Source organism: Marmota flaviventris, chromosome 9, assembly GCF_047511675.1.
Source record: "Marmota flaviventris isolate mMarFla1 chromosome 9, mMarFla1.hap1, whole genome shotgun sequence".
Taxonomy (NCBI): domain Eukaryota; kingdom Metazoa; phylum Chordata; class Mammalia; order Rodentia; family Sciuridae; genus Marmota; species Marmota flaviventris.
Window position 1 is genome coordinate 98,431,024 of NC_092506.1, and position 60,948 is coordinate 98,491,971.

General features: G+C 37.7%; 2 protein-coding genes across 3 annotated transcripts; one reads left to right on the forward strand and one right to left on the reverse strand.

The window, feature by feature from the left end:
• Positions 1 to 9,701: 9,701 nt before the first annotated feature.
• On the reverse strand, positions 9,702 to 45,744 carry Zw10 (zw10 kinetochore protein). 2 transcript variants are annotated; one of them, XM_071616712.1, is made up of 16 exons: positions 45,580 to 45,744; positions 43,700 to 43,834; positions 38,117 to 38,218; positions 37,666 to 37,743; positions 37,352 to 37,511; positions 35,855 to 36,007; positions 35,295 to 35,345; positions 29,975 to 30,138; positions 28,922 to 29,104; positions 21,455 to 21,693; positions 18,273 to 18,344; positions 16,457 to 16,626; positions 15,265 to 15,395; positions 14,643 to 14,774; positions 13,655 to 13,857; positions 9,702 to 10,995 (listed from the first exon to the last, which is right to left on the reverse strand). In XM_071616712.1, exons 1-16 carry the CDS (start codon positions 45,682 to 45,684, stop codon positions 10,875 to 10,877), a joined length of 2,199 nt encoding a protein of 732 aa, XP_071472813.1. In that variant the 5' UTR covers positions 45,685 to 45,744; the 3' UTR covers positions 9,702 to 10,874. The 2 variants fall into 2 exon arrangements, with proteins under 2 accessions (XP_071472813.1, XP_027786485.1); XM_027930684.2 differs by having other exon boundaries at positions 35,295 to 35,486.
• A 5,431-nt stretch (positions 45,745 to 51,175) lies between these two features.
• On the forward strand, positions 51,176 to 51,865 carry Cldn25 (claudin 25). The gene has a single exon (XM_027930481.2). The coding sequence runs from the start codon at positions 51,176 to 51,178 to the stop codon at positions 51,863 to 51,865; it is 690 nt and encodes a 229-aa protein (XP_027786282.1).
• The last annotated feature ends 9,083 nt before the right edge of the window (positions 51,866 to 60,948 follow it).

Consider the following 60,948-nt stretch of genomic DNA (forward strand, 5'->3'; position numbering starts at 1 on the left):
TAATGATTTTAATCCAGTCACTTCAAATCAATAAATATTTATTAAGGATATATGATGGGCCAGATGCTGTGCAAACACTGAGGACAAAGTGGTGAACAAAGTCAGATAAAATTCCTCCTCCAAAGAGTTGACTATCTAGAAGGAGACATACATAAATCAAAGGACCATGTAAAATGCAAATTTGTAACTCTGATGAAGTACCATGAAAAAGAGGCAGTATACTGACATCATGTACCACAGATGTGACTGAGTCTCAGGACTCAGGAAAGATTTCCCCAAGAAAGGCATTCAGCTAGGATCTGGGAGGATAGAGTGCATGCCAGACAAAAGCAACAGAGTGGCAAAAGAGAGTGTAGTGCCTTCAAGGGACTGAAAGAACTTGGAGCAGGAATGCAAAAAAGAGATGACCTGAGTAGAGGCTGGAGGAATGTGGGGCCAGGTCAGGCAGAGCCTTTAGAGCCACAGTAAAGATTGGTCTTCATCCCCAAAGCAACCATTTTTAATAAGTGACCCAAAGACTTGATCAGCTTGCCACCATTTTTTAGACCTAGGTTAAAAGTTCCTCAATGACCCAGGCAGCCCCTGCACTGCAGATCACCTTCGGTAGAGCAAGTACCACATCATGGTACATGGTGAGGGCTGATCTGTGTCTATTCTTCAGCTGGGGGCAGAGCCTTAAGAGTAGAGACCAGAATAGGTTTTCATCTTTATAACCTCAACTGCACAATGTATGGCATGTGTTAGTGCTCAGTAAAGGTCTGTTGAATCAATCAACACATGTAGATGCCAATCGGTTTTATTCCCTCCCCCAACCCCTTTTTTTATTTTTATTTTTTTCTGGTGATGCTGGGGATTGAACTCATGCTAGGCAAGTGCTCTACAACTGAGTTACATCCCCAGCCCTTAGATCAGAATCTTGTCATCCCTGACCTTCTACACAACCTTAGACTTCCCTTCTATCTCCCATGCTACTGTCCTTCATGTGGCTACCAGTTTTCCTCCTTAAACACAAGTCAAACCAAGACACTCTTTTTTTTTATATAAACCTTCACTGACTCCCTATTGCTATTGAGGATCAAACTCAAATTCTTCAAGCTAATTATCCAATGTGCCAAAGTTTGGGATTGCATCCAATCCCAAAACTAACCCTTTTGGGTTCATGTTTCATTACATACTTTCTTCTCTGTGTCCTACTTTGCAACTACAATTAAAGCCCTAGTGTATCTTCAAGTAGACCACCTACTCCCACATCTTTGGGCCATGCTCTCAGCCTAGAATGTTCTTCCCTCGTGTTTCTTTAATTAGAAAACTATTGAGGCTTCAAGATACAACTCAACTGCCAACCTACCTCAAAACTTTGCTCCAAATGCCCCAAATTCAGAATTAATGGCTTTAGTTTGTATAGATAAACTTGAGAACTTGACCAGCAACTTGTACACCATAATCCTCAAAACAAAAAAATAGTCTCTTTCTATCCCTGTGCCACAATCTCCCTGTAACCACAGCATGGCAGCAAGAGAGAGAAGGACAAACAAGTGGCACTCTCTTCTCCATGCAGAAGCAAGCATTCCCAGAAGGGAGCACAACACTTCCCTTGTGCAAATATTCAGACAACAAAGAACCCAAGCTGTATTCTAGGAAATAATTTCTAAACCTATAAAGAACCATCCATTGTTTCTGGACTATTTCTCAGGCTCAGAGATAAAATGTAAAGTTTATAATTTACATACTATAAATGGTCTCCCCACCCCTGCCAATTTCTTATTATTTAAAGCAGTTTTTCACTTTGTTTAAAAGCAATTTACTTTGGGAACCAGTCAATTTTTTGCCTAAAATCTTAAACTTATTAAGAGAAGTAAGCCAAGTCCAAAAAAATCAAAGGCCAAATGTTCTCTCTGATTCACAATGGAGGGTGGAGTATGGAAAAAATGGAGGAAACTTTGGGTAAAAGGGAGGGAGGGTTGGGGAAGGGATATGGGAGCAGGAAAGATGGTAGAATGAGATGGACATCATTACCCTAGGTACATGTATAATTGCACATATGGGGCAACGCTACATCATGTACAACCAAAGAAATGAAAAGTTGTGCTGTAATTATGCACAATGAAAAAAATGCATTCTGCTGTCATATATACCTAATTAAAATTAATTTTTAAAACAAACTTATGAAGTAAATACTCAGTTGAATACGGACCAAGAACAATTCCCTTCACAGTGAGTCAGTGGTGTCGATACTGGACACACAAAACATTAAGACCAAAGGAGCAGCAAAAAGTATTAATCACATGGGGTTGATTAAAATAAATTCCTAAACTTCTGCTCTAGGTCAGTAAAAGCTGTCTAACATTTTAAATCAATGCTTAATGACTAACTTGAGTAAAAACCCTTTGTGACTCAGAGAAAAAAATTCCCTTTCTCCATGTACAACTTCTTTGATACCCACTTTTTCCCTTCTCTGGTCTTTTCTCTCTCCTCCAAGACTGGCTTTCATCTAGCATCCCAGGTCTTATGGATGCTGACTGCACAGAGTGCAGGGGGGGGGGGGGGGGGCACTGTACAAAGTACTCCACTCTCTTGGAATTCACAGTCTTAACTCAGGATACACACAAGCAAAACACAGAAACAACAAAATACCCCAATAATATGTCATATGGTAAATACAACATAAACAAAATCATAATTTTCTTCATATTTATACTAGCTTGTGCAGAGATGGCTCCTTTGAAGTTAGTTTGGTGTTCACGGCCATCCTAAAAGGTAAGCTAACTAGAGGTTTCTATAACCATTTGATTAGCATCCATACTAAGAGCAGAGGGGCTGATTTGCCTAAGTTGATACTAGTCTGTAAATGACAAATGTGCAGTGTTCTGACTGCACATCTAGAGTTCTCACACCCTCTCTAGGACTCACCCCCACAGGCCTGAAAGAAGGATGGGAGACTTATAAGGGCAATGTTCCCAGGAACAAGAAAATGTAGGACTAGGATTTAGCAGGACACAGGGAGAGGTTTGAAAAACCACACCCATCTGGATGTGTTGGGTGCAAGAAGCTGGCAAATCCAGTGCATGGGCCGTGGAGATTTTGTGGTGAAGGGGATTCTCAGAAGCATTTTAAATTTGGGCAGAGCTGAGCTCATAAGTGCAAGATGAGGAAAGGGGTGTGAAGTGCAGAGCCTTGCCTTTTACTCTGAGTTCTTTGATTTTATAACAGGCATCCAGAATAGAAAATCCTAAATACCTCTTCAGTTTCCCTCTTTTCCTGCCAGAACAGGAACAAAGTTCCCAGACCTCGGGCTACTTCAGGAATGTCTGGAATCAAGACGTGCTCTGCTCTCTGCCAGTCCATGAATCAGTTACGAGGCAGCTGTTCCAGTAACTTGGCTAATTAAATTAGAGTCCACTGAACGCTCTATTGACCTGAAGCTCACTCCAGTGAGCAGGCCCACTTTGAAGGTGACTATATTCACAGCTGTTTGTTAACAGATTAAATAAAATGGACAGACACAATAAGGTGCTATAGGAAAATGTTTGTCGAAGTAAACAAGGTGTCTAAAGCACAGCTGTTAGAGTGACTTGTAGGAGACTTTTGTTTGGTGTCTGGAGTTGAGTTGTACCTCCTACCTTGCCAATTCATAAGTTAAAGTCCTAACTCCAATACCTCAAATTCGACCTTTTTTGGAGATAGGATCTTTACAGAAGTGATCAAGTTTAAAAAGATCATTTTGATGGGCCCTAATCCAATGTGATTTATAAAAAGGAGAAATTTAGACACAGATACACACAAAGGGAAGACCATGTGGAAAGAGAGAGGGAGATCATTCATAAGCCAAGAAGAAGCATCTGGAACACATCCTTCCCTCAGAGCCTCCAGAAGGAATCAAACTTGCAGACCTTGATTTTGACCTTGTAGCCTCCAGAACTATGAAACAATACTTTGTTTTTAAGCCACCTGACCTGTAATATTTTGTTATAGCAGCCTAAACATTTAGAGACATGAAAGGCAGAAAGACACCTGCATGAGGAGAACTTTTCACAAGAACACCAAAAAGAGCATCAGTTCTGAAGCAAACAAACCTGGGTTAGGACCCTGACTTTGCCATTACCTGTAATTTATCTTCAATCAAGACACTTAACCTCTCTACCTTGATTACTCATCTATGAAACATGAACAATGATATCACCTCACAGGAGTGTTGTTAGGATTAAGTAAGAAAACATAGTCTTTGGCTTATATAGGCCCAGGTCCCCCACAGTCTATCAGCAAGCAGTCACCAATGTAAATTCTAACTACCTATCAAATATCACTGATAAGAAGTATAAGCACTGTAACCTGATATTGCAACACCCTCTATGCTTCCATTCAGCTCTTTCTGCTCCACTTAGTTCATCACATATTTGATCTTTTCCTCTATCTCTGACTACAGACCTCAGCTTTATGCTCAGAAATCCCTCTCCTTCATTTCCCCTGCTGGACTTGGGCCAGAAGGGAGCTCTTTTAGCAGGCCCTAGGCCTGCCTCACACCACCTCACTCTCATGCTCACTCCTCTGGACAACCTAATACCGCCTTCAAGAAAAAAAAAAAATTTACTTGTGTTTTTATTGCCAGGTTTAAAAAGTAAATAAATGTTAGTTAAACCCTCCCAAATCTACTAAAGAAAATAATCACGATCATAATAAAACCAAATAGAACCCCCCTCCACTAAAAGTAATAATAGTAATCATATAATAGAGCCCCATTGGTCCAGAAATGTTGATAAATTGCCTGTTCTAATTAACTGCCCATTCCATTTTACAAGTTACCCTATCAAAACTGAACAGAAACTTTCAAAGAATTAGAATCTAAACCAAACATATCAAACACCAAATGCACTGGTGGTTACTGGTTCAAAAGTCTTGCAGATTTGGCAGTGTTTCAGAGACACTGTCAGAGCCTCAATTACTGATGAAGGACTCTAAAAACAAGTGGAGGCAATTTTTACCACCAAGTGGCATGAATTCAAAACAAGTTTTATATGTGCATAAAAACACAAATATCCATATAGCCAAGAAAAGTTCTTCTGGGACCCTAAATCAAATGCTTCTTATGGTAGAGGAGTCACTGGTTACTTAGGAGGCTACTCCAGCTCATACTGCAAAGGGACCACCTCCCTTCTTCTCCTTTGGGCTGCATCACTCATACATTCTGTGAAGTTGACCTGACATCACTCCTAAGTGTTAAGCTTTTCCACTCAGCTCTAAGAACACAAGAAGCATTAAACACTATTCCTGCCTTCAAAGGAGGCAATTTAGTTGGAAAACTGTCTAATGTTATAGAATTCTAAATTACGTACATTGATTTTGAAGTGCTTAACACTAAAAATAGATGTTCTATGATCATTACCCTTGCTGCATGTTGTACACAGATTACCAAATTTACTCTTCTCATATATTGGGTCATGGTATTATCCCCATTTTATAAATGAGAATTTTGAGTGTTAAGAGAGAAGTTTAACTGTCCCAGGACCATAAAACTAATTAAACACAGACTTGGGCATGAAACCCACAGCCCACAGACACTACTGCTCCAATACTACCTTTTCTACCCTTCTTACCTAAGTCCCTGTTGACTAACAGGCCACAGCTGAAGTCCTGCAAAGGATCAGACATGCTCCCTTCTATCCTATTTTCTCCTTCTCCTTTTATCCCCATGTACTCTATCCATAGTTCCTACCCATCTCTCTTGAGATACAAAGAGATTTTAAAACCAGAATAAAGGCTTCTCTGGTGCCCTTTTCTTCTATTTTGAAGCTAACTTCAGGGAAAAGCAAAAAAGGTGGCGCTTGCTTTTGTAGGTTCATTGGAAGAATACTATTATTCTCAATGAGAGTGTGCTGCCTTTAGATCTGTTTCTCTTCTAACTAACCTAATCTTCGCTTTTGCTGCTTTGCTGATAGAAATTAGTAAAAAGACAAACAGAACCCAGAAAGTAAATATTCTGTTGAATTCTCAAAAATCCCCAGTTAAATTCTCATAGTTGTTGATAAAGTGAAACAACAGGCACTTGGGGTAAAGAGAAACAGAGAAAAAAATCAGAAATACAACTGCCACATGTATATACCACAGTACTATCCAGGAAAATGAAAGAGATGGCTGATATTTTTCTAACATGAACAATAAGTTGACACAAGAATGTAGGGGATCAGGTCTCCATACGTCTGCTGAATATCAGAATTTCCTATATTTTTTCTAATTGCCTTACACTTAAAAATCTAGTTGCCTCTGATTTTCATAAAGTTAAATATTCAAAGAAAAGAACTTTTGGACTGGGGTTGTGGCTCAGAGGTAGAGCACTCACCTAGCATGCATGAGGCACTGGGTTTAATCCTCAGCACTACATAAAAATAAAATAAAGGTATTGTGTCCACCTACAACTAAAAAATAAATATTAAAAAAAAAAAGAAAGGAACTTTTTATCCAAAACATCAACTAGAAAGAATAATTGGTAATTTCACAATAGAATAAAAAAGAAATGGTACAGTCTAGGCACAGGCCCTGGTTTTAGGAAAAGTGTATTTCAAAGCGCACAGAAAAATACCAGAAATTATCTCATGGCTGTACCCTTTAAAATAAAGACATTATACTACTGTGGATAAAAAGGAATGTGGGGAGAGGGGCTTTCAAGATGAAAAACTTAACCTTATAATAAAATGATGACATAGTTTTTTTAAAAGTACAGTTGTACAGCTGCAGATGGAAACCAGCAATAAATTCTATAACAAAAATCAAACCCCCCAATCTCAAAAAAAAAAAAATCTCAACAGGCTATTCATAAGCAAAACTGTAAAAATAGTTTCATTATGGAAAAAATAATATCAGGGAGGTCAAAGCCTAGAATGTGCTGATATTTATAAAAACCATTATTTCAAGAAACTTTGAGGGAAAGGGATTTGATCAGTGAGGGAGAAAAAAAGGGAAAAGAAAAGGGTTAACTGAAGCAAATAATTGGGGAAGAGGTCAGTTGTTTTTAAGGTATATAATACTTAATACTCAATATTCAGAGAATGGGAATGGAATTGATATAGGGTAAGCCTGAAGGGAGAACTGGGAAAGAAAGGGATACAGGAAGCTCCTGGGTACAGAAGTGAGGAGAAACACCAGAGATAATAATAAACAAAGTTCACAGACTACAGAATGAGCTCAAGTTTGAAATACACTATATGGCACTTGCTTCCGTGATCTAATGTGTTTACTTCTCTCCCCTCGTCACCTCTTTACCTCCTACTCACTCCCTTACTCTCCACTATTCTGAGCTCACAAGTATACCACCTATCTTAAAGCCTTTGCAAGGCAGGCTTAATTGTCTCCAATATCCACATGGCTAGCTAACCTTCTCAAGATGGTACACTGAATTGCCACTCGCTCCTGCTCCTTCTCAGAGCTCCTAATCCTCAATCACCCCTACAGGTGCTTTTTCCCCCCCTAGCACTTACTACCTTTAAACATAGTATTTAATTTAAATTTTGTGTTTATAATTTGTCTTTCACTAAAATTTAAACTATAATAGGAGAAGGGAATTTCTGTTTTGGGCTTGTTATTGTCATCCAGTTCTTAGAACAGTGCCTGCCACCCAATAAATATTAAGTGAAATGAATACACAAAGTCTTAAGCCTGTGGCACAGGAGGACATTGGTATTTCTGGCCTTGGTACTACTTTCTTCAATAGCTAAGACCCATTTACTCCTTCCCTACTCTCTGCGCTAAACAAAAAAACTAGGACACCTGATTTCTGAAGAGGAGTGAAGAACTTAAACATAGCTCATCAGAATTATTGCCCTCCTCCCCAACCTCTAGGCAGAGATTTCATAACTTGATTTGGAGACATCTAATGCTATTTCTAGTCATAGCTTGTGATATCACAAAATTCTTAACCAAACTTCTCCCAACAAAGTGAGGGATTTATCTAAATCATACAATAATTGAAATTCTCAAGCTGGGGCTTTGCAATTTTTAGGAATTTTTAGGCTTTGGCAAAATGCATATTTTTAGGACATAATTATTACAAAACAAAGGTTTAGAATCAGTATTAGGAAGAATATAGGCGTCAAAACAACACACAACTCAGAAAGATCATTTTATATCAAGACTTTCTGCACAAGAAGTAATGGCCAACAAGCTAACCTTCTTGCATTTCTGGCTATCTCCCATCACTAAGAAGTCACTACTATACACATCATCACTTATCCCTAGCACAAAAAAAAAAGGCATGGAGCTTGGACAAAATACTTCTTTGGGCCAGATTTTTATGATCACAAAAATACTCTAAGGTGTGCGTCTGTATATTTGTGTGCCACTTAGTACTTTCAGAAGATAAAATCTTGGGAAATCAGATGATAGAATGAAATGCCACAAAAAAGCTAAGAATCACCTCCTTAAGTGATAATTATTAGCAAGCATGACAAAGGGATTATCCATCTCCCCTTAAATGTTAATCAAAGAAAACAGTTTGAGCTATCCCAAATGATTGTTCAGCAACATACTGAAGCTTACAGTATAAATGCTGCTCAGAGTCAAATGACCTTTCAAGAGCTGACCAAGACCAAAATATAAACTGAGGGTAAAATGGACAGGTTCTCTAGCTTCTGTTTCCACAGACCAGGCCTACATGCCTTGTGATACTTCCAGGCCTGAGGAAAGAGTGCCATCTGCAGGATCTCTGTTTCAAAAATTATTGGTCAGGTGACTAATTCAGCATTCACAGAGAAACAAGAACCACTATCAAATCCCCTCATGGAATTGGTTGTTTGCAGACTTGCCTTTTCAACAATTCTTTTTATCGCAATCTTGAGATACCTTTTTATGAATTTCATTTCTTAGTCACTTGTACAATCCTGACTGCTCTTAAAAAGGTTTCTTCTACTTGCCCCATAGATCCACTAAGTAAATTAACTCTTAAAATTCCCTAACTCCCATAATCGACATACTTTTTCTAAAAGGTTCTCTCCCATTCCAACTCAGGTTTCCAATCAGAACAAGTACCCTCAAGGACCCTGTAAGAGCTGCCAAACCCAGCTCCCATATGTTCAATCAGATAATCTGTCCCTAATCAGAATGAACATCATCTTAATCATCAGCTATAAGCTGTCTCGGCCAGAAAACAGATGAAGTCTACCTGCTCTGTACCATGCTCATAGACTATTCATCAGAGGAAACAGTTCCAAGATTGAGCCTCCGTGGCCCAAGAACTTTAGTAATGCAGTTTTCCAAGTTGCTGGGAGGAGGAAAGGAGTGAATAGCAAATAAGAGATCCCACCCCCAAATTGTTGTACCTGTCAAACAATAGGAATAGCATCTATGAACAAAAGAAATCTGTTGTTTTGTGTAACATCTTTGTGATACATTTATTTCAGTTCTGCCCTTAGTTCACCACTCCCAAAAATGTGGAGAAGAGAATGCTACCTGAAATTGTGTGAATTTTCAAAAACAGACATTTTCGTTTAAAATAGCCCCTTCTTCCTCTCTTAAGAAAGCCCACTTCTTTGTTCTCAAAAAACTGAAGCTGGTTCAGACCATTTTTTGTCTGTGAGTGCTCAGAGCAGGACCTGCAGAGTATAGACAAATAGCTTGTTTTTAACCCAGCTGAGTTCTATCATAAAAAATCTAGACTTCTTTGTTTAGTTCTTCTATGATACTTAAATGGGAAAAGAAAGACCAAGCAACCAGAATGACTTGATTAAAGATCTTGGCTGAATCAGAACTAAGTACAAGAAGGAGAAGGCAAAAGGAAAAATAATATATGTTTTTGGGAAAGGAGATTAGAAGACTGAGGACGAAGAAATCAGGCCAATTATATTGGGAATGTCCTTCAGACAGAAGCTGCCTCAAAAACATGTAAAGATCACACCCCTATTTCAGGAGGGGAAACTATTATTTAGTACCAAGAGATATAATCCAGTGTCCTAGAGAGATCCGGGATAATACCTTAAACATAATACATATTGACAATGGAAACAAAGACTTAAAACAAAAATTGAGCTGACGAATCAGCTATGTCCACCAAATAAAGGTTTAGGCTATAAAGCCCAGCATGGGCATCTCACAGCATGCACATTCCAAAGGAACATGGGCAATGTAAAACCTTTGACATTTGCTAAGGTACAGAAACAGTAGAGTGTCAGAATGAGGCTGATGGAGGACCTAATAAGAAAATAAAAGTCAGTTGAAACAGCAAAACTTTCCAAAACTTAAAGTCCTAAGGGACTTAGGAATTCTGAAAAAGTGTCAGATAGTATTACAAAGAAAGGAAATGACAAGTCAGTACATCTGTGAGGGTCATATACGTCAATTTTTTAAAAGTACAGAAGAAACCTTTGTCTCTTTTGTCAAAGCCCCCTTGTTATCAAAGACACTCACCCTTTAACTCTGAAAGATATTATTTACTAGAAAGAAATATTATAGGAGGTCTCCCAATTCCTGCAAAACCAAATATGGTATCCCTATCCATCCCCCACACAAAAAAAAAATCTCTCATAAATTCTTCATTCTACGTCTTGGATTCTCTTGGATTCCTTTTTCCAGAATCAGGGCCTAAAATTACAATGTATACAGTTCCCAGAGAGTCCTGGAATCAGCATAAATACTGCCCCACTGTTTCTTATTTATCAAAGGAGAATGCCTAGAAAGTCAATGAATTGAGTTGCTTCACTTGACATCTTAATATCCAGTTTTTCAACAAAGTCTCATACAGGCCAAGAGGTAAGACATCCTTATATAAAGTCAAGCTTCCATGAAATTCTGGTTCACCAAAACCCTAGGGTGATTCCACGAAGTCTTGCGGAGTAACTACACCAAAGAAGGAATCCACATAGTCAAGTTATGGCTTTCTCAGGAAGATGGAGCTACTTAATCTTAGCAAGGGCAGCGGCTCTTCTTTCTGTGTTCTGGAACAAGGCACGAATTAAAGCTTTTACTTCACTGGAAGAGAATGCAGTTGCCAGCGGCCCTTTTCCATCTGCCCACCTGCAAAAAAGAAAGAATTTTGTCTTTGAAGTGTAATGATTTTAAATTTTATTTCATCCAAATATTTCGTTTTACATGGAAATAAAATAAATTCTAGGTATCTTTCTCTTCTTTACAGATTTACCCATCAATACCTTAGATGTTCTGCTCATTGGCTGCATCTGTTAGCAGTACAGCTGGATAAAGAAACCAAGAGATAAAGACATGACTATTAGCTCTTTTACTCACTAAGCCTCCTCTGAACTTGATAATTATAACCACCATATTCTCTCAAGCCTTGGACTCTAACTACTTAAAGTGAACAACAGAGAAAACCTGTTTCAAATAAAAAAATATTGGTATTAAAAATATAAAAAGAATTCCCATGAATCAATAATGAAAAAACAACATAATAGAATAAAGGACAAAAAATATGAAGAAGCATTTTACAATACAAGAGATATAAATTACCAAGAAAAAGATGCTTAATCTCATTACTATTTAGAAAAATTAAAATGACAATGAGCTATTATTTTACACTTGATTATCAAATCTGCTAATTCCAAACACTGGGGAAATGTGAAGAAACAGGATATATAACTATGAAATATGTATACCACAGGATATATGATGCAGCAATAAAAATAAAGTGTAGCTATATATGCCATTATGAATATATTTCAAAGATATGATATTGAACAAAAGGAGTAAGTTAAAAAGGATTCCACTTATATAAAGTTCAAAAGCTGACAAGTCTAATCTTTTTTATTGTTAAGACTATGTGTAAACGTAAAACTATAAAGAAAGGCAAGGGAATTATATAAAATTTAAGTGAGCAGTTACCTCTTAATGAAAAGCATTTGGAGAAGGACACATAGGGGTTTTCAAAGATACCATTTATATTTTTCTTTAGTTATGTAATAAACATATTAATATTTATTCTTTTTATTTAAACTGTGAAAATAATTATCCATGCTATATTACTTCATACGTATATTTTACAATTAAAATGTTTAAATTATACATGAACTAAAGGTGGGTTTTGTGTGTGTGTGAGTGTGTTGGTAAAAAAAGTTCCAATTAGTTACTAGCCTTACATTTACTGAACTCTCTAGGAAGGAAAAAAAAAAAAATCTTCCTAAACAGAAAAAAGAAGTTGGGATGTACCAGTACTGTAGTTTTTCGCATTAATAAGGAACTAATGATTATTCTCAGGCTGCAAGAAAGCCATTTAAAAGCAGCAAAAAGAAAAATTCCACTGCTCTCTGGAGCATACTGCCTAAAGACATTTTTCTTACCCATTAAGGGTTTATAAATAAACAAATTAAAACTTTGTAATAAATGTAATTAAAAGTATCCTGATGTGATTTTTTTTTCCTAGTAGAAATCTCATTTATGTTATTTTAGAATGGACAATATGTGCTGCAAACTACTTAGACTCATCTAGGATAACTGGTCTAATATATCTGGATATCTGCAGTAAATTAAGCTAAAGTAGACAGACAAGTGACTACAGAGTTGGAGATGGATAACCTTATGTCCTCTAAGGGAATTCTTTATGCAAGGTATACTTATTCATGAATCACTACCATCAACACAAAACCATTAATGCATGTGTAACTAAGTCACCAAGTGCAAATACTTGGGGTCCTTCATCTATCACTATTTTGCATAAGAAATACAGTTTATCACCATTTTAAGTAGAGATGTCCTAGTTCTGCACAAAGAAAACAACATATTCTGTAAGTATCATGCCCTCTGTACATTATGATATGATGTAACATACATTTATGGGGCATAGCCACATTAATCAATAGTGTTGGGCAAAAACATCATTCACTATATTTAAGAAAAGAATCCATTCCAGCATATAGCACTTAATCTCTAAAACTATTTACCCCCTGCAGAAAAACAACTGGTGAATCAAAAAGTGGTTTGATGCTGCATATTTCTTTAGTTATACATGGACACAATATTCTTTATTTTGTTTATTTATTTTTATGTAGTGCTGAGGATCAAACCCAGTGACTCACATGTGCGAGGCAAGCGCTCTGCCACTGAGCCACAACCCCAGCCCTGATGCTGAATATTAAAGACATAAAAGTAATTTCTCTATTCATATACCAAAAATCATTATATCCACTGTTGATCAAAGTGAATGAAAATTTCCGTTCAGGAGCCCAACGGAGTGGCACACGCCTATAATCCCAGAAGCTCAGGAGACTGAGGCAGAAGAATCCCAAATTCAAAGCCAGCTTCAGCAACTTGGTGAGGCCTTAAGCAACTCAGCAAGACTCTGTCTCTAATTAAAATATTAAAAAGAGCTAGGAATGTGGCCCAGTGGTTAAGTACCCTGGGTTCAATTCCCAGTACCCCCCAAAAAATATTCCATTCAGGTATAAAAAAGTTGTACTTATTATAAATACCAGATCATTTGTATTGCATGCCAAAACCACGTTCATGATCCAAATAATATAAATGAGAAGTGTTTATATTTTATCAAATATGAGAAAGTAGTAATGAGATCTACATGATGAGAGCCCATAAAAAGGCCTCAACTACTGAAACTTTTCCCTGAATAATAATAAGATACAAAGAAAAGCACTGCTATTACTGGTGGCACTATTATTCTTTTGTGGCTGTGAAGATATACACGCCTCTATAGAAGGGTTACACGCACCGATCTCCAATTTCTTGCAAGCTAGCTTGTAGCATCATCATCAGTTCTTTGAAAGGCATCCATTTTGACACATAGATGGGAACCTCTTCTTGATATTTCTTGTTCTTGCTTTCTTCAGACAGAGGTGCAAATACTTGGGGTCCTTCATCTATCACTGTTTTGCATAAGGAATACAATTTATCACCATCTTCAGTAGAGATGTCCTAGTTTTGCACAAAGGGAACATAACAGAATTTGAACAATTCAGTAGTAGGGAAAGGGCAGAGCGATCTTCATTACAGGCTGTTCAGGTGGGTCACCTATAGCAATGTGCTTTCTACCCCATTTAATACACCTTACTAGATACTAGATTCCTTCAACTCTCTGAAAATATTCATGTAACCAGAATGACACAAAACATGTTTCAACAGATTGTCAGTAATTTAGTTTGCCTACATGAAAGAGTTCATTTCTCTAGGAAAAAGTGGTATAGCATCTTGCAAAGCAGGGGATTTATTACAAATGAGGATGTTGTGAGTCTATGCTTTAGAGGCTTCAGCTGGCCAAGTCCAGGCAATTTTCCTTGTAGGATCATACATAAAATCCCAACTGCAACATTTTCCAAAAAAAGTGCTATCTGCATAAGACTTTATTCACTTTACTAAATGAAGGTATTAACTTGCAAATGCCATACAATACATCTTGGGACTACTGCCCAGTTTCTTATTTCCTCACTCATAATTTGCAGATGCTAGACTTGAGAAGCAGTACAATCTTAGTTTCTTGACTAGGTATAAAAGAGATTACCAAGTCTCCAGCAAAACATAATTAAGACAAAACTGAAAAAAGATAACAGCATGAGTCACATATGAAACATGAACAATTTTTTCCACCATAAGTGTTGATTAAAAATGAGATTTCAACATCACTTTTTTAATAGTCACAATTTAATAGTCACAATAGCACTGCATCTCAATTTATATCTGGGGAGGCATATAATGGTCCTTACCTCAAGGGCAGTGATTCTGCTAATGATCTCAGAAATTGCCGTATTTAGTAAAGTCCCCATAGCCTTGCAATATATATTCACTGGCAGGATATCTTGCCACACAGTTCCAAGTCTCTTTAGTTGGTGCAGTACCTGTCAGAAGAATAGAGCTATTTACATAGGAGAGAGATAGTTGCAACTCACATTTTCCAGATTTACATTTATCATTAATGTGTTTCTGGGGAAAGAGGTATATGCAAAGGTGAGGTAATCATATCTGCTTCTTGAATATTTAACCTTAATAATATCCCTGGTAGCTAAAACGTACTGGGAAACTGCAGTAAAAAGATAAAGCACTTAAGAGAGGAGCATGGATAAAAGCCTATATTTCAAACTTCTCCAATACAAGTTCATGAGTCAACTACAGACTTACTTAATTGTCAACTTAGTGTGTCAATGGAGAGATTAGCTTCCTGTTGTCTCAGTAGGGCAAAAGAATATTTTTAAACATAACTGTGAAAGTTATCTAGATTATCTAGTGGAGGTTATAGGAAATCAAGAAAGCTACTTGTTAGGTACTCTGATGCTTAAAAAGGTATCTAAGGGTAGAGCACAAATTTCAGCGCTAGCAAGAGCCTCCCACCTGCCGGATTGCTTTACTTGCTGCAGAATAATTCTCTTCATCATCCATGTTTGAAAAGTTCCTAGCACTTGACAATCTTTCCAGGAGTTCACCTTTCTGTGCCCGCATTTGGGCCAAAAAGCACTCTGTCCCTATGATAGGAAACCAAAACACAAAATTCTAAAAGATATATTTTTACACACTGTAGAAAACCAGTAGAAAAGGAGAGACAAGCATAAACCATATATCTGTTCTATCCACATGAAAACAATTGCTAGGTAACATCACAAAACTGTCCTAATAATACTAGAAAAAAAATCACTAACACAGTTAGCCAAACCCACTCTTAGGAAAATAGATAAATCCTTCTCAATAGTTTGCCTAGAGTCTGAGTCAGCTAAAAAATATTACTTACATAGAAAAAGCTACTTATTATTGTGATATATCTATACCAGAGAAGGAAAAAGTCAAGAAGTGAAAAGCTAAGTGAATCATATAGATTCTCTGCTTTTCTCGGCCTATCATTATAGAAAACATATCAATTTAACCCACATTTCATTTCTTTTGACAATCGCAAATAAAACTGAGGAAGATGTAAGGGGAGGGAGGCAAGGGAGAGCTGTCTTTGGTTTTGCAAAAAAAAAAGCACTGGCATTAGTGAGCTATTACCAACAACTGTCATAGTATAAATCTTATTGTGTCATTTCAACATAAATGATTTGGTGAATTCAATGCACATCAGCAATGAAGTCTGGAACTCTAATGTACCAGGAAATCATAAACCATGTCTTAAAAAAATAATGCTTCTAGAAAATCAAAAGGAAATCAGTAGAGGAAAGGGCCTAAGGGGAGGGAGGAGGGGAGAGAGGAGGGAAGAGAGGAGAGGAGGGAAGAGAGCAGGGGAGGGAGGAGAGGAGGAAGTCCTGAGAAGTATTGGCCAAATTACATTGTGTATTGTGTGCATGTACGAATAAGTAACAACAAATCTCATCCATATGTACAACTATGATACCCAAATTTTTAAAAAAGTAATGCTTCCATAAAGACTGCATTCATTTATAAAATTAAATAACCAGAAACATATACAAATTAAATGCCCTCCCGCTTTCAAAAACAGTGCAGGAACACCACCTAATTTCTAACCCCCTCATTTATAAATTACAAAGATACTAGGCTGAGAAGCTGCATAATCCAAATTTAAGGTATCAGTTACCCAGTCTTCTGAAGCCAGGTACAAGATCCACAAAAGTAGTAGTGCCATCACAAAGAATGGAGGCAAGGCGTAATCTGAACTGATGCCCCAGGGTCAGCAAGTGGTGAGCAATATACATACAGTTATTATGGTGAATAGCAGCCAACTGGGGAAGTTTTTGAAGGTTCTCCCTAGGCAATGAGGAAGGGTAGAAAACAAACCATGTATTATTAAAGTCAAGGTTGATGACAAGTCACTACTCCTCTAAAGCTGTCATGTCTCTATGCTTTAATAATTATCTATTTTGTAGATGCTGAACATAACAAGATACAATCTCATCATTCCCACTCACATTCAGAGTTAGGTTGTTCTGCCTGTGTGACCTTATCCTATAAAACTATCCCAGTGATTAACAAACAAGAAAAATTGAGGGGATCAAAAGTTTACCTGAGTTAACTCTTTGTACTGGAAACCTAGCAAAGGTATGCATACTGCTCTTAAAATTTAATTCTGGTAAATGTCTGTAACTACAGGTTTACTTCTCCTTTCTCCAAATTCCTATTTCATTCATGTAATGAAGCATTTAATATTTTCTAATTCACAAGTTTTTAAAGCCACCAAGAGATTAGGGTCACATGGGAAATAAAGTTAAGCCAGGCGCGGTAGCACACACCTACAATCCCAGAGCTTGGGAGGCTGAGGCAGGAAGATCATGAGTTCACAGCCAACCTGAGCAGCGGTGAAGTGCTAAGCAACTCAGTGAGACCCTGTCTCTAAATAAAATACAAAATAGGGCTGGGTATATAAAAAAAAGCTCAGTGGTGGAGTGACCCAGAGTTCATTCTTTAAAAAAAAAAAAAAGGAATGCTTTAAAAAAAATTTTTCAAATAATAAGGGGAGGGAGGCGAAAGCAGAGTCCTTGGCTATGAAATAGCTTTCTTGACATTATTAAAAACATTTATGAAAAACATTCAAACTATTTCATTTAAATAACAGAACTTCTGAAGGCTTACAATTGAATGACCTTTCAGAACATAAAAGAAACCTTTAAAGCCCAAGACATTAAGTGAATAAATACAGCCTAAGATGCTAGAGAGTGGCAAATCATACTTCACAATTAAAAAGCATTCCCTTGGGGCTGGGGTTGTGGCTCGGTGGTAGAGCACTCACCTAGCATGTCGAGGCCTTGGGTTTGATCCTCAGCACCACATAAAAATAAGTAAATTAAATAAAGGTATTGTGTCCAACTACACCTAAAAAATACTGAAAACAAAATTCTCTTGTATCTTATGTCCGCAAAACTATGAATGCCAAGGGAAAATATAGTATGTTTACTGGATAGCACTGTGAAATATTGACCTTTCTGGGTTTTTCTGGCACTGAGAATTGAACCCATCCTGAGCCACATCTCTAGCCCTTTCTATTTTTTATTCTGAGACAAGGTCTCACTAAGTTGCTTAGGGTCTTGCTAAGCTGCTGAGGTTGGCTTCAAATTTGTGATCCTCTTGCCTCCTCCTCCCAAGTGAGAGTACAGGCATGTGCTACCACATCCAGCATCTTTCTGTTTTTCAACCAAGATAAGTAAGGCAATTCTTAAAATGTGTAGGCATTAAAACAGGCAAGGCTCTTTTGAGTTTTTAAATTTGCATTATTTACTGTAAGATTCTGTACCCTTATTAATAGTAAATATCTAAGTCCTTTAAATGGTTCACTGCATTTTATTGTGAATTTCAGTAACCAAAATATCTTTGGTGAAAATATTAAAATAGTAGTTTTAAATAAATAAATATTTTAGACATACAACTATTATACAGAACTGAGATAAAGTAGTACTTACTTATGATATGTTGGTACAACATCATGGAACAAATGAAAGATATTCCTCACTGAGTAGAAAAGTTGGACAGCACTAAAAGGAAAATTAAAATTTAAGAGATATACATAAGGATATACTATAAACGAGAAAAAAATTTCAAACTAAGTACACTTCTAGTGAAGGTCATCAATTAAAAGTACAGTTGCAGGGAAAATCTGCCTTGATCATTGCTGGAAAACACCACTCATCTAGATGGAAATATATTCTCAACCAGTATTTACTAACTAAATTGGAATTGTAAAAACTTGGATATATTAATAGTCTTTAGAACAGTAGCATTCAACCCAAAGCCTCTTTTCCATTTATCATTTTGTGTTCTGCAAGTACCCAGAGTATCCTTTTAGTTACAAATGGAGCTAAGCCTCAGGCAAATGTCACCTACTCACTGATACACACTGCAAAGGGCAAGGTATCAATAAAGGCACTCACTTGGTTCTTTTAGAATCAACCTGACTTTCAGCTTTCACTTTTTTCTCTTTCTTTCCCAATGCAGAGAGATAAATCAACATTTTCTAGGGATAGAATCTAGCCCTCAAGACTTTTTGCCCTTTATATTTGGTCTTTAAAACACCTCAAAATATTAAAATGCATTTTAAAAGAGCAAATATAAAACTTGTAACACTTCTCTCTATACAAGAGTGTTTTAACCTATATACCTTGAATAACACAAAGGAATTCCACAAATATTTAGGAAAACAGGTCATGGTTGCTATACTCCAAAACACCTTCACTACCAATTATCATGATAACTGACTAAATTCATTCATTTTTGCTATATATATCATCTGGGGTTTGACAATGTAGAAAGAAAGGTATTGTACAGTAGGTGGTTTTTGTTTTATTGGCACAATTATACATAGTAGTGAAATTCATTATACCACATTCCTATATGCATAATTTATATCAATAATAGATAATTCAATCAATAAATAAGAGATAATTTGATCAATTTCATTCCCCAGTACCTTCTCTTTCTCTCCATTCTTTCCTCCCCATCTGCTTGCTCTATTCTACTGATGTCCCTTCTATTACTGTTATTTTAATTAGTGCATAATAATTATATATATAAATGGGATTCACTGTGGTATATTCGTACATGAACATAGCATAATATGATAAATTTCCTCTCCCAGTTACTTCCCCGTGTCCTCCCTTTCTTACTCCATCTCCACCCCCCTTCTACTATTCTGTTCAGTGGTTTCCCTTTATTTTCATAAGACCTCTTTTTTATTCCTTTTCTCTAGCTTCCACTTTTGAGAAAAAATATTGACCCTTGACTTTCCAAGTCTGGCTTATTTCACTTAGCATGATATTTTCCACTTCCATCCATTTATCAGCAAATGACACAATTTCACTCTTCTTTATGGCTGGATACAATTCCACTGTGTATATAAACCATATATATATAAGAATATATATATCCTTATCCATTCATCTACTGATGGACACATAGGCTGGTTCCATAACTCAAGTATTATAAACACTGGTATGAATGTATCATTGTTTTGGATAAATACTAAGGAAGGCGTGGGATAGCTGGGTCATACGGTAGTTTCATTCCTAGTTTTTTTTTTAATTTTTTAATATTTATTTTTTAGTTTTCGCTGGACACAACATCTTTATTTTATCTTTATGTAGTGCTGAGGATCGAACCCAGCGCCCCGCGCATGCCAGGCAAGCACGCTACCGCTTCAGCCACATCCCCAGCCCTAATTCCTAGTTTTTAAAGGAATCTCCATACTGATTTCCAAAATAGTCAGACTAATTTGCAGTCCCTGTGTTTTTTTGTTTGTCCTATTAAAAACCATTTCTTTTAGTGGAATGAATGTCTATAAACATTCAGAATACAAAAATAGTGTTTTCTATCTGCTTTCTCAAAAATTTTTAAAAATATTGCCCTGTATCTCTACTTTCTGGCCTGATATATTTCAGGAGAAAGTCATGAAGAAATAGTTACTCCTGAACTTATTTATTTATTTTTTAAATATTTTATTTTTAGTTGTAGTTGGACACAATACCTTTATTTTATTTTTATGTGATGCTGAGGATAGAACCCAGGGCCTCACACATATTAGACAAGCACTCTACCCCTAAGCCACAACCCCAGCCCTCTCCTGTGTTTATTTTGCCAAAAGAGTATATACTTCCTTTATAAGCAAGCATGCATTTTTACTTCCTACATGTAATTAAAATTAAAAGGACTCATGAGTAGGATTCATTAAAGCCATGGAAGTACCTTGGTAAACATGTTCTTTCTAGAGCAAAATAAAATAAAGGAGTATGTTTTCATACAGAGATTATAAACTACAGATCAGAAAATATGATATGATTGTATTATTGTTTTTTACTATGAGGACAAAAATTCAAAAAAAAAAAAAATGCTAAGTACAGATTCAAACTAAACAGGCTTTAGCCTTTTGTAAACCTGCTCTACAATCCACTTTGCCTATTCCCTATTTTTGTCTCAGTGGATTCTAGAACAAAGAGCTTATTAAATAAAAAGATTCAGTACGAAGTGTAGAGTCGAGTCTAAGGTACCTTCAATACAATGTACATTAGAGGTTACCTTGGAAGGTGAAGCCAGATTTGAGGTGTGTACATTCTTTTTCTTTTACTTTGACCAACTAACAAATTATTAGTGCTTTAAAAATAAACATTTTAAATGTAAATTTGATTAGGACCTAAATTTCAAAAGGTAAAAAACTAAAGAAAGAAAGCTGGAACATATGGTACAACTATTACTATTACCTCCACCACCTGTAATATTCAACATTTGAGTACTATTCATTTCTAGGTAATATTCTAGGTTCTTCACATGTACTTTCTCATGTAAAATTATTTCATTTTCATCATAAAAAGTAAAAATTAAATATTATAGTGTTTTATTAAGTGATTAACAATTTTCAGTGTAAGATAAACTTATATGTCCATCTACATACGCGCATCTATTTTTATACCTTGTTCTAACATCTATATTACTATAAATAAAAGTTAGAGGCTAATATATATCTATGTGCTACACTGCGTCTTTTTAGAAAAAAATAAATAAATAATTTAAAAACCCCAAAGAATACCAGCTAATATTCTTAATAAATGTCTACTCAGATAAGCAATGCTATTTTCAGACAACTTGGAATTCATACCATTGGTCACTACTGGTTGTTGCCTCTAATAAAGTCTGATAAGCAAGTTCCATTAACTTCTTCACAGATTCACTGATGCGACATGTAGGCAAAGAAAAGGAATGTTGATCCAATGTATTTTCAGGTTCTAAATTCACTGCTTCATTGTACTCAGTTTTGGATACTTTTTGTACTAAAAGCTTGTTACCCTCATCAGGACTTGGTAAGTCTGGCACACTTATCTTAGAATCAGGAGTAATCTAAGATTAAAACAGAAATATAAAAAATGCATGTTTTCAGAATAATTCAAATGCAAGCACAAAGCAAAGAATAAGACAATGGTGACTTCCATGAAGATAAAGCTGTGGTTCTAAGGAATAACTAAAACATATCAGTAGATAAGGCATTATTTTAACAACTGCTCAATCTTGCGTGACAGCATGTGGTAAGAATAAGTAATCCCGGGGCTAGGGGGGTCGCTCAAGCGGTAGCGCGCTCGCCTGGCATGCGTGCGGCCTGGGTTCGATCCTCAGCACCACATACAAAGATGTTGTGTCCACCGAAAACTAAAAAATAAATATTAAAATTCTCTCTTGGGGCTGGGGATGTGGCTCAAGCGGTAGCGCGCTCGCCTGGCATGCGTGCGGCCCGGGTTCGATCCTCAACACCACATACAAACAAAGATGTTGTGTCCACCGAAAACTAAAATAAATAAATAAATATTTAAAAAAAAAAATTCTCTCTCTCTCTCTCTCTCTTTTTAAAAAAAAAAAAAAAAGAAAGAAATAAGCAATCTCTCTAACTACAAAATTCTTTATGGAAAAGTAAAACTGTGCAACTGTGCAACTGGCTCAAGACTTCAGGTCTACAGGTCTACAAAGTTGAGTACAGTGGCATGGACCTGTAGTCCCAACTACTCAGAAGGCTGAGGCAGAAGGATCACTTAAACCCAGAAGTTCAAGATCAGCCTGGGCAACATAGATTCTGTCTCAAAAGGACAAAATTTTTTAATTAATTAATTAAAATTAAAATAAAAATAGATGCAGTCATGCATGGTATAATCCCAGTGACTCAGGAGGCTGAGGCAAGAAGATGACAAGACTGAGGACAGCACTGGCAACTTAGTGAGATTTTTGTCTCAAAAAATTTCAAAAAGGGGCTAGGGATGTAGCTTGGTGGTAGAGTATACCAGGGTTCAATCCCCAGTGCAAGAAGAAAGAAGGGAAAGAAGGGGAAAGGAAGAGAAGAAAAAAAAAACCTTCAAAAATCATCTTTCAAGCTGGGGATATAGCTCAGTTGGTAGAGTGCTTGCCTTGCATGCACAAGGCTCTGGGGTTCGTTCCCCAAGCACCATAAAAAAAAAAAAAAAAAAAAAAATCGTCTTTCAGACTAGACTATTGATTATTAAGACCAGTATAATTCTGTGTTCCATTAACTACATTATGAGCACATATGTTAATTTAAGGAAAAACTAATTCAGATTACTGTATTCTACCCCTAAAAAACAAAACTCAAAATCAAAACTGAAGAAGCCTCCTTAACATTTACATGGAATGAGGATTACTAGACTTGGTTGGGACTAAACTGATGAAAAGCAACTGAGGTTGAAAGTCTGGAGACAGTGATATCTTGTTTTTGTTTTGGTACTAGGGTTGAACACAGAGGTGCTTTACCAGTTGAGTTACACTCCAACCCTTTTTATTTTTTGTTTTGAAGCAGGGTCTCACTAAGGTGATTTAGGCCTTGAAAAGTTGCTGATGTTGGCCTTAAACTTACAATCCTCCTGCCTCAGCCTTCTGAGTCACTGGGATTACAGATATTCACCACTGTGCCTAGTTTGAGACGGTGACAGTTTTTAATCTAACTTTCTGCAAAGTCATTTAATGTTTTTTTTTCAATTTTCTCACAAAATATACTAATAATGGCTTTCAAACCTTGCTTCTCAAAGATGCCTCAGGAACCAAAAAAAAAAAAAGAGGTAGAGAGAAAGAAAGATATTAAGTAGGTAGAGGTAGGAAGTTTCCCAGTTCCACTGTAGGAACAGCAAGCAGCTCTGCTCTGCACATACTGGACCTGTTGGGAAATTTTCTTTTTTCTTCTTTTTTTTTTTAATTTTTTTTTAGTTATAGATGAACACAATACTTTTATTCAATTTATTTATTTTGAGTGTGGTGCTGAGGATCAAACCCAGTGCCTCATACTTGCAAGGCAAGGGCTCTGCCACTGAGCCACAATCCCAGCCCGGGAAATTTTCTGATAGAAAGCAATCCAAGTTTAATAAAAATGTTTAAGTCAGCAAACCTGACTTCCAAATCCATAAAATGATATAATAATTTCCACTTCTGAGGGCTATTATCAAGCTTAAATGAGAATACACTGGGTGTGGTGAAGGAGGATCACAATTTCAAAGCCAGACTCAGCAATTTAGCAAGGCCCTAAGCAACTTAGGGAGACCCTGTCTCTAAATAAGATACAAAAAAAATAAAGGCTGGGGATGTGGCTCAGTGGTTAACCGCTCAGAGACCCAATCCACAATGCCAAAAAAAGTCACTTCACAAAAAGGGCAAAGGACTCAAAGATGGAATAATGTAAGAGCTAATACGGTTCTCTCAGGTCAAAATATAAAAACATCTTCAAAAATGAATTGTACTGGGCCAGGCGTGGTGGTGCATGGCCATAATCCTAGCAGCTCGGGAGGCTGAAACAAGAGGATCATGAGTCCAAAGCTAGCCTCAGCAAAAGCGAGGTGCTAATAAACAACTCAGTAAGACCCTGTCTCTAAATAAAATACAAAACATAGGGCTGGGGATGTGGCTCAGTGGTGGAGTGCCCCTGAGTTAGATCCCCAGTACCACCGCTGCCTCAAAAAAAAAAAAAAATGAATATACTGTTTTATGAATATTGTGCTTTTCATGACAGGCCAAAATTAGTCCTTGTCTTTCATATTTTCCCTAAGGTTGTAAAGATGTACTAATTGATACATGAACTAATAGGAACACTGTGCCAATTTTGTAAGAATCTCAATGTTTGAATCATTTATTCAGTGATAGTATTTATCAGAAAGTATATCCAGCTTATTCAAAAAACCAAAGAGTATAAAGCCACAAAAGCAAAGAAAAGTAGTAAAACTTTTGTTTGCATCTTCTGGTTAGAAAGGCCAAATTGAAATTATTGAGCTTCTTCATTAGACAGCCAAATGCAATACTACTCTGCCCCTTACTGATTTAGACTCAACAGTGGTACTTAATACCCTTCTTATAGCAACAAAGTGTATTAAGTTGAATGTTAGGATAATAATATTTACGTATGTGAACTGGGTCCTAATACTGATTCTTTAACTGCCTGAATTATTGTATGCAAATGATTCACTGGGAATATTCCCATATAATTTCAAAGTTGTTACACACCAAGGCAAAGCCTTAATTAGTACAGGCTTTAGCAAAGTGAGATTTCATTGCTTCTTGGATGATATTTAGTTTATATTTTGTTTAATATTATTTTCATAGGAAGCAAAATCTATGACTTACAAACCTAAATCATTTTTACATCAAAAAGCTACTCTGTCAGCATTAGAGTTATAAATAAATGTTATCTTTTGGGGAAAACAATCTAGTATTTAGCCATATGAGCTATGTTTATTATGAAGTTAATGTTCAACAGTTACTTTTGAATAATTTCTTCATCTTCTGTAATGCTATCCTAGTGGCAGAGCTCATTAATTCATTTATGCCTGGATATCTTACAGGATTTGTGGCTTCCAGCTAGTTAGTTCTTTGGGATTTTAAGTCTTCTGGGAGTGGGGGGTACAAGGGATTGATCTCAGAGCCATTCAACCACTGAGTCATATCCCCAGCCCCTTTTTTTCTTTTTTCTTTTGGTATTTTATTTAGAGACAGAGGCTTACTGAGTTGCTTAGTGTCTCACTTTTACTGAGGCTGGCTTTGAACTCAAGATCCTCCTGATTCAGACTCCCAAATCACTGAGATTATAGGTGTACACCACCACACCTGGCAAGATACTGATTTCTTAACCTAGGAATTCAAACACTGATCCTTTTGAGTGAAGAATTTGAAGTTTTTTTAAGACCTCTTTAGGAGCAGTCATCTCAAACTAATTATGAACTCCAAGCTCCCTTCCCAGGTAACTGTTGAAAGCAATGGCATCATAATACTCCCCTGGAATGGCTAGAAGTGATTATGATCTTTTGATTAAGAAAGCTGTCACTTAAAAAAAATTATACTGTTTGCCTGCTAGTCATGCATATCTTGAAATCATTTTGTTATGTTTATAATGAAGAATCTTCTTGGTAACAAATTATTAATTTTTTGAATATTACTAATTATCACTGCCACCTATTTCCTATGCCCTTTTCTTGCTTTGTTTTTCTTCATGTTATATAACAACCAGCATTTTGTATATTTACTATTTGTCCCTTTCTAAGAAGTATGTTTCATTAAAGTCTATTTTTTTTCTTTTGGGAAAATGAGAATATTTAGGGGACTATTTTAGAACTTATATATAAGACTATGAAAAGTAAACTGAAATTATTTTAGAAAAGCCAAAAAGAGCTTTTCAAAGTTGGAAAATTTATAGCTCAGTTGGTAGAAGGCTTGCCTCGCATGCACAAGGCCCTAGGTTCAATCCCCAGCATCACCAAAAAAAAGAAAATTCAAAGTTGGAAAATTTAGATTTCATTCCAGGGTCTAAATGCCAAGAGCAAGAACCAGGACAGAATTCTGGAGCAGTAGTTGTTAACCAGGGACAATTTTGGCAACATCTTGAGATAACAGCATCCAATCAATTGAAGACATAATTCAGGAATGCTGCTAAACATCTCACTAGACAGCCCTGGCCTAAAGGAAGCTACATATTAGTACATAGGTACAAAGGGAAAATGTAATTTCCTAGAATGGCAGAAAAAAACTGAATAGGGGGCTCAGAGATTATCTAGTTCAATTATATTACCTTACACAAGAGGAAAAAGAAGTTCAAAAGGATTAAAAGATCAAGCCCAGGACAGGCATGGTGGGGTACACCTACAATCCAGGTTATTCATAGGCTGAGGCAGGAGAATCACAAGATTGAGGTCAGCCTGGGCAACTGAGTTAATACCGTATTTCAAATTTTTTTAAATAAATAAATAAAAAGAGTTGGACTGCAGCTCAGTGGTAGAGTACCCCTGGATTTAATCTCTAGTATCTCAAAAAAAAAAAAAAAAAAAGTTCATCAAAACTAGAGTCACAGAGTAATGAGCAATTCATTAATAATACTGCTTACATCAAGAAGCTGTATAGGTTACTGAGATACACTAATTCACTTAACAAATATTGAGTGAATAGATTAGCAGTTAGTACACAGAGGTATGTGCCAGGAACTTTCACTGGAGATAATGGCAGTAAACAAACAAACAAAAAAAGTCTCTCATGAAACATACTTCTTAGAAAGGGACAAATAATAAATATACAAAATACTGGCTGTAATGTAACATGAAGAAAAACAAAGCAAGAAAAGGGCTTAGGAAATAGGTGGCAGTGATAATTATTAAAAAACGAGTTAGAGCTGGGTGTGCTAATGCATGTCCATGTCTACAATCCCAACTACTCAGGATTAGGTAGGAAGATCACAACTTCAAGAATCTCTGGGCAACTTAGTGAGACTCTATCTCAAAAAGGGCTGGGGATAAAGCTCAGTGGTACAGCACTTATCTATTATGCACAAGGCCCTGGGGTTTAATACTCAGTAGCTCCCCCTCAAAAAAAATAGTGGGGTCAGGAAGGACTTTAATAGAAAAGTCATGACAGGCACGATGGTACACTCCTGTAATCCCAGCAGCTCAGGAGGCTGAAGCAGGAGGATCAAGAGTCAAAGCCAGCCTCCGCAACAGTAGGCGCTATGCCACACCATGAGACCCTGTCTCTAAATAAAATACAAAATAGAGCTGGGGATGTGGTTCAGAGGTTGAGTGCCCCTGAGTTCAATCTCTGGTACCCCCGCTATCCCCCCCGCCAAAAAATAGAAAAGTCATGTGGGTATCTCCAATAAAAATGTTACAAGCAGAGGGAACAGGAAATTCAAAAATTCTGCCACCAAGTAGAGACCTGGCACATTCAAGCATCCCTATGAATCCAAGTGCCTGGAACAGTGAAAGAAAAATGCATAACAGATGGAGTTAACCAGGTGTGGTAGCACACACCTGCAATCCTTGGGAGGCTGAAGCAGGAGGATAGCAAGTTCAAAGACAGCTTCAGCAAAAAGCAAGTGCTAAGCAACTCAGTGAGAATCTGTCTCTGGAAAAAGGGGCTGGGGATGTGGCTCAATGTGGAGTGCCCCTGAGTTCAATACCCCATACCAAAAAAAAAAAAAGAGAGAGAGATGGAGTCAGAGAAGACATGGATCACATAAGGCCTTGTAGGCCACTGGAAAGTAAGTGGGTCTTTTTCTAAATTAGATGGAAAGCCGCTGAATTTTGGTAAGAATGACATAATCAGGTACTATTTATTTTAAAAGAAACCCACAGCACAGTTACTAGCACTGAATAGTTTTCAGTTCTCATAACAAAATTACCTGAAAATGTGTTAACATCTGTGGACTTCATATGGCTAATTAAATAGTTCACTGAAACAAACATGAGAACAGGGTACCAGAAAATGAAGCATAGCAAAGAAGGGATTAATAACAAACCCAGTCCCCTTCAGCAGAAAAATGGCTGAGAATCTTTTATTAAGGAATTGCCTCAGTCTGTCTTAAATCAAGTAATAACTTGCATTTAACAAATATTATTTTATATAAAAACAAACAAAAAATGCATAGAAGTATCTAAGGCCAAAGGAATAAATTACTCTTAATGTAAATAAATTAGTCCACTGCCCTTGCAATTAATTACTTAAACCCTAATGTTTTTTATATTTATATAAAAAATATAAATTTTTAATTTTTATATATATACGTTTTTTTAAAAGTTGTTAATGGGCCTTTATTTTATTTATTTATTTACTTACTTACTTATTTATATGTGGTGCCGAGAATTGAACGCAGTACCTCACACATGCCAGGCTTATTCTAATGTTTTAACTGTTTTACTTCTTATCTTCAAAACTAGTCCCCCTCTATTAGTTTAAGAGATAAAGTCATCATTTTCACAATAGAATACAACCTCTGAACATAATAAAGTCTAAGTATATATGTCACAAAGCTGTGAACTTAACCCTGAAATAATAATCTACTAATTTCAACAAAACTAATCCATTACATTTATGTAGGCTTTTTCGGTTTATACAACACTTTTAAATGCATTATCTTTCTGGACCTCACAATTCCTGATGAAGAAGTAGATATCAGGACTACATTAAAGAGAATAAAACTCACACTCAAAAGATTAATAATTTGCCTCCATAAGCCCAGCAACTATCATACTTACTCTCTTCCACATTACCACACTGTCTCAAAAATGAGCTGATTCCTAAATATAATGTAGTACAACCCTGGTACCTTCACAGTGTTGTGGATTTCAGAGGTCATTAGGTTTCTAGCTGCCACAATCACATCCTGGCACTTTTTGTTAGCAAAATGAGAATTGATATTACGAGCATATTTCAGCAAATCAGTAGTATCTCCTTTTAAAAATTTCATCTCCTTTAGGGCATTTTCAAATTCTTCAGTGGACTGTATGATCTGGAAGAAGAAAGCATAAGAAAAAGAAAAGAATTATATGTAGTCATCCCTCTGTATGTGTGGGAGATTGGTTCCAGGACCCTTATCAGATACTAAATTCTGTTGACATTAAAGTCCCATATATAAAAAGGGAACAGTATTTGCATATAACCCACACACATCCTCCTGTATACTTTAAGTCATCTCTAGATTACTTACAACAATACAACATAAATGCTATGTAAATAACTGCTATACTGTATTTAGGGAATAATAACAAGAAGAAAAGTTTGTACATATTCAGTAGCAATCGAAATTTTTTCCAAACATTTTTGATCTGTAGTTGGTTGAATCCATGGATGCAGAAACCATAGATACAAAGAGTCAACTGTACAAATATTCCATTTCAATGTTAAAATTTCAAACCCAACACACAGAAAAAATAAGAACCAAATGGTCATTTAGGTCTTAAAGCAAACCATCAGTCACCAGGTTTAAAAATATATAGTTTTCCAGTCTTAAATCTATTAGGAAGAATATCTTCAACAGAAATTTGACTCTGGTAAAGGTGTAAAAATCTTTAAAATAAATATACCTTTTTTAATTCAGGGAAACACTAAAAACAAGCCAACAAGTGTCACAAAAAACCTACTATAATTGATACAAGTATTAAAAAAAAAAAAACTTTAAAAATACACTTAAATAAGAAAACATACTTCCTCAAAGAGGCAAGAAGTCAGAAAAGAAATTGAGTTATAGAAAATTTGTTTCTACTCTGTACTTATAATTTTTTTCAAGATATAACCAAAGAATAAAAGATCTGAAAATAAAAACAAAGCCAACAGCAATCAATAGTGTCCCAAAACCTTCTATAATATCTCTGCTCTTTACCTCTTCATATTGCTGTAGCTTGCTGCTATTTGTTGGGATAGAATAAACCAAGCAGTTTTTGATGAGACACTCAGACAAATCCTCCCAGATTACATCACCAAGCATCTCAGCCAATATGATCGTAGATGGTTTTTCAATTTCTAAGTCAGTGTCAAGAGGCAAATCTAAATTCAAAAGAAAAAGGTTTTAAATGAGAAACCATTTACAATCCTCAAATATTCTTAAGCTGCCTAGTTTTCCAGAAATCTTTCATTTTAAGATGATGGGAAAGAAAACAGTCCAGATAACTCTATGCCATCTCAACTATGTTGTACAATACATGACATACAATTATGATTTTTATTTTCACTGCTCAACTGAATTTTGTGTACTAAATCACTGCTTATACTCTTTAAAAAGGTACAAGCCATCTACATTGTAATCACCTACTTTTAAGCTACTGATCTAATTATATGACAAACAGAAGATCTGCACTCAAAAATTAAAACTAGAGTAAAATCCCACTTTACTAATGAATAAACATACTTTTTCATCTCTGCATAGGATCTGTTTATCTTAAATAAATTATCAACAAATACTTTAAAGTTACATCTAGTCTACTAAACATATTTCAATGCCTCCTCTATAATTATCTCATGGTAGTGTTATCCAACACATTTTGAAAATGTTATATTTAAAATATCCTATTAATTGCCAGGTGTGGTGGTGCATATCTACAATCCTAGCAACTCAAGAGGCTGAGGCAGGAAGATTGCAAGTTTGAGACCAGCCTCAGCAACTTAATGAGGCCCTAAGCAACTTAGCAAGACCCTGTCTCAAAATGAAAAATAAAAAGGACTGGGGATATGGCTCAGTGATTAAGTACCCCTGAATTCAATCCCCAGAACCGAAAAATAATAAATAATACTTAAGAATATTGGCTTTTGAGACAGTATAAAAGGCAGAGGAACAATAAATGGGAGCAGCTATTTTGGATCTAGTTCTGACTTGTCAAGAAAGACCTTAAGGGGCTGGGGATGTGGCTCAAGCGGTAGCGCGCTCGCCTGGCATGTGTGCGGCCCGGGTTCGATCCTCAGCACCACATACAAACAAAGATGTTGTGCCTGCCGAAAACTAAAAAAATAAATAAATAAATAAATATTTAAAAAAAAAAAAAAGAAAGACCTTAAGAAATAAAAATCTTAGAAGATGACCATATTACCTTCAATACTTTGTTATATCTAAAGTTTAGGCCTACACTGTCCAATACACTAATAACCAGTCACAATTTGCTACTGAGCACTTGAAATATGGCTAATATTACTGAGGAACTAATTTTTTAAAAAAACTTTAATTAATTTAAATTCAAGTTTTCAAATGGAACAGGGAGCCTTGTAGTAATGGAATAGTCTGTACCTTTTTTTTTTTTTTTAGTACTGGGGCTTGAACCTGGGAGCACTTTACCACTCAGCTACATCCCCAGCCCTTTTTTTTTTTAAAGAGAGAGTGAGAGAGAGAGAGAATTTTTTAATATTTATTTTTTAAGTTTTCGGCGGACACAACATCTTTGTACGTGGTGCTGAGGATAGAACCCAGGCCGCACGCATGCCAGGCGAGCGCACTACCGCTTGAGCCACATCCCCAGCCCCCATTCCCAGCCCTTTTTACTTTTTATTTTGAAACAGGGTTCCACTAAGTTGCTTAGGCTGGCCTTAAAACTTGTGATCCTCTTGCCTCAGCCCCCAACTCACTACGATTAGAGCCGTACATCCTCATGCTTGGCTTAAAGTGAACAATCTTAAGGAACATTTTCAGCAAAATTAGTCATTTAAAATCATAAGGATCAACAAAAAAATGTGATTTTTACCAAGATCTAAACTTTTTAACTTTGGCCAGTTACAAAACGACTTGGATTCTTATGCCAAAAGAAAATAATTTTCAGATGAAGAAATGACAAAAGAAACTATTATTTAAGTTTTCTTCTTTAATTATGAGGAAATATATTTTCAAACACGTGAAAGAGGGGCTAGGGATATAGCTCAATTGATAAAAGTGCTTGTCTCACATGCACAAGGCCCTGGATTCAATCCCCAGAACCTCCAAATAAAACCTAAGATTTTTGGGGCGGGAGGGAATACCAGGGATTGAAGTTGGGGGCACTCAACCACTGGGCTACATCCCCAGCCCCATTTTGTATTTTATTTAGAGACAGATCCCACTGAGTTGCTTAGTACCTCACTTTTGTTGAGGCTGGCTTTGAACTCGTGATCCTCCTGCCTCAGGCGTGCGCCACCATGCCCGGCATGAAAGATTTTTAATTAAGCCAGCATAAAACATTGCCCATAAAACATAAAATCTTTCTAATAATATCAAAGATCAACTGATTCAATTTGTGAAAAAATGCAAATACTTTTCTTTAGCTTTAGATGATACTTTATAGATAACATTTTGTCTAAAAGGACTTCCAAATATACAGAGAAATGCTGTCAATTCACAGCCAACATCAATCTTATGGCATATATTTTTTAAATCTTTCACATTTGTCAAAGAAAAATTTCAGTTAGACATGAAAAAATTAGTTTCTATCACAACAGTGTTCCAATGCCATGTTGGGTTAAAAAAAATATCCAGATTTACTGGAATCTTAAAATAAGATACTGATGATTTCCTTATTATTTCATTCCACTGCATGATAAATATTTGTGTTGGAAGTTTTATTCTGAAACAGACTATATGAACCATGTAACAAATATAGCTGTTAAAATCATTCAGTTTATAAATATGCAAAGATTATAAATTATCCCTGGTTTACGGAAATGTCTAAAGAAACAGATCCTGTGCTCTTTAATGCTTATTAGTTAAGTTTGCAAGAGATTTAGAAAGATTTATTGCACTATTATCTTCAATATTTTCTTAAAAGAAAAGGAATGCTTGCCAAACACTCAAATAATCTAAAATACAAAATGGCAATGTACTTGTTTTGCTACTGATATCACATTATATATAAAGTATATGTAAATTTTCTAACTTATATATAAATACACAAAGACTTTCCAAGGACTGAACTGTCCCCACAAAATTCATATTTTGAAGTCCTAACACCCAATGTACAGTATTTGGAGTTTAGGGCCTTTAAAGGAGTAATGAAGGTTAAATTAGGTCATTATGGTAAATTCCTGATTCAATATTACTGGTGTCCTTAATAAGAAAGAGACACACCAGAGATGGGAGCACACTGAGAAAATGTCATGTGAGGCACAGCTAGAAGGCCACAAAACAAGGAAAGAGGCTTTAGGAAAAACCAAACCTGCCAACAACAGAAGAGAAATAATGATAAGGCCAACTTAAAACTATGTAATTAAAAAAAAACTAAAAATGTTTATATTGGTAATAAGATGTAGATGTATTGTAAAGAATATGAAAATCCAACTTATATCACAGGAATAAGACCTGATCTGGATGGTTCCATGTAAAATAAATAACATTCAGTAAAGCAGATACTGCAGGGAAACATATTTTGAACAAATTTTTAAAGAACTACCCTGAAAATTAAATTTGCCTTTGGGTAATAGTATTTAGTACAGATGGGTGATGTACAGATTTTAAAAAACAAAACAGAACACTTCCAGGTACTCAGAGTTGCCCCCAAAGCAGAATGGAATACCTCAAAAGGAAGTGAGCTTCCTCTCACTAAAGATGCTCAGGGTACTATCAGACCAACTGAGGGAATGATAAAGAGGAGAGTAAAGCATCAGAGATATCTGGATTTAATCGGCTCTGATTCTTTCCAATTCTGGGGTGCTTTAAAACTCTGTTTATATCTAATAAAAAAGTTGTTTTTGTTTTATGGTACCAGGGGAATGAACCCAGGGGCATTTCACCACTCAGCTACATCCTCAACACTTTTAATTTTTTATTTTTGAGAGACAGTCTGTTAAATTGCTGAAGTTGGCCTCAAACTTGCAATCCTCCTGTCCCAGCCTCCTAAGTCACTGGAATTAAAGATGTGCACTATCGTACCAGGCAAATAAATCTTAAATTGCATTTTTCCCCAAGTAAAGAACCTAGGAACAAGAAAACTACCTTGCACTATTGCAGCTTATATAAGGCTTAGGATTTTTTTTTTTTTTATTTCTTCCTGACAAAACTTTACAAAAGAAGCCAGGTGTGATGGCGCTACTCAGAAGTCTGAGGCAGGAGGACTACAAGTCTGAGACCAGCCTGGGCACCATGACAAGAACATTCTCAAGTTTTTTAAAAAAAGGTGAGTGAAGATAGAGATTTTCTCAATGGTAGAGTGTCTCTGGGTTCAATCCCTAGTATTGCAAAACAACAATATAAACCATACAAAGACTTTCTTGCTTTACAAACGAATTACATATATATAACTAAACAGTATATGAGTGTCCGGAAAGCCTAAAAACAATAGCATTGTGTGTGTGTGTGTGTGTGTGCGCGCGCGCACACACCTTGGGGTTGAACACAGGAGCATTCTACCTCTGAGCCATACTCCCACATCACCACATCCCCACATCCCCAGTCCTTTTATTTATTTACTTATTTTCTCCTTTTATATTGAGATAAGAGTCTCACTAAGTTGCCCAGGCTGGCTTCAAACTTATGATCCTGTTGCCTCAGCCTCTAGAGTCACTGAGATTATAGGCATGTGCCACCATGCCCAGCTACAGCACTTTTTAATTTTCTTCAGAGTCAGAATGTTGGCTAAACTATTCAACAAGACAATGAGAAAAGCAAAATGAAGATAAGTCAAATTGATTTTTAAAAAAACAACAGTAATAAAATAAAACACCAAAGAAAACTTTATTTCTAATAGGATGATAAATAAAATAAACTGATTCAAAGCAACACAGAAACTGGTTATTCCTAATGTGAATAAACATCTAACCAATAGGCTAAGCTGAAATGTAACTTATTTTTTACGTTAAACCCAGTTTGTTTGTTTACATCAGATTAATGGGATTTTCCCACTGAAACTTGTAAAACATTTAGTTAATATCTCCTCCTGTAATTAATGCAAGATTCCCAAAATGTAATGTTACTAGAAGTTCAGTAAGAAAATTAGATCCTGGCATTTAACTAAATTACAAATACAGAATCTGGTGGTACCACTGATGACAAGACTTGTCAATATAGAGCAGGGAAGAAATGCAAAGTAGGCAAGAAATAAGAAGGTAATTACTTTGTTCCTTTGGCATCACTTACTTCTGATCCTCCCTTCATTCACATTACAGGCATTTCAACTTTAAAATAACATAATATTTACTTTATAAAACAATATTTGTTTTTCCAAAGTATAAAAGCACTATTTGGGGATACACACCTAGAAGCTGTTTCTGAAGCACTTCTAGCACGAGTCGGATCTTTTCAAAAACTTCAGATGGTGATGGATGTTCCAAGTCAGTCAGGAGAGATTCGAAACGAACAATAACTATATTAGGCTGGCTTTCTATCACTGCATAAAGGGATGGGCAAGATGCCAAAGGCCTAAGGATATACTTCAGCAGCATCTGACCTAAAAATCATATGAATATTCACCAAAAATCATGAGGAAACTTCTAAAGAGTAAACGTGCAAAAAAAAAAAAAAAATCTATTATTTATATAGTTCATCCTCACAACCAAAATACATATACCATGACTTTGTGTACTACAAGTACTCCCACTGAAATTTTCTGATTTTAAAAAACAAAATAAGTAAATAGAAACTATGTTTTTTCTAAAGGAAAAAAGAAAAAATACAAGCCCTTTTTCTCCTTTTGATGAATCATGAGGCAAAACACTGTCATAAATATTCTCCAGAATATACTTTATAATCTTGTCATCCTTTTAACACTAGGCCTCCTGTGCCTTTAATATGAATGAAACAAACCATACGCTTTACCGAATGATTTAAGCTTAGTGTGTAGTTCTCCAAGGATAGAAAATGCCAACAAGACAGAACTCATGGATGGCATAAGGGTCTTCTCCTCTTTCTGGGATTGTTCAGTACACAAATGAAGTTCTGTTTGCAGGCAAGATTCTAAACTGCTGGTATCTAAGAATAAAGGGAAAAAAATATCAGCTGCTTGAGCAATACACAATCTCACTTCTACTCCTCAGAGCCTATTCTCCACTGAGATTTCTAAGCATGTAGTTTCATTACAATATATTTTAATACAACCAAATATTAATTATGACATGCATGTCACTGGCATCACTTTAAAACAGGAAATGGTTTTTTTGGTATGTCCAGAGAAACAAATTAATTGTAAAAGATGACTGCCTAAAAGAAATGCTTACTAAATATATACTGAATGACAAACTGAAAGCAAAGGACAAAAAATGAGTTCCTAGTTCTATAGACCTCCTTTTCTATGTTCTTTTATTTTGGTACCAGGGCTTGAACTCAGGGGCACTTGACCACTGAACCACATCCCCAGTCCTATTTTGTATTTTATTTAGAAACAGGGTCTCACTGAGTTGCTTAGCACTTCACTTTTGCTGTGGCTGGCTTTGAACTCATGATCCTCCTGCTTCAGCCTCCCAAGCCACTGGGATTACAGGTGTGAGCCACTGCACCTGGCTTCTGTGTGCTTTTTTTTAACAAGAGATATATCTGCCTGGGCTGGGGTTGTATCTCAGTGGCAAAGCACTTGCCTCGCACCTGTGAAGCAATGGGTTTGATCCTCAGCACCACATAAAAATAAATAAAATAAAGGTATGCTGTTCATCTATAACTACAAAAAAATTATAAAAACAAAGTTACTGTGTCCATCTACAACTAAAAAAAGATACACCTGCCAAACAAGTTGTAATATTGTGACAAAAAGCCCAACACACCTGCCATCTTCTCTTCAGCCTACTTGTAAGCAGAATCCAAAATTGTTTTCCAAAATTACTTCCTTCAAAATACTCATATTTCCCCCAAGAACTGAAAAAGAACTGAGCCAAACCCATCTTCTACCCATAGTCCCTCTTGCTCTGCCCCTCCTGCCTTCTTTCCTCAGCAAGAGAGAATGGCTAAATGGTTTCCTTAAGCTTTCCATCCAAGACAACTGCTGGGATTAGTTCTGTTGATACAGGTACATTCTATGAGGCTATAAGAAACTTCGCATGGTCTCAAACTACTACCTCCTTCTCCACTCCACCCTTACCATGTAGACCTTAACCACTAATCATCCATCCTCTCTTTCCTACAGAAGGGGAAAGAAAAAAAAGGTGGAAGGAAAGTAAAGTGAGGTCACTTTAGGGACTCCTTGTTTATCATAAGGTTTCAACATAGACTTGGGGGACTAATAACTGAAACTTCATCTTCCAATACAAAATATTCAGAATATATTCAGAGTTCAAACTGGTTCTGGCAGATTAAGCAAAGCAGTCCACCTGAGGTCAGAAGCACCTTTTGATGATGGGAACTTCCATACAATCAACTTCTGCCACTCTTCTCCAAGGTGATAAAGTATGTTCTGTTTCTGTATTGTGAGCTCCATGCTGAGAGATTTCAATATTTTTAAATCAAAGCATTTTCTGGATTTTAATAACTTCAAACATTTCTGTGCCTGGTAGTGAAATGGAAGCATTGTTAAATACTCCACCTGGACTCAGAGAAATTAAGAATATATTTGTATAATAATAAAGAATACACAGAACACAACGTATACTAAGAACAAGGATAGCACTAATTGGTTATGTTTTACAGAAAGCTTTTAGTACCTCTTCCAGGTGCTGAGCAGCAGTGACATATTTCTTCTCTGTTAACGCACAATTATATTCTTCAATAGCAGTAGAAAACTGAAAAGAGAAGTCCAAGTTATGAAGTATTTTATTGTATATGCCCTAGTATTTCAAGTCTGTTTTTTAAAAATATGAAAAAAGCAGGGCACAAAGGTGCTTGCCTAGAATCCCAGTGACTTGGGAGACTGAGACAGGAGGATCATGAGATTGAGGCCAGCTGTGGCAACTTAGTGAGACCCTGTCTCAAAAAGTAAAAAGAACTAGGGATGTAGCTCAGTGGTAAAGCACTTCCAGGTTCAATCCCAACTGAACCCATAAAATAAAATACGAAAAAAAATTTTGGTCAGGAAATATGCACTGAACAATGAGAACTGGAAAAAAATTACTTTCTCACCATCAAAACATTAACATTTGAGCTGAGTTTACCAACCTCTTGTAGCTGTTTAAGCAAACTCAGGACTACTGAGTCTCTTTCCAACTGTTGTTTCAAGTCTGAAAATTCAGCAGTCGATACATGAAGATCACGACGGACCTAATTCATACATACAAAATAAGTACTTTTAGTGGCAGATGTCATTCAAGGAAGAAGTTATTTTGTAATCAATAATATTAGCAAATTATTTTTAAAAATAAAAATAATCTCTCTAGTTTAAAAAACAAACAAACTTTTAAGCTATACCATACCTAAGAAATAAAACCTTTACAGCTAATCAATAAGCTAGTAGGTCAATATAATTCATATTGAAATTTAAATACTAGTCTCAATTGCAGTAAAATCACAGAAGGTATTGAAAGAGAACTTAGAGGTCCACTTAGTCCAAACCTTTATCCTGTGTAAGAATACCCATGCCACATGATCCCAGTGGTGCATGCCTGTAATCCCAGCAACTAGGGAGGCTGAGGCAGGAGGACTGCAAGTTCAAGATCAGCCTCAGCAACTTAGCAAGGTCTTAACCAACACAGTGAGACTTTGTCTCAAAAATAAAAAATACAAACAGTGAGGATGAAGTTCAGTGGTAAAGTACCCTATCAACACAACTTCCTCATGAGATTTTCTATTCTTAAACAGTTATCTTTCAGCAGATTTCATCCACTTAAAATTACTAGTAAGGTATTCCCAGTTGCCAAAGTGATATCTGTAACTGAAGAGTTTTAACTATTAGAAAGATTGCTTTTTTTTTTTTTTTCTTTTTTAATCTTGGGGACGATAGTGCACACCTATAACCCCAGAAGCTCAGGAGATTAAGGCAAGCTGATTACAAGTTTGAATTTAGCCTGGGCAAACTAGAGAGAATCTCTCTCAAAATAAAATAAAAAATTATCTATGTTGGCATAGACTATACTAGGGTAGCCAGACCTTAGGCTGTAGAATAAGTTTGCTAACCTAAACTAATATCATTTTTTTTTAATGTACCTTGTTTGAGTCATTGCATTTCAAAGTCTTTTTTTCTTTCTTTCATTTTTTTATAATACTCTAGCCTTAATTTTAATACAATCTAACTGTGCAAGTCCATCTGGACATCCTTCAGGTACCTTAAATTTAAACATCCCAAATCTTCAACAAACACCTACTCTTTCTCTATATTCTCTATTTCAGTGAATGGTATATCAATGAGCTAGTTCCCCAATTATTCTTAACCCCTGAACCTTGCTTTCACTTGCCATATCAATATATCCCAAAGATCCTAAATCTTAAACGTCACCAAGATTTGTCCATTTTTCTCATCTCCCTTACTAATGACTTTAGATCAACAAACTATTTTTCCTGAATTATTTTAACAGCATCTAACACTCTGCTTTCCCATTTCCCAAGCTCATTTCCCTCAAGTACTTTCTTCAAACTGCATGCTGAATGGGACTCCTAAAATTCAAATCTTAAATTCCTCCATGGCTTTGACGATGCCATCCATACTACTAACCTAATACAAAGTACTTGCTTACCTTTCTAATCTCTTCTCACATCCCTTCCAATGCAGTTCATAAACATCGGTCATATGGAATATTTGCAGCCCTCAAAAGTGACAACTCTTCATTACCTCCATACCTCTGCAATGTTATTCCTTATGCCTACCTAAAATTCCTTATGCCTTCCCTTGTGGCCTAACCACATAATATTCAGGCCTTGGTTTGGAGACTATTTCGGGCGGGAAGCCATTCTTGGCTACATCTCGTCTAACTAGATTACTCCTATTTACTACTGCATTACACTATTTTACTCATCTATATCTGAGACTTATCTTTGAAATAAAAACAATCTCATTAGCAATGATCACAGTTTCTTACACCTTGCAGGTACTTGATAATTACGCCAAATATCTGAACAATTTTTCTTTGCAACATTTACTTACTAAATTTAATTCTCCTTCTTAAGCCCTAAATATGTATCTTTTTCCCATATGATGGGGGTTTAAATATTAAAAATGTCTCTTCCTAAGGCTTACTATCTTCAGTTTCTTGCTTCTTTCATTGTTCTTCAATGGTAGTGTTCAGAACCTTCTCATCCAGACCAACCATCTTTCAAATTACAACAATCAGAAACGAACACATTTCGCCAGCTATAATCTGCCCATAAAAGGTACACAGAGCCCCCCATTAATGTCTTCTTTTAGTCACTCCATCTTTTTTCTCTTTTTGGTACTAGGGGTTGAGTGGGGCAGTTGAATTGCTGGGCAGTTACATCCTCAGCCCTTTTTGGGACAAGATCTAAGATACTGAGACTGGCCTCAAACTTGTAATCTTACTGCCTTAGACTTCCACGTCACTGGGATTACAGATGTCCACCACCATGCCTGACTAAGATACTTCACTTCTAACAGCATGGTCTAACATTGCATTACTGACTCACTGAACAAATAATCAATGAAGTACAAATACACTCTGGGAATATTCTTTCAAATGTGCCATGGTTGTAAAGTAACAGATCTGGGGTGAGCAGTGCTGGTGATTGAATCCAGGGGTGCTTTACCACTAAGCTATATCCCCAAGCCTTTTTTATATTATTTTAAGACAGGTTCTCACTAAGTTGCAAAGGTTAGCTTTAAACTGCAATCCTCCTGACTAGGCCTCCTGAGTCACTGGGATTATGGGTGTCAGCCACTGTGCCCTGATTTATTTTTATTAAAAACACTAATTAGGATGATTAAAATGATCATGAGTGATTGTTAGGGCTTCTAACAGACTTTCAATGTAACCAACAGTTTTCTCATTTGTGAGTCAAGTTCTACATAGAACTTTAGAAGAAAACATTTGTTCTTTAATAACTATCACACAGGAAACAGTGTCCTGTTTCTTCTTGATGATAAAGACTTAGACAATACCTCAACATCATGATTTTGGTATCAAGATCCCTGAGAAATAATTTTATAGAGACACTTAAGGTTAGATTTTGTTTAAATATCTAGTATCAGCATGTTTTCTTCCAAATGCTATATTATTTATTTATTTATTTAGGTACTGGGATTGAACCCAGGGGTACTTAACCACTAAGCCACATTCCCAGCCTTTTTAATTTCTATTTGAGACAGGGTCTCACTAAGTTCCTTAGGAACTCTTTAAGTTGTTAAGGCTGGCTTTGAATTACAATCCTTCTGCCTCAGCCTCCAGAGCTAATGGGATTACAGGTGTGCACCACTGCCCCCAGCTATAATGCTTATTGTTTCTAAAAGAAAACTGCAGGGAAAAAAATCCTGGTGAGATAATATATGAGCAAATAAATACTTTAAAAAGTATACTTTAAAAAGTTTTATAATTATTATTTTTCTTGATGCATTATAATTATACATAATAGAGGGATTCATTGTTAAAGCAGATATTTGTTTCCAAATTGGCCTGCTTATATTTACTCCTGCTTACTAGAATGATGACAGGACCCCAGCAAACATGGTAAACATTTCTAAAATCTGCCAGACTCTACATAAGAATTATTTTAAGCACTAGGCCCACAAATTGATACTGTACAAGAAGGGCACAGATCCTGTTTGCTCAAGGAAAGTAGCTTGATGGCAGCAAGTAGAGTGACTATGGTAGGCAAACCAAACCAACTTTCCAAGAGACAGCCAAAGACAAGGAAGACTGTGCTGAAGCTTCAAAGTGTTGAGGCCAGATACAAATCTAAGAGAATACTGGCCATTAAAACACGCATGTGGGCTGGGGATCAGGCTCAAGTGGTAGCACGCTCGCCTGGCATGTGTGCAGCCGGGGTTCGATCCTTAGCACCACATACAAACAAAGATGTTGTGTCCGCCGAAAACTAAAAAAAATAAATATTAAAATTCTCTCTCCCCACCCCCCCCTTTAAAAAAAAAATTAAAAATAAATAAATAAATAAAAATAAAACACGCACGTGGGGCTGGGCTGTAGCTCAGGGAAGAGGGCTTCCCTAACATGAGTGAGGCTCTGGGTTCAATCCTCAGCACCACATAAAAATAAACAAATAAAATAAAGGCATTCTGTCCATTTACAACAACTACAAAAAAAAAAAAAAAGATGCATGTGCTGACTGTGGTGGCACACACCTGTAATCCCAGCAGCTTGGGAGACTAAAGCAAGGGACCACAAGCTAGAGGCCAACCTCAGCAACTTAGCAAGGCCCAAAGCAACTTGTGAGACTCTGTCTCAAAATAAATAAATAAGTTCTCTCTACTTTCTGATTGTCATGTCCTGAGCTTCCTTCTTTTGCCACGCCCTTCTACCTTGATGTTCTACCTCACCTTGGGCCCAAAAGTATGGAGCTGGCTGTCTATGCACTAAGACCTCTGAAACCATAACATCTCTACATTAGAATTCAACCACAGAGGAGAATTACTACCAACAGGGGACAGGGGTACAGGGGGTAACATTTCAACGAGAGCAAAATAGTAAAAATCAGGTTCACTGGGGGGGTTGTGGCTCAGTGATAGAGTGCTTACCTACCATGTGTGAGGCACTGGGTTCAATTCTCAGCACCACATATAAGTAAATAAATTAAAGGTCCATTGACAACTAAAAAAAAAATTTAAAAAAATCAGGTTCATCATGGGGGTTAATACAATGTTCACAGCATGTTCCAGAGCCATGAACTCTAGAGCTTAATTACCTGAAGAGTTTAGAAATTGGTGGGGGGGGGGGGGGGGAGGGGATCAATAAAATAAGATGGCTCCCTTGAAAAATAAATAAATAAATAGATGACAGATAGGGCTGTGGATATGGCTCAGTAGTTAAGCACACCTGTATTCAATTCCCAGTACAAAAAAAAAAAAGTTTATTATTTTACAAAATGTTTCAATTCGCCTATAATCATTTGGTTTAACTTCCATTTACCAATAAGGAAAGTGATGTCTTGAAAAGCTGTATAATGCCAGGCACGTGACACACACCTGTATTCCTACTGACTCAGGAGGCTGACATAGGAGGATCACAAGTTCAAGGCCAGCCTCAGCAACTGAGTGAGGTCCTAAGCAACTTAGTGAGACCCCGCCTCAAAATAAGCAATAAAAAGGGCTGGCTATGTAACTCAATAGTAAAGCATACCTGGGTTCAATCCCCAGTACAGGAAGGAAGGATGGAAGAAAGGAAGGGGGCAAGAAGAGAGGGATGGTAGGAAGGAAGAAGAGTTGTGTGGAACTAAGTTATCTTAGAAATCAGGAAGCTGAATTGCCTCCTTATAAACCTACCCAAAAAAAAACTATTCTAGGAAAGTAGAGATATATGGTTCAATGGTAGAGCACCTGCCTAGCACATGCAAGGCCCAGAGTTCAATCCCCAATACTGCAAAAATTTTTTTAAATTGACAAAACATAGGCACAGTGGTTCATGCTGTGATTCCTCCAGCCTCACCAGCGGCTGAGGCAGGAGAATCTCGCGCTTAAAACTAGCCTCAGCTAGCCTCAGCAACAGCGAGGCACTAAGCAACTGACTGAGACGCTGTCTATAAATAAAATACAAAACAGAGCTGGGAATGTGGCTCAGTGGTTAAGCATCCCTGAGTTCAAACCCCAGTGCCCCCCCAAAATTGCTAAAAACAAACTATTCTTACCTCACTCTCTATTCTGGATTTCAGCAGGTCAATATCATCAGATAGTTTATCCACCTGGGTAACAAGGTCCTGTGCACTCTGCATACTAGGCAGAAATTCACTGTACTTCTTGCTGATCATATTGCATACCTCACCCTATAATATTAAAAAAAAAAATCATAAACAGGGAAATGAGTAGGGAACTAACTCTGCTAACAATACATAGCTCATTTTCTAAGAGTCATCTTGCATGTGGGAGTTTTCTTAACAGTTAACTCACAGCATTCACCTTCCCTCCAAGCTAATGAGCTTCTTTCAAAAACATATTTCTCCCACCTTTAAGTGGCCCGTACATTACCAAATATCAACAGTGTCCAAAAATTGTACAAATGCTGGAAAAAAGAAAGGTGAAGCCAGAAATTCTCATATTGAATATATCAGACTGTATCCACCAATTTTAATCAGATATCTAATAGAAAAGTAAATGGATAAATGAAATCAATTATATGTATACCTCAATCTATTTTTATCTTCTAGCCTATGAAATTTTAAGGCCTACTCTCAAAACCCAAAATAATGAGCTTCATTATCTCCTTTAATCGAGATTATCTTTATAAACAATTTACCCTGCATTGAATTATTTAATGCTTTGGACAATACAAAAATAAATATGCTTTTAACAAATTCCTTTTTTGCTAGGAAAGATTCTATACACTGCAGTAACCAAAAAAAAAAAATGACTGAAACGTAATAGTCACAAAATCCTCCAGAAAAACAAATGAGAAAAATCACCTCTGGGATAAAATGAGGTTATTTTTAATGCAGGAGATTAATTTGAGATGGAAAATGAAAAATGGGTAGAATACATTGAAAAATGGCAGAAAGATAGACGTAAATAATATGAGCAAAATCTGGGAACTAGAAAAAACAAATTGGGCCTGAATGGACCATAGAAATTAATTTCAATTGGTTTAAGACTTAAGATGATAAAAGAAACTAGTCTAAGGAAATGTAGCTTAGGTCTAGAAAGGTAGGAGTCTTGAGTGTCATAAGGTAGCTTAAATAGGTCCTTTCCATAACATTAAACAGTGTTGAAAATCCCCAAAATCATGTAATGGAAATGTCAGTGATAGGTATACTTAAAATTTCAGAAACCACTTTTGTATGATCAAGAGTTGTTAAGAAGCGATCTATCTTTTGACTTTGTGGTGTGTGCCGAACTTGTTCCCTTAGTCTAGACTTAAGCAGGTACATAAAAGTTTTAATGAAAGTCACTGAAGATGTGGGCCAATACTGGCAAGGTAATATCAGTAGAAAATGAGACTGTGTGGCCAGAAGCGGCAGGTCCATGTATAATAATGGCATAACCTTCAGCACGGCCTCAAGTATTTGGGGATGAAGAACAGTTTTAAAAACATATTCAGAGTTCAAAAAGAAATTTCAGGGAGGAGGACGACGCAATCCTCCCAAAGCTATTATTTCCACCCACAAATGGAAGACTGGGTGGAGGAGATGGAACACTCACAGATGGGTGACTGGTCTGGTCCTCTGTCCATCTCAGACGCTCCCTCTCGGCGCTTCCAGCTCCACCTCCCGCTGTGCTGGTCTTCCCCAGCTCCTTCCCCCGGGTGCACCCGTCCCCAGCCTAACCACTCCCTGACCCTCGCCAAACACCACCCCTCCCTCCCGCAGTCCCAGTCCTCCTCTACGCCGGGCCGCCCCGGACTCCAGTCGGAGCGCTCTCCCCAACCCACACGCCTCTCCTCCCACGCAACTCCCCCAGCCGGACCTCCCCGGTTGGCCCCACTTCGGAGACACCTGCTGTCTGTCCGGCTCCTCTCTTGTCCCTAAACATCCACCCGGCGCCCCTTTCGGGTCAGAAGGCGCCAGCCCCCACTCACCTTGATCTCCTCCACCCTCCGGGTCAGGCGGCTGATCCGGGTGCCGAGATCCTCCTTCTCCAGGCTCCCCGAATGAGCCAAAACCTCCGTCACGAAGGAAGCCATCGCTAACACCGGAACCAAGGCCGACGGGTCACTTTCTCACAGCCACCGCGGCACTCCACTCCCGCCGGCAGGCTCCGCGCGCGGCCTGCCGGGAAACGCAGTCTGGCGGGGCCCCGGGCGCGGCGAGCCAGCGCGAGCCACACTACAGCTCCCAGCAGGCCCCGCGTCGCCCCGGGCGGGGCTTCCGCGGCATTCCGGAATTGGAAAACTGAGCTGACGCGGTTTCCTCCTTAGCTGCATTCAAACGCTTGGTCGCTTCCCGCCGCTTTTTTCCTTGACGAAATGAATTTTTTTTTTTTTTTTTTAATCTAAACCAGTCAAGTGAACCTTCCTCAACTTCACAACGTTTAGAGGTGAAATAATCTAGCTGGAAGACCCCAGGAGCCCATCTTGATCCTTCTCGTCAGATATTCCCTTTCAGTGCCCCCTGGAGCGGTGCGTGGAAGTGGAGTCGCCTCATTATAAATAAAAGGATATTTTGCAATTGTCCTCGGCATTTGTAGTTTATATTATATCTATGCGCATTATATTGCATTTGTGTGACACATTACAAAATTATAATTACTTAGGTATAAATAACTCCAGTCTTTGTGCACTAGAACAAGATACTTCACTGTGTTTTGTTTTTTGTTTTGGTAGTGATGGAGATTGAACCCAGGGGCGCTTCACTGCTGAGCCACACGCCTGGCCATTTTTTTTTTTTTTTTTTTTTTTGGAACGGAAGTCTAAGTTGCCGAGACTGGCCTCAAACCTGCCTTACCCTCCCCAGTCTCTGGAAATACTGGCATGCATGCGCCATAGCTGATAGTTAACACTTTCTATCAGAGATTACAAATCAATTTTATTAAAAGCTTTTCAAAATTAAGTTTCAGACTGGAAGTTGAGTATTGATTATTGCATACTGGAGGATGTTCTTTCACATTATGCTATGTGTGTAAATGAGTTCTTTTTTAAAAAATATTGAAGACGGGCGCGGTGGCAGTGAAGCATGCCTGTAATTCCAGCGAGTGGGGAGACTGAGAAAAGAGGATCCCAAATTTGAGGCCAACCTGGGCAAACTTAGTGAGACCCTGTCTCAAAAAAATAAAAAGTGCCGGGATAGAGTTCATTGGCAGACCACCCCTGGATGCAGTTCCCTGTACCAACCCCCCCCCCCCCCCCCCCGAAAAAAAAAAAATTGAGAGGCTGGGGTTATGGCTCAGCGGTAGAGTGCTTACCTCGCATGTGCAAGGCCCTGGGTTCGATCCTCAGCACCACATATAAATAAATAAATAAAGTTATAAAAAAATTTGATACAGATATATATATATAGTGTGTGTGTGTGTGTGTGTATAGCAGTAAATTATTTCTCTGGGTGGTGGGCTTATAGTGTTATTCTCTTTCCATGTTTTCAACAATAAACACATACTGTTGGATTAAAATGTTATCCTTCTTGGGAAAAAAAAAAGATATCTTAGGAGAGCTAACCTCAAGTAGGCACTGACTCTAGGATTCCTGCCAATTTTATGTGTCTGTGGGACAATTTGCTTATCCTAGTGAAGCAAGGGCAGTTTTCTGTCCTGTATGCAAAGGAAAGGTAACCTGGATTGAGAAAAGTTGCTGAAGGACAGATGTAATATCTTGGGATGGGCCAATCAACTTCCTTTTAGTAGACTTGTATGCCTTAATTTGAATTCTTTTTTTTTTTTGGTACTGGGAATTGAACTCAGGCTTTCGGCCACTGAGCCACATCCCTAGCCCTATTTTGTATTTTATTTAGAGACAGGGTTTCACTGAGTTGCTTAGCGCTTTGCTGTTGCTGAAGCTGGATTTGAACTCTAAATCCTCCTGCCTCAGCCTCCTGAGCTGCTGGGATTACAGGTGTGCTCCACCAGGCCTGGCCTTACTTTGAATTCTTAATGTCACTAATAATAAATGCCCAATGACATAGAAAGACCTACAGATAAAATTTCTGAAAACTTGTATTGCATATTTATTGAGCAGTTACTATGTGGCAAACACTGTGCTAGGTATAGAAATCCAAAAACCATGAATAAATAATCAGAGGAAAATATGATATTTACTATTTTGAAGGTATATGAAGGGATGGATCCAGATTTCCTGGAACCTAAATCTTATACAGTTGCAGGGAGGGGGAGGACTTCTTAAGAAAAAGAATATAAAATAATATACAAAATTAGGTTCAGTCTTACTACCCCTTAGCAAGGTGCAAAAGGCAGAGGAAATATTGAAGGAAGAGTACCCAGTCTGGATGAATCAGGGAATTTTACAGAAAGGAGGAAGCTTTGAGAATCCAAATAAGCGCTACTTTGCAGTTGAGGTTCTCTGATCTTCTTTCAGGAGACCAATCAATATAGACCTACAAACAACAGCATAAGTTCATGCCTCTCCTCAGGTATAAAGACCACTTAAAGGTGAAGACTTTTTCAGAGTCCAAAGAAAAGAAGCCAGAGCCAGAGGAAGAACAAAAAGCACACAGAATGGATAAGGATTGCTATGCACAATCAGTGTATGCAGGAATAAATGAATGCTTGAATAAATAAAAATAATAATAATAAATGAATGGGTTTTTTTTTTTTTTCTGTCACCTTACTGTTATGGTTTGGGATACAAAGTGTCCCCCAAAGATTCATGTGTTCAAGTCTTGGTCCCCAATGCAGCAAAGTTTTGAAGTGGGACTTTTGGAAATAACTGGATCAATGGGGCTCTGGCCCCATCAGTGGGTTAATCCATTGATAGCTGAATGGACTATTGGGAAGTCATGAAAAGTGTAAGAGGTGGGACCTAGGAAAAGAGTAAGTCCTTGGGCATGCCCCCAGGGACTGTATCTTGTCCCTGTTCTCTCCTTCTCTCTCCATCTCCTTCCTGGGTGCCACTACTGAATAGCCTTTCTCCACCACATCCTTTTACCATGAAATTCTGCCTCACCTCAGGCCAAAGCAATGGAGCCAGCCAATCATGGCCTGAAATGATGAGCCAAAATCTTTCCTCATCTAAGTTGTTTCCTCATGTATTTGTCACAGTGGCGAAGATCTAACACACTGACTTCTTACTAGTTCACGTTTATCATGGGTTTATAGGTCTCCTTATTCACAAATTTTCACAGATCATCAGAAAACAGCAGAAAAATCAGGAGCAATGTTAGGATTCCTCCCAATCTATCATGGTTCACACATATGTGACTTATCTGTATTATGGAAGGAAAGTATCAAACAACTCTTGCCATGAATAGTACAAGCAGAGAACATTTCCAAGTTTGCACGTTATTAAAAAAACAACAGAAGGAGGCTAAAATTTGAAAAGACATACTATGTATTTCAAAATAGTCACTTTGGGGGCTGGAGATATAGCTTAGTGGTAGAGTGCTTGCAGAGCATACATGAGACCCTGAGTTCAATCCCTAGCACCATGCACATACAATTCTTTGGTGGGGAAGAGTGTGAATATGGATGAAACAAAACTGTTAAGAGCAGATAATTTTTGAGGCTGGGTAAGATATGGGATTTATCCATTTTTCTACTTTTGCATATGTTTTAAATTTTATGAAAACATAAAAAAGAGCACTCCAGATGCTGCTGCTTGCCTCCCTACCCTGGGCCATTGACAATCACTGGCATACCAGACTACCTCAAGGCCTCAGTTAGGAAAAGTCAAAACCTTCCTTTCTCATGAGGTGCTTTCACTCTGCTGGCTGCCCACACCTGTGCTTTCACTCCATATTTAGTGTATTGTGTGAAGTAGGCTAAACCATGAGGGGAACACAATTGGTCAGACATTTGTGACTTCAGTAAAATAAATCCTGGTTTTCTTCTGTTTTGCCATAAAGACTAACACCAACATGCTGTTTCACCAGTAGGCAGGGGAAGGGCAGAAAAATCACCACTGCAGCTGGAGACAAGAACATGAAACTTCCAAAGTCCAAGCCCTCTGCTTCAGGTGTGGTATCTTATTGCCTGCTAACCAGAATTTGCAGTTATCTAATGAGGCTATATGGTGGCAGTGTGAAAATGAAATACAGATAAAGCATCCAGACCTAAGTCTGGCATTTAGTCAAACTGAGTAAATGCATATTATTTCCTTTCCTCTTCAATCCTGCTACTTGGCAGCAACAACAAGCAAGAATGGAAGCTGGTATGATTACCATCTGTTTATAGCAGCCTTCCTAGCAGGAGCAGCTGCAGCTGCAGCCCCCTGGGAAGGAAGCACTTCCCTTCAGGTGTGTCTAGGTAGATAACTTGAACTAGGAAAATTCTAATTTTTTAAATGACAATATTTGTGGGCTTTCTGTTTACAAAAATATTAAATGAGCCAGGCATAATGGCTCAGTGGTCAAGAGCTCCTGAGTTCAATTACCAGTACCAAAAATAAATAAATAAATAGATAAGAAGGGCTGGGAATGTGACTCAGTGGTTAAGTGCCCCTGGGTTCAATCACTAGTACAAAAAAAATTAAATGATAAATTCATTAAATAATACATAGAAAAGCACAAATAAATAAAAAGCTATCCATAATCCTACTATCAATATAAGCAGGGTTAACTTTTTATCTGATAAACACACACATACATATCATGTGTCTTACATATACACATATACCCTTTTTATAAAAATGAAATTGCATTCTGTATGATTATATACTATTGGTCATCTGTTTTCCTCAGTTAACAACATGAATGGGTGATATGTCGAAATACATTCTGCAGTCATATATAACTAAAAAGAAAAAATGAGAAAATATTTTTTAAATAAAAACAAAAAAAAAAACACAGTGATGCCACCAGATGGACTTCCATGGAGTTGCTGGTGCTGAGAGACCAAGCCAATTATAAAAAGCAATTGTTAGCACTACAGAAACCTATGTTACAAGTTTTCTTAATCACAAAATATCCATTTAATTAAAATGTGTAAAATAAAGAAAAACAACAACAACAACATTAAAAATCCTTTTCATGTCATTAAAATCTCTTTTATAGCATCACTTTAAAATGACTGCCTGGTATTAAAATTTACCATTATTAACAACCTTTCAACAGACATTTCATAATTATTTGTATATGTTCACCAAAAAAACTAGATAAATTCCTAGAGATAGGGTGCTGGATCAAAGTTTGCACATATTTAAAACTATAAAACATGAAGTCCTATTGCCTTCCAAAAAAGATTAAATCAATGTATATCCCCAGAACATTTTTCTTGAGATCTCAGAGATGGGGAGTGATTTTAAGTTTACGAACTATTGATGGCTTGCCATATGGCTTTTTACCTTTCATGAGACCCTCCGCCAGAATCCACACCTACATCCTATCCTGGACACACCCCCTAAACCCAAACATTGCCAAGTTCCTGACACCTGCCTCAGCTGCTGCCTAGAAAACTAATACAGGAACCCTCTACAAATGTGCAAGACTTTCCACCCCAGTCTCCTAAAAATAGTCCCTGCCAAGGAGTCCCTGAGGCACTCATACTCCTCTGCCTCTGGAGAGGAAACAACTATGGCCTGGAGTTTCCGTGGGAGAGTCCAGCTTGGGGGACTGCTTCTCTCTTTCCTTGGCTGGGTCTGCTCCTGTGTCACCACAATACTGCCCCAGTGGAAGACTCTCAATCTGGAATTGAACGAAATGGAGACCTGGATTATGGGGCTTTGGGAGGCCTGTGTGAATCAGGAGGAAGTTGGCACGGTGTGCAAAGGCTTTGAGTCCTTCTTGTCTCTGCCCCAGGAGCTCCAGGTGTCCCGCATCCTCATGGTAGCCTCCCATGGGCTGGGACTGTTGGGCCTTCTGCTTTCTGGCTGTGGGTCTGAATGCTTCCAGTTTCACAGGATACATTGGATATTTAAGAGGCGGCTATGCCTCTTGGGAGGATCCTTGGAAGCATCAGCTTCAGCCACTACCCTTTTTCCAGTCTCCTGGGTGGCCTACGCCACAATCCGAGACTTCTGGGATGACAGTATCCCTGAGATTGTACCACGGTGGGAGTTTGGAGATGCCCTCTACCTGGGCTGGGCTGCTGGTATTTTCCTGGCTCTTGGTGGACTAATCCTCATCTTCTCCGTGTGCCTGGGAAAAGAAGATGTGCCTTCTCCGTGGATGGCCCATCCCACAGCCCCACCATCCTGCACTCTACCAGAGGAATTTGATGGCTCCTTCCACCTCACCCCAAGACCTATGAACCTGCTCATCTAGGACTGGCGTCTGCCAAGGAATCTCTGCAATAAAGAAATGTCAGTAGAAACCCTTCTCTTCCTTATCCTTTATCACTTCTTTTTTGCTCACCTACTTTTGGGGGAAGGTTGCCATCCCATCTGTTGAGAACTTGATTATCTTGGTGATACAGTGATCTTCATTTCAGAATGAAAAATTAAAGGTACAGTGTCTAACAAACATGTTTATCTCATTTTGAGAGTTTATTTATATGAAAGTGCTTTCAACAGAGCACAATGGCATATGCCTGTTATCCCAGCAATTTGGGATCGTGAAGCAGGAGGATTACAACTTTGAGGCCAGCTTCAGCAACTTAACCAGGCTCTCAACAATTTAGAGAGATCCTATCTCAAAAAGGGCTGGGGATGTGGCTCAATGGTAAAGTGCCCCAGGCTTCAATCCACGGTACCAAAAACTATGCTTTCAAATTCATTAATTATATGTTTGATCCTTTTATTACTAAAGAAAATATATTACAAAGTTACATCCATCACAGAAAAACCTAGTGTGAAGAGGCACGTGTATATAGCTTGAAAAGATGACAAAAGTGCTTTAACAAAGAAAAATAAATTTTTGACCCATATAGCACCTTAGGATAAAAATCTTTCTCAGGGCACAGTTTAAAAGGGATATTCACAATAGACTTTTGCTGTCTTATAGATTCTTAATATCCTAGAGGGGAGATGGTAGCCTCCCCTGGGCTGGGACTGTTGGGCCTTCTGCTTTCTGGCTGTGGGTCTGAATGCTTCCAGTTTCACAGGATACAATGGATATTTAAGAGGTGGCTATGCCTCTTGGAAGGATCCTGGTTTCTGCTACATTGTGACGCCTTTATGAGTACTCTGCTGTTATCCTCTCTTGAAGGTAATAACCAGAGTAAGTGAGAGACAGGGTGACCAATCCTTCTGATTTTCCTAGGACTTTGTAATTCCACTGCTAAAATGAGAAAAGTCTTGCGTACATTGGGACAAACTGTTTACCAGAGGGTGACTGTGCCCATTCCTAGCCAATGTGGATATGTATTATCACACATTTATCAGCTTCTTGAAAATATATTTAACATGTGCAAAATCACTTTATAAACCCCTTAAAATTTAACTCAATGTTAACAGACCTACCCAAGCTGTGGCTATAAATGAAGTCCCTTTCCTAACAATAATCCCAGTTCTTGTTCTTTCCCACCTGCACAGATGGGCTCTTTCCTGACTGCCCGACTCTGGGGCCTCCTGGAGTATTTCTGCAGGTCCTACAGGAGGAGCCTCCTGTTGCTCCTAAACCTGTCTACTGCAATCACCCTGCATATCCACCCTGCTCCCCTCACTACCCCACTCCCACTCCCACTCCCATAATCAGATGAAGAAGAGTCACCAGTGACCCTGCCAACAATTTAGTTAAGGGTGATGATTCCCAAAGTCTCCAAATAGGTCATTTCTCTAGGTTCAGGCACACACTGGATTCCATACAGAAATAGGAGACTTCCCTTCCCCAGCTGGAACTGAAGCGTCATGATGTCTCTTGCCTCTCAATAAAATAGCTTCAGCACCATGAGATAGCCACTACTCAAGAAGGAGTACACACACAAACAAATTTGCCTAAGTAGTCCACGTCAGTATCCTCCTTAGAAAAGTACCACCTTTTTCCCCTGAGGAAATAGTCTGCAGAAGTACAACTTTATATTCAGCAATTTTTAACTTTCTACCCAGAGCAGGTTTCTCTGGGATTCATATTTTCTCCGGAAAGGTTTTTTTCCTTTAGTATGTTCATTGGTATGCATCCACTTGACATATACAAATCCAGAGCCAGGCATGGTGGCAAACACCAGTAATCCCAGCAACTCCAGAGGCTAAGGCAGGAGGATCACAAGTTCAAAGCCAGCCTCAGCAATGTAGCAAGACCCTGTATCTAAATAAAAAATATAAAGGGCTAGTAATGTGGCTCAGCACCCCTGGGTTCAATGCCTGGTACCAAAAATAAATAAATAAATAGATAGATAAATTTTTTCTTAAAAATCCAGATATCCCAGATAAATACACCTCTCAGGACAAAGGCCAGTCTGCATCAAGGATTATTCTGGCCTTCCCAGGTAAGTCAGAAAACTGCTTTTAATGCCTGTTTTTTTTTTTTTTTTTTTTCTTTAGCTACCCCTTCTCAATAGTGACAAAGCTCTTTGGGCCAAGTTTCAATGAGGAACGAGATTCAAATCTCCTTCTGTCCCTACAGTGTCTACAAGAAGGGACTATCACTCACCCATCTGATCATTTATTCTCTCATTTAATAAATGTGTATTCAGAATCTACCATGTACCAGGAACTATATTGGAAACCAAGAATGAAATAGTAAATAAGACAAAATGAATTTCTGCTCCTCATTTGGGCAATCAGGGGAGGCAGATATTAATGTAAAATCACTCAAATAAGTGTAAATTATAACTGTTAACAAATTTCACAAAGTTCAAAAGGTATATGGTTCTATCAGATCATGTAATTGGAGGAACCAGACTTAGTCAGGGAATCATGAGCAAGCTCCCTAAGGAAGAGGTAATTTTTTTTTTTTTTATTGCCCATGGACCTTTATTTTATTTATTTATATGTGGTGCTGAGGATCAAACCCAGTGCCTCACACATGCTAGGCCAGCGTTCTACCACTGAGCCACAACCCCAGCCCAGGAAGAGGTAATTTTAAAAGGTAAAATAGTGGAGAGCAGTTCCAGATGAAGAGAAAAAAAAAAAAAAAAAAGTATAGGATGAGACTAGTGATGTAGGAAGGAGCCAGACCTTGTGGTGCCCTGTAGGCCACAATAAAGGATATGCTCATCTCTATTCTCAGGATCATAGGAAGCCAAGCATGTGGCCTGGGAACAAAAGCTCAGCACCATTTGACTGCAGCAGTAATTTGCTCTGTTTGTTTTCCGGTACTAGGGATTGAGCCCAGAAGTGCTTAACTGCTGAGCAAAATCCCCAGTCCTTTTTAATATTTTATTTAGAAGCAAGGTCTCACTGAGTTGCTTCAGGCCTCAATAAATTGCTGAGACTGGCTCAAGATCCTCCTGTCTAAGCCTCCTGAGCTGCTGGGATTATAGGCTTGTGCCACAGATCTGGCTTGCTTCCTGTTTTCTAACAGCTTGTCCCTGTGCATTTCCCCAAAACAGACTTAGTTGTGTAGGGTTTAAAAGTGTTCAAATCACTTTTGTGAATCTCGGTCATCTTATGTAACATATCTTGAAATTTTTTTCATGCAAAGAAAGCAGCTATTACTGCATTTGTGTTGTCAATGAGGAAATTGAGATTCAGAATTTAGGCAACATGTTCATGGCAATTATTAGCTGGGTGAGGATTCAAACCCAGGTTTTGATGTCATGGCAGGCCATCTTTCTTCTCCCCAGCCGGCTGCTTTACAGGATAGGCTATCTAGACCATCTACAAGTACAAAGAAAAAACTAACACAGAAGCAGAAAGGAAAAAAAAATAAAATAAAAAAGACCTACCAAGACAAACTTCCTTTGTGCTTATGTTTAGGTCCCATCAGGGTCTTTGTTGCCAGATAGCTCACCTGCTCCTGCTGGTGGCTTTCCCCAACATCCTTATCTCATTAATTCCATGTTCCCAGGTGCTGAGGACATTTTTTTCAACAGCATCTGATTACCGCTTTCTTTGTAAAGAAATGGACACAAACTAAAGATTTGTTAAGAAAATATTCTGTCTTCTCAACTATCCTTCTAAAGGACACAAAAGTTTTTGTGGTTGTTGTTTTTTTTTTTTTTGGTTTTGTTTTGTTTTAATGGACATGTGTTCAACACAAGTGTTCAACAGCATTTTATCCCCAGGAGTGAATGTGATAAGCATTCTGGTGAGAATCTACTTTCAGACAAAAAGTCTGAGGAAGGAGACACTTTTCACCTAAAACTGCTACTTTTTTTGGCGAGGGGGGAGGAGGCAGGTACTGGGGATTGAGGCCAGGGGTACTTAACCACTGAGCCACACCACAGCACTTTTTATATTTTATTTAGAGACAGGGTCTTCCTGAGTTGTTTAGGGCCTCACTAAATTGCTGAGGCTAGCTTTGAACTCACAATGATCCTCTGCCTCACTCCTGAGCTGTTGGGATTCCAGGCATGCACCATCGCACCAGGCAAAATGCTACTGTTTTTATCCATCTGCACTGAAGGTGAAAATAATGAGAAATAAAAATAAAACTAATTCAATCTTTAGCACAACCTTTTCTCATTTAGATCTGTGACAAATTATCTAAGGTTGAAAATATTTATCGTGATTATACATAAAAGATATGTAGTTATGTGTATGATAAAAATAAGGGAACATGAATCAATCAGCATTTCAAATCAAAGCTTTTATTATGTGCAAAATATTGTTTAAAAAAAAGCAACCACAAACAACTCAGGGATTAACCAATTTAATGCAGTTAGAATTCTGTGTGAAAGCACCGTAAGAAGGAAACTGATGTGGGTTAGATACACATGGGATGAGAGGAAATTTGGAAATGGTTTCACAGGCTTCTGGTCAGGAAGTGTTTTGTATTAACCAGGGTTAGCACAGTTAGAAAATTGGTCAGGAAAATGTCGGATTGCAGGCACTAGCCTTTAACAGGAAACTGAAAGAAGCTGGAGTTTATTTTCCATTCTACCATTGATTGATGTATTTTCCCAAGCAAGTCATTATCCTCATCTCATCTGCATTTATAAGATGTAGAATAGACTTTTCAGTTGCCTACATTTTGAATAAAGTCTCAAAGTCACATGCCATGGGTGATTTGCATCTCAAGAAAGGCTCAATACATTGCCACTTAGAGGTGTCCAAGTGGCCAGCCTTAAACCCAATAGCCTATGGAAGAAATGCATCCAGGTTCATTAAGGGAGAATTATAGGAGGGGATTCATAAGAGTTGAGAGTATTATGATGTTCTCTGCCCTCCCCATGAGGAATGGGGTAGACATACCTCAAAAGAATTACCTGAATAAGTGTTGTTCCCAGGAAGGAAGCCTGATACCCCATCCCACTGCCACCAAGCTGCAGAAACTCTGGGCCCATTCCTACTACCACCAGAATGGAGTTCACCAAAGTTCTTGGGAACGCCTGACTTGAGATGTAAAGGCCCAGAAATGGGTGCCTGAGCACCACTGACCACCACAGCAGGCTGGCTGGAGCAGGATAGTGGCTCTGCCTCTTACTGGGGTGAGGAGGTGAGCATTCCACAGCCTAAGTGGACTCTGAGGAAGGGAGTTCCAGCAATATTGTCCTAGGGGACTATGGAAGAGAAGGGGACTAGAGCTGAGAGACAATGTAAGACCAGCCAGAAAGCCCCAAAGGTGCAGGGAATGGAGTGTGGAAGTTTTCTACAGGGTTCTCTGAAGCGTCCTCAAAACATCCTATACTACAAGAGTTAATCACTGGTTCCTACCAAAGGACACTGGATCAAGGGTTAATTATAAAGTTTTTGAAAAAAAATTTTGGTAGTTGTAGATGGACAGAATGCCTTTATTTTGTTTATTTTTATGTGGTGTTAAGGATGGAATCCAATGCCTCATGCATGGTAGGCAAGTACTCTGCCACTGAGCTACAGCCTCAGCCCTGAAAAAGTTTTTTTAAAGTCCTTTGCCTTCTTCTCCCATAAACTCTTCTCCCCCAGGTCTAGGGGAACCAAATTGGGGGTAAGAAGAGAGAATGGAGGAAAGTGGGAGAGAGCTTATGACTCCTTCCTTACTGCTCTTGCCTCAACTTCAGGGTAAGGCCTAGACTAGAGACGGGAAGCTCTAAAACAAATGGGTGAGAGTGAACTTTGGATGTACCCTGGTCTAAACTTTATAATACACAAAAATAATAATTTTCATACTCACACATGAAGATAAAGCTATGAGACCTTCTTGAGATGCTGTCAAAGGAAATAGAAGGTAAATCCAAAAGACCATCTTGAAGGTAGCAGTGATGCATCATATTCTATCAAGTCCAGGCCATTCAATTAAATGATTAAAGAAAAATATATCTAAAGTAGGAAAGGAATCCGAAGATATTCCATAATTTTTATATCCAGCATGATCCCCAAACCCTTCAATAATAACCCTTTCAGTCAGGTTGACTAATATGAACACATCCATTCTCCAGAGGCCCATAATCTTGTGGACATCTACATTATGCCCCAATCATTCATGCATAATGTCCTATGCAGGTCAGGACAACCCTTAAAATTCTTGCCCCATGATGAATTTCCCTGTGAGGATTGCACCTGGAGCTCTACTTTACATTGAGTCATTGTTATTTCTGTTCTTTCCTTTAACCCTACAAAAACAAAAACAACTTGGTAAGTATTTTACTGTTTGATAGACCAGAAAAACAGTTTTAGCCAGTATTTAAACTAAGCTGTCTCAGATTCTAATGTCACTATACTTGCCATAGAACCACATCTTAAAACAAACATGGATCCTGTAGTTTTATAAAGAAAAGCTATAAAACTGCTTAATTCATGAATGAGTTCTGTCTGTTCCTTAAGTAGAGTCAACATGACTTCATAGCTGGGTAGAATGGCTCATACCTGTACTGCCAGCTACTCAGGAGGCTGACACAGGAGGATAACTTGAAACCAGAAGTTCAGGGCCAGCTTGGGCAGCATAGCAAGACCCTGTCTCAAGATGGTGGAACAAGAAGGACATCATTACCCTAGGTACATGTATGACTGCACATATGGTGCGACACTACATCATGTACAACCAGAGAAATGAAAAGTTGTGCTGCAACTGTGTACAATGAATCAAAATGCATTCTGCTGTCATATATACCTAATTAAAATAAATTAAATAAAAAAACACATAAATAAAACAAGAAGATGACTTAAGACTGTACTACTTTCAGGTCATCACTGGTATTCTCTTTGTTAAAAATCTAAATACTAATCTAGAAAGATTACGTTCAGCAAGCAGTGATACTTCCAGCCCACCATCAGGACTAGATAGAAAAACTGGCCATTCATGAATGCTATTAATACCAGGACCAACATATTTAATTTTCAAAGCTCACTTCAGGCAGCTTCTGGGTACTTTTGTGACCACTTATCAATTCCAAGTAACCTAAAATCTTTAGACTGCTTCTATCTCCTAATGGTATTCAGAGTTAATTTACTCTTCATTATTTATCATCACAACTTCTTGTCCTGCTGGTATAACAGGGGCAATCCAGGTTTACTTATTTTATTTTGAAGAAGGAAGAGACCAGGTTTTGCCATGCGGGACCTGGAGTTCTTAAACAGATTCTATTGGCCTAACGGTCAATCGAGAGAGCTTAAGTGTTATCATGACCAGCTGACAACCTAATAGGCAATGCAGCAATCAAGTGTGCTCAAAAAAGACATAGAAATGCCCTTAAAATATCTCTTAAGCCAGCTCTACTCTCTCTTGTAGATTCCTATGTCACTTGATTGTTCAACTATTTAAAAAAGAATGCAGGATGGGAGGTGAAGGGGCAGAGAATGTAGAGAATTACTTTCTAGGCTCAGGAAAAAGTAATATCATGACTGAATAGTTTAGACTTTGAACCTAAGGAACTGTACACTTATGACAATTATAAAGTTTAATTATATGCAAAATGATACATTTTTCTGTTTCCATCAAAGTCAAGTTTAACATGAAGAATGTGCAGAAGATAAAATACATCAAGTCAAAAACTATAAAACTTGAAGGGGCCAGGCATGGTGGCACACTTCTGTAATTCCAACTACTCTGAAGGCAGAGGTAGGAGGACCACAAGTTCAAGGCCAGTCTCAGCAATGCAGTGAGACTCCTTCACAAAACGGAAAATACAAAGGGCTGGGGATGTAGCTCAGTGGTAAAATGCCACTGGGATCAATTCCCAGTACCCGCCCCCAATATATTTTCACTTTTTATTTTAAGACAGGGTCTCTAAGTTGCTGAGGCTGACCTCAAACTTGGCATCCTCCTGCCTCAGCCTCCCAAGTTTCTAGGATTGTAGGTATGTATCACCACACCTGATTTGTAGACCTTTTATAAAACCACAGAATTCAGTGAGGATGACAACACAAAAGTCACTTTCTTAGTGGGCAAAAAAGTTCTATGAAGGAGTGGTTCTCAATTGTGTATCAGAATCACCAGTGACTTTTTTTTTTTTTTTAACTTAACAGCATAGCAACTGGACACAGTGGCACACGCCTATAATCCCAGGGGCTCAGGAAGCTAAAACAGGAAGATGCCAGCCTCAGCAATGGCGAGGTGCTAAGCAACTCGGTGAGACCCTGTCTCTAAATAAAATACAAAGTAGGGCTGGGGATGTGGCTCAGTGTTCAATCAGGTACCAAAAAATAAATAAACATACAAATAACTTAACAGTGTTAAGGGCCCAGTCCAAATCTAAGACATATCCAAATCTGTAGGGTTGAGACCTTGGCAGCTGTGTTTTTAAAGTGACACAGCTGATTCTACATTGGCAGCCAAGATTAAAAACAAGTGCTGAAGAGTTTTGGATTAAAAAAGCAGGATTGTATTCAAGAGAAAAATAAACAAAGCAATACGTGGTTATTTGAAAAGATTAATAAATCCCTAAAAATACTAACCAAAAAGAAAAGCAAGAAGATATTAATCACCCAGTATCAGCAATGAAAGAGAAACATCACAAAAACCCTAGTCATTGGGCTGGGGTTGTGGCTCAGCAGTAGAGCGCTCACCCAGCACGTGTGAGGTACTGGGTTTGATCCTCAGCACCACATAAAAATGAAATAAAGATATTGTGTGTCCACCAACAACTAAAAAACAAAATATTTTAAAAAACCCCTAGTTCTTAAAACACACATAAAAACACATATGCACACACACACTCCATGCTATTATAAACTTTGTTAATTTTAATTTTGGATGAAATGAATGCATTTCTAAAAAATTTTCCAAAACAGATTCAAGAGGAATTTAAAAAAATCAAAAACCCAATATATGTGTGTGTGTATAAATATTAAAGAAACTGAATCCATAATTTTGCATTCCCACAAAACACACAATGACAATTATTGTAGGCTGAGCTGGCTTCAGCCTATAATAATAATAATGAATGCTCC

Bases quoted from the DNA above. Each gene is read 5' to 3' on its own strand.
- Zw10 (XM_027930684.2), bottom strand. From the start codon at position 45,684: ATGGCTTCCTTCGTGACGGAGGTTTTGGCTCATTCGGGGAGCCTGGAG. The intron at 38,219-43,699 runs GTAAGAATAGTT...TGTATGAATTAG, and splicing joins AATCCAGAATAGAGAGTGAG to GTCCGTCGTGATCTTCATGT. The intron at 36,008-37,351 runs GTGCTTCTGACC...CTTTATTCTTAG, and splicing joins GAAGTTCCCATCATCAAAAG to ATACCAGCAGTTTAGAATCT.
- Cldn25 (XM_027930481.2), top strand. From the start codon at position 51,176: ATGGCCTGGAGTTTCCGTGGGAGAGTCCAGCTTGGGGGACTGCTTCTC.